This window comes from Siphateles boraxobius, unplaced genomic scaffold (assembly GCF_051911475.1).
Source record: "Siphateles boraxobius isolate OS27281-9 unplaced genomic scaffold, OSU_SipBor_1 35, whole genome shotgun sequence".
Taxonomy (NCBI): domain Eukaryota; kingdom Metazoa; phylum Chordata; class Actinopteri; order Cypriniformes; family Leuciscidae; genus Siphateles; species Siphateles boraxobius.
The window spans coordinates 14,552,105-14,624,193 of NW_027508975.1; the positions used below are offsets into that span (position 1 = coordinate 14,552,105).

The 72,089-nt window shown below is 38.7% G+C and overlaps 2 protein-coding genes across 3 annotated transcripts; one reads left to right on the forward strand and one right to left on the reverse strand.

Moving 5' to 3' along the window:
- Positions 1-10,130: 10,130 nt before the first annotated feature.
- mtx1b (metaxin 1b) lies at positions 10,131-25,931 on the reverse strand. Of its 2 annotated transcripts, XM_077196522.1 has the most exons (9): positions 25,794-25,931; positions 19,413-19,482; positions 18,965-19,044; positions 15,521-15,613; positions 14,249-14,431; positions 13,149-13,190; positions 11,910-11,986; positions 11,661-11,818; positions 10,131-10,658 (listed from the first exon to the last, which is right to left on the reverse strand). In XM_077196522.1, exons 1-9 carry the CDS (start codon positions 25,872-25,874, stop codon positions 10,450-10,452), a joined length of 993 nt encoding a protein of 330 aa, XP_077052637.1. In that variant the 5' UTR covers positions 25,875-25,931; the 3' UTR covers positions 10,131-10,449. The 2 variants fall into 2 exon arrangements, with proteins under 2 accessions (XP_077052637.1, XP_077052638.1); XM_077196523.1 differs by lacking the exon at positions 13,149-13,190 and having other exon boundaries at positions 25,794-25,930.
- A 2,775-nt stretch (positions 25,932-28,706) lies between these two features.
- On the forward strand, positions 28,707-33,081 carry txnipa (thioredoxin interacting protein a). The gene is made up of 6 exons (XM_077196495.1): positions 28,707-29,533; positions 30,111-30,186; positions 30,276-30,423; positions 30,667-31,026; positions 31,137-31,451; positions 31,742-33,081. Exons 1-6 carry the CDS (start codon positions 29,278-29,280, stop codon positions 31,787-31,789), a joined length of 1,203 nt encoding a protein of 400 aa, XP_077052610.1. The 5' UTR covers positions 28,707-29,277; the 3' UTR covers positions 31,790-33,081.
- Positions 33,082-72,089: the final 39,008 nt, after the last annotated feature.

The following is a 72,089-nucleotide window of genomic DNA, read 5'->3' on the forward strand; positions in this document are numbered from 1 at the left end:
TGCTATGGCTACGCGAGCTTTTGTTTGGCGCCAAAAAATAGCCTACACGCTTTTAGGCTACAACTTGTAAAAAATAAAAAAATAAAACGTTGTGGTTTGCCTACACGTTTATTTATTTATTTTTAAATGTAAACACAAACGTAGACATAAGGTCTCACTCTCAATGCAAAGGGTAGGCTACAAAGGCCCCAGAAAATGTATGGGTATAATCAAAGTCTCTGGTATGATGTAGGCCTATGGGCCGGAGTCAAGTGTGTCTTGTCACGTGTAAAATGAGAGCATCATTTCATTGTATAACTAAATTTATTCACATCTAAACAAATTGCTCAACTAACTTTTTTTCATAATGGATATGTAGCCTACACTGGTGTTGTCCTATTAGTCACTACAAGTCTAATCCATCACATTAACTATGATTGAACATGTTCATACCCAGCAAACACAGAACGTTGGCATAACACACAACCTTCTAACAACATTTTAACAACATGGCCAAAAAGGTCGCTATAACTACGTTGTGTGGTGAAGGTTGTTACAGCTCTGTCACAATGTTGACATTAAACATCCGTTCAGGGCCATCGCGAAAATCAGCCTTTTAAAGGGTAACTAAACCCCTGGTCAGAGCCTGACTCCACCCACTGGCAATATTTGAAAAATGCTGGAAAAGTGGGCAGAGCCCAGCGGAGGGGGGTGTGCACCTGAGACGCATCTGTCTGTATGGAACTTGCCTACCTCACCAACAACCCCTTACGTCACGAACCACCCCAAACATCCAATAGGAAAATTCAACTGCAGTAGCCACCGTTCAACCTGAAGAGGGCAGCACTCAGACGTTTTTACACCATACATTGTAGAATTAAAACACTTTATACACAAATGTCAAAAAAGTTACTCGAATCAATGAACAGTACTAATAAAGCCCTGATCTTACAGATCATTAACTAAAAAAGTTGGTTTAGGGTTTAGTTACCCTTTAAATTTCAACCGCCAGTTGGGCTCATTGTGTTGTCTCATTCATTCTTCATCGAGCAAGGAAACGTGAGTATTCTATACTGCGTTTAATTTAGCCTACCTCAGCTAATTAAGATACGTAATTATTCAACACAACCTTCAACTTCATATTCTAATGTGACTAATGGTAGCCACGCATGCACTGTTTAACGTTAGTTTTTTTTTTTGCCTCTCATTTGATTTGTCAGTCTTCTATTTAGTCTCATTCCTTGCTTTGCTCCTCTGGATTTGTGGATGTTTCCTGGACTGATTCCGGTACCGGCCTTTATCAAAGGGCTTTCGAATACTGCCATGTAGTACAGAACCCGGGTTTATTCATTAAATGTTCTGATCATAGACTGTAAAAAAAGATGGACGACGCCCATTCGCTCTCTTCCATTGGCGAGAAGTGAAGCCGCCATTGTCCCGATATGGCGCTGACATCTTGGGACTTGAGTCTGCGCAGTTGCGATTTCGGGACCAGACATGCGCAGTAGTGAGCAGGAAGTAAAGCCGTGAAATCAACGTCCCGCCCTCACTCTCGCTGAATCAATCACAAGCACACGCCTCTGCTGGAGAACAACCCATTATGTCGGTGTGAAATAATTAATTATAGAAATTTAGATATTAAATTTAAAGCTCCAGTCTCCTCAGTCCTCCAATGATCCCGAAAAAAAGTCTGTTGTTGCTTCAGTGACTACTTTGCTCAGAGAACCTGTCAATCACAGCTGTCAATCATGTACGCCACAGCGCCGTTTTTATAGCATCAAATAACTAACTAAAAACAAACTTATTTTAAAAACAAATACTTGAAATTACATCAGCGTGATAACAACTACAGTAAATGACAGAAACTATCTTTGGAAAAAAGATATGTGAAGTGTAATTTAATTGTTTAGTTGGTCTCACGTCCCATTGAATAACATGGGGAGGCGGGGTTTATGAGCTATACTAGGACCGGTCACCGATCGAGACGCTTTGGCTTCACTTTTCAGGGCTTGTGCGGCACGCTATGTTCTGATCTATACTTTTTATGTTTAATTTATTGTAGCCTACTTAAAATAAATGTTTATTTTTGTTTAGGCATATTTATTTATTTTTTTCTCTTTCCACAAATTTATGACCTAAGCATAGACAGTAAAAGAAATGGACAGATTGACCCCATTGATTTCAACGGAGAAGACTGAAGCCCGATTATTCCACTTCCTGTCTGATGGCTGAGCGACTGTGCAGGCTCAAACTGAGCTTGACGACCGTCTGACAGTTGTACATCTTCTAGTAGCTGTGCCAAAACAAATCTGAATCACCTAATTCCTCAAAAACGTTGTTGAAATATTTTGTCCCGTTGTTTTTATGGACTCTCTATCTATGGGCTTCTCCCTTGACTTTATGCCTCTATGTCCCCCCGATTGCCTCATAGACAGTAAAAGATTGCCTGCGAGCTTCTTCTGTCTGTACGGTAATGTCTCTATTGTGCGACAAAGTCGTGTGGTTATTATGACCCAATTGTTAGCCTGTTTTTAACAAAAACGACTTCTACGGGGCCATAACGTAAGATACAAAGTAATGGATCCTTTTATACATTGTCGTGTTTATTTAGAAATATATAATGAAAAAATGAAGTCTTTAGACGCCTCAGATGTAAAGTTATTTGCTGTCAAAGTGACGCCAAAATGAATGGGAGTCAATGGAATGCTAACAGCAGGTGAAGTTCTGCTACAATGGCGGCTCCCGCGAGGCTTCAACTTCCGGCTGATGGATTACCCCCTTGGGGACCTAAGTGCCCAACCTGCAAGAAGTCATTTCAGGGAGGTATCTCTTTTTGTTGACGGGGGTGGGGTTGCGCTACACGGTTTGGAGCACAGTATGCTTGCTCATTCTAGATTCCGGGAGATTTGAAATAATGCGGGCATCAGGGACAGGGAGCCGCTATTAATATGAGGGAGACTCCCGGAACTTCCGGGAGACTTGTTGGGATGTCTGCATATATGCAGTTTTATTAAAGTTGAATTAACGTAACCTTTTGTAACTTTTACTCTTCAAAGTGTACACTTATGCAGGTGTTGATTATAATTATGCTAATTTACCGATAGCCTTAAATAATAATAAGAATAAACAATATTTTAAAAAGTATATAGGCTACTTCCAACATCTGACTAATTATAAATTAACCTCAAAACATAAAATGCTAAAAGGGTGATATCATAGGCCAATCTAGCATTAAAAAAAATGTTAGATAGTTGCTGAATCTTTTAGTTGCTGAATGTCGCGCAACAACGTTGCTACAGCCCTGTCGCGTCTTACAATTGTACGTTGTTATAATGTTGCCAGCAAGTAGAGATTCATAGCATAGCAGAAATTCAACGTGCCACAGCGTAAATGTGTTTGCTGGGTAGTAGCTACTGCTTGAAATGTTATCCTTCTTTTAGTCAAGTCAAGTCATCCTCATTTATATAGCGCTTTTAACAATGTAGATTGTTTCAAAGCAGCTTTACAGAGATAAAGATATAATTTAAGGTAACAGAGATTGGTTTGGTTTTATAGTGGCTCTTGAAAAATGTTTTTTCCAGCTAAAGTTAGTTTTGATTGATTCACTTCCGTCTAAATGATAGTTTGTTATTAAATTAGGGGCCGCTAAGACGACACCGTTCTCTCTAAATAGACTTTAAACGTGAACCTGTGATAGACGCTGATGGCGTTCACATGCGCATTAAGAATTGATTCTATAGTTATGTGCGTTTGAATATATGTGCGCAGGTTTATAATTCCTTACAAACCATGCCTAAACAAACTACTTGTCTATAAATTTTGATGCAGAATTTTTATTTTATCTTATCACTTTGGGTAGGTTCGCGAACCGAAAAATTCCACAACACTTTATCTGTAGAGTGGTATAGGGATCCTCCATAGGGAGAGGCTAGTTGGCACTTCAGCACTGCATTGTCATCGGGTCCAGGTGAAAGTCCTTCGTCAGATCTTGAAACGGCCTGGATCCGGCAGGCTGCGGGAAAACCTCGGGATAAACAAAGACACTTAAATTAGCGTAGATGCCATTCTTCTTATGATGTAACGAGTACATCAGGATTTGAGGGAAGTGTTCCCAGTTCCGGCTGACCTAATCTAAGCAGCCTAATATTAAATTATAGAAGTCTATAGAGTGTTATGTGAATGCTAGGTCAAAGAGATGTTTTTTTAGTCTAGCTTTGAACTGACAGACTGTGTCTGCTTCCCGGACAATGTTAGGAAGATTGTTCCAAAGTTTTGGTGCTAAATAGGAAAAGGATCTACCGCCAGCAGTCGATTTATATATTCTAGGTATTATCAACTGGCCGGAGTTTTGAGATCGCAATAGACGTGAAGGACTATAATGCGTTAAGAGCTCGCTCAAGTACTGGGGAGCTAAACCATTTAGTGCTTTGTAAGTAATCAGCAATATTTTAAAATTTATACGATGTTTAATAGGGAGCCAATGCAGTGTTGACAGAACCGGGCTAATATGGTCGTACTTCCTGGTTCTGGTAAGAACTCTAGCGGCTGCGTTTTGGACTAGCTGTAGTTTGTTTATTAAGCGTGCAGGGCAACCACCCAGTAGAGCATTACAATAATCTAGCCTTGATGTCATGAACGCATGAACTAGTTGTTCCGCATTTGTCAATGAGAGCATATGACGTAATTTAGATATATTTTTAAGATGGAAAAATGCGGTTTTACAGACACTAGTCACATGACTTTCAAATGAAAGATTGGTATCAAAGAGCACACCCAGGTTCCTAACTGACGGCGAAGACTTAACAGAGCAGCCATCAAGTGTTAGACGGTATTCTAGGTTATTACGTGTGGAAGTTTTTTGTCCAATAATTAGAATCTCTGTTTTTTCAGAATTTAGTAGTAGGAAATTACTAGTCATCCAATTTTTAATGTCAAATATGCATTCCGATAATTTTGTGAATTGGTGAGTTTCGTTAGGTTTGGAAGAAATATAGAGCTGAGTATCATCAGCAAAACAGTGAAAGCTAATTCCATGTTTCCTAATGATATCACCTAAAGGTAGCATGTAGAGAGTGAACAGCAACGGTCCTAGTACTGAGCCTTGTGGTACGCCATACTGAACTTGTGATCGATAAGACATCTCTTCATTTACTGCTACAAACTGATAGCGGTCAGATAAATATGATTTAAACCATGCTAGTGCAATTCCACTAATTACAACATAGTTTTCTAGTCTATTTAAGAGAATGTTGTGGTCAATGGTGTCAAATGCAGCACTAAGATCAAGTAACACTAATAGAGAGATAAAACCACGATCGGATGATAAGAGCAAATCATTTGTGACTTTAATGAGAGCTGTCTCAGTGCTATGGTGCGGTCTAAATCCTGACTGGAAATCCTCGCAGATACCATTTCTTTCAAGAAAGGAACACAGTTGTGAGGATACTGCCTTTTCTAGTATCTTTGACAGAAAAGGTAGATTTGAGATCGGCCTGTAATTGACTAATTCTGTAGGATCGAGTTGCGTTTTTTTAACAAGCGGTTTAATCATAGCCAGCTTAAAGGTTTTTGGTACGTATCCTAGAGACAAAGATGAATTAATGATGTTAAGAAGAGGATCTGTGACTTCTGGAAGCATCTCTTTCAGTAGTTTAGTCGGTATAGGGTCTAACATACACGTTGTCGATTTAGATGAATTAACGAGTTTGCAAAATTCTTCCTCTCCTATGGCAACAAATGAATCAAATTTTACCTCGGGGAGACTATAATGCACTCCCTGATGCGATGCTGTAGTAGACGGTTGCATAGTTATAATTTTGTCCCTAATATTATCAATCTTATAGGTGAAGAAGTTCATAAAGTCATTACTGCTGTGTTTCTTGGAAACTTCTGGGCTTGAAGCTTTCTTTTTCGTTAGTGTAGCCACTTTTTCAAATAAATACCTTGGATTATGTTTATTTTCTTCTAATAGGGTTGAAGAATAAGCAGATCTAGCAGCTTTTAAAGCCTCTCTGTAAGCAATCCAGCTCTCCTTCCATGAAATCCGAAATACCTCTAGTTTTGTTTTCTTCCAGTTGCGCTCCATTTTTCTGGCTGCTCTCTTAAGGGGCCGGGTGTGCTCGTTGTACCACGGTGTTGGACTATTTTCTTTAATCTTCTTTAAGCGCAACGGAGCAACTGTATCTAAAGTGCTGGAAAGGAGAGAGTTAAAAGTTTCTGTTGCAATATCAAGTTCTTCTAAGCTATCTGGGATGCTGAGACGATGAAACTGATTAGGAAGATTATTGATAAAGCAATCTTTAGGGGCAGAAGTGATAGGTCTAACATACTTGTAACACGGAGTTGGCTTTGCAGCCTTGGCTAAATGTAATTTACATGAGACTAGATAATGATCTGAGATGTCGTCGCTCTGCTGCAGAATTTCAACAGCATCAACATTGATTCCATGTGATAATATTAAATCTAGAGTATGATTACGACAATGAGTAGGTCCTGACATGTGTTGTCTAACTCCAATAGAGTTAAGAATGTCTTTAAATGCCAATCCCATTGCATCTTTTCCATTATCTACATGTATATTAAAATCACCAACAATTAGGACTTTATCTGCAGTCAATACTAATTCTGATAGAAAGTCAGCAAATTCTTTGATAAAATCTTTATGGTGCCCTGGTGGCCTGTAGACAGTAGCCAGCAGAATTCTCAAACTTGATTTATCGTTTACATTATATATTTTTACATTAAGCACCGACACTTCAAAAGAAATATATTTTAAACTAGATTTTTTAGTGGTTTTGAAAATATTACTATAAATTACAGCGACACCTCCCCCTTTGCCTTTCAGGCGAGGTTCATGTTTATAACAGTAATCATGCGGGGTGGACTCATTTAAAGTAATGTAATCGTCTGGTTTTAGCCAGGTTTCTGTCATACACAGCACATCTAGGTTATAATCTGAAATCATATCATTAACTATGCGTGCTTTTGAAGTAAGGGATCGAATATTCAGCAACCCAAGCTTTATCGTTTGCTCATCTGTATTATATCTATTTTTTATTTGTTGAATATCAATTACATTTTTAACCTTAGATCGGTTTGGACGTTTTTTGGATTTCCAAATTCGGGGAACAGACACAGTCTCTATAAGATGATATATAGGTGAAAGAGCCTCTATGTGATGGGATTTATCTGACCTTGGTGACGCGAGGCCGCTAGCAGACGGTCGGTTTAGCCAGTTTGTCTGCTTCCTGACCTGATCCCCAGATTGTCATGTTTTGTCTCTAAGACTATGAGCCAAATTACTAGATAGAAGAGCAGCACCATCCCAGGAGGGATGAATACCATCTCTTTTCAACAGGTCAGGTTTGCCCCAAAAACTTTTCGAATTGTCTATGAATTCTATATTATTTTGCGGACACCACTTAGACAGCCAGCCATTGAGTGATGACAATCTGCTAACTATCTCATCACTCCTTCGAACAGGAAGGGGGCCAGAGCAAATTACAGTGCCTGACATCGTGTCAGTGACACACATGCCATGCGTTTACACAACAATGCTGTACTAAAAATGGAAAAGTTTTTCTCTTGCGTTTTTCGTCTACAGATTACAATGCTATCAAAAAGAATAAAAAAGAAACCACGCCAATTGACTGAACACATAATACGCATGCGCATGACGTCACATTTGTCACGATCTCATGTTTTCGTAGCAACGATAACGTTTTCAAAAACTTGCATTTTGAAACCTGTTTTCAAGTGTTTGGGCTTACAGGACCCCAAAACGCTGTTGTTGTGTAAATAAACGCTAAAACAGTTCAAAAGTTTCATTTTTTTAGTTGGAAATAGTGTCCTGTAAACAGCCTATTTGTGGATAATTCCTATTCCTATTCTATGGAATACAATTTTATGATCATCATGGCAAAAATGGTTTTAAACGTAAACCCTATGGCACTCTTTGCAATTGATTGGTTTAACCAAACTGAGATTTGAAACACTCACATTACATATAAAACACAAACACCTCAAATCCCATGGGAAGTAGGAGGCAGAATTTTTCAACTAAATCTTAAACTTGATGCTGAACAGCAGCATAATTGGAACAAGACTACAGAAAGAATTTTGATCAAGATATGTCTGAAGATCATAAAACAAATGATAAAGTTAAACACATGCAAGCTGTGTAAACAATCATCTACATTCTATGTTAATCTCAACCGATGATGACCTGATAATAAATGCTGAAAAAAAAAAAGAGCCCTTAAAACTGTGTACTTTGTTGTTATAATCATTAAAGCTGCTTCAAAGTACACTTATGATGATTTATTATTATTATTATTTATGGACCAGCAAAAAACAGAAAATGCACAGCAGCCTCTGTTTGATCTAAACAAAACATTGTGTCATTAAATGTATAATCCTGTCATGATTACACAGTTGCACAAGTTACTGACAGTAAAATACTTTTGTAGGAACTTTGAGAAGGTTTAACCCTGTGAGGTACAGCGTTGGTCTGGCCTTAGAGCAACAAAATGGATGAGCTCACTGTGCTATGGGTTTCCGGTGAGAGATTTGGATGGAGAAGAGCAGCTGTATAATGGCCATGGACTCCAACTTAACTGCAGTGTTTGGCGTGTAATAATAAAGTTCTCGTCAGCAGTTCTCTAGGGAGCTCTAAAATCTGGCTGATTTATAAAGCTTAACATCTTGAGTGGTCAAAGAGCTCCAAGATGGTTGGTTTAAGATAAGAAGTCTCTGACAAGCTTACTCTGCAATGTGTTGGAAAAGTTAATGGTTTGACAGTATGTTTAGTCTGCAGGACAGCATATTAGGTCACTGCACAATCTAAATGTAATATTTAGAGTGTAAAAAGGTTATAAAGCATAACAATGCAGCTGTTAATGTAAACAGCCTTTCTTCTGCATATCTAATTTCGGAGGTGGTAACAGTCGGTTTCCACGATGATGTACAGTATACGAGCATACGGATTGCTACATTGTACAGTTAAAACGGAGCATAGAACGATTTGCTCATATTAGTGTGTTTAAAACTCACCAATACGTCAATAACTCCAAAAAACTCCCAATTTATTGAATTAACCCATTGCACTGGTTAAGATGCAAACCAATAACCCTGTAATGCAAGTAAACCACGTTTACAAGATTTTATTCAAAAATCTGGTTATTTACCGGTAAACCTAACCATAGTGTATCGGACTATGAGGGCCCTATCATACAACCGGCGCAATGCAGCGCCAGGAGAGACGCAAGTGTTTTTTGCTAGTTTCAGCCCGACGCAGTTATCATTTTCATGACCTGTGCCATGTTGTTTAAATAGCAAATGCATTTGCACCCATTTGTGCGCCCATGGGCGTGCTGGTCTGAAAACAAGGTGTGTTCAGGCGCATTGTTGGCGCGTTGCAATTTTGAGGCAACTGAAATAGACTGCGCCATTAACCAACTGAAACCTGGTCTAAAATTAATAGCGCAATTTTTTTTTGTTATTTAAAGAGTACACTTTGTCCCGTAGATGGTACGCACGCACGCTTTAAGTTCACGCATGAGCAGATCCGTTTCCTCGCGAGAGAAACGTTCAGTTTTTCCGCTTGCAAATTCCGCCATGTAAATAGCGAATCTGCCATGGCGCGAGCGCAACTGGCTTTTAAAGGGAACGGGAGATGAGACTCTGATTGGTTTATTGCACGTTACGCCCAAAACAAACACATTACTCATTAAGAGAATATGGACAACCCTTTTATACCATGCGCGTCTAAGAGTCTAATTTCGTTATATATTTCCTCCTCCCCAATCATGAAACTTTTACTCTGTCTGGATGTGCTTAAATCCGCAGTAAGAACACTTTCCAGTTACCTATCACATATATGCACTTCAATAGGCCGACAGAACCAGGTTAATGTGTTTACATGCCAGGCGAAATCAGGCTATGAGGCAAAAATCTAGCTGTGTCGATCGTTTTATGCGAAAGCTGTTTATAACCTTACTCCAATAAAGGAAAAAGGGTAAAAGACTTTACATGACCACATGCATTGTCGACTTAACATAATCGGGTTATGATCATACGTGTAAGCATACTTAATATTTCCCAGTTTGAGAGTTTTTTGATGTGGCAAGTTTACTTGAATGCAGACCAGGAGATAAAACTGAGATTTATTTTAATGACCTAAAAAACAAGTTAAAATTCCTGCCTGTGCGAGACCTGACAAAATTACAGATCACTGAAGAGTCACAACTATTATAGTAACAATTATATTAACAATAATTAAAATAAAAGGAAAAGCACCAATATGGGGCTCGCTTGAAGCTACATCAAGTGAGCGATTCTGGAAGAGCGCACTCGTGCATGATGTAAAAAGAACTGAGGTAATAGTATGTGCAGCTCCGCTCTGAATGGCTGGTGAGCAAGAATGTGCGCTACTTGTCCCTAGTGGCACCCATCCCACTTTTCCTTTTGCATTTAGTCCTCGTCTTCATCCTCGTCATCATGGCTAGAGTTGTTCAGCTGTGGCCGCTCACGCTTGATCTTAACAATCCCAGTGAAGATGGCGTAACCCAGCATGGCTCCCACAGCAAACAAAACAGAAAGAATCTGGTTACGGCGCTTGTGGGGCTCATTGTCGAAGTCGCCGCTATGAGGCTGAACATGAATCTTCTGACCTGGTGCCTCTGAAAAGGGGGGAAGGTAAAGTTTAATTAAGTTAGTTTCAGCAAAAAATGTCAAGGGTTATTTGAGTCCTCTTCAACTGAACCAAACTCAGACCCCTTTAAATGGACCAAAAAGTGAACGGAAATAAAAAGAACCCAGTTCTCTGCATTTACATTATCAGAGTTCATAAAAGGAGACCCAGATCAAATTTTACTTCATTCAGTTTATGTTCCATTCACAATGTTTTCAGAAAATTACATCAAATTAAATTTTTTGGTAGTATTTATATAATATTCATACTACTACTAAGATTTTTATTATTATTATTAATTTAAAATAAATTGTAATATTGTCATTATTATTATTATTATTATTAATCATAATTCTTATTAAGAAAAAAATTGTACTTATTCATTAATATATTCATATTTGTATTATAAATAATTTACATGTTTACATTTCATTATTATTATTTATATTAGTAGTATTGTTGTTATTAATAATAATACTTATTTAATTCATATACATAATGTTTATATTAGGCCTACTACAACTGATAATAATAATTTAATTCAAAAGGTTAATTTAAATGAACAATAATACAATTTATTACTATTAATAATAATCGTAAGAATATTATATGAATGATAATACAAAAAATCCTTAATTTAATATTCATACAATTATTAATAATAATATTTTGTATTGATATTTATTTAAATTGACCTTTTACATTAAATTAATAATTTGTAATAACATTATTGTTGTTGTTGCTAATAATAGTAATACTGATTTAAATAAAATATACATACCATTTATATTAGGACTACTACTCCCTACAACTACTAATAATGCTAATAATAATAATAATAATAATAATAATAATAACAACCCATTATTGATAATTTAACCATTTTAAATGAAATCATAAGGTTAATATTATTATTAACTACTACTACTACTACTACTAATAATAATAATAGATCAAAATCTTTAACAAAATATAATACAGCAATATCCACCTCGTGCATCAGAGGGGAAGTAGAGTTCTAGGATGTTGGAGCAGTACTGCTGCAGGTTGTTCAGAGAGTTGAGGTGCTGCTGAAGCTTTCCATTAGGCAGTTTGATCTTCAACAGAGGAGCCAGGTGTGCAAACACATACGCATCCAGCGATGAGGGACTGGAAGCACATGAAACATCATGGTCACATACGCACATTCTCACACAAACATGCACAAATTATGCAATTACACACAATTGGTGTTGCTTACGAGTCTCCAAAGAAGAATTTTTGTGATCCCAGTCTCTGCGATAGGAGGGTCATACATTCAAATGCATCACGATAAAGCTAGAAACACAAACACAAAGATTAAGTTGATCGATCAAAACTGCTGCCAATTTTTTTGTAAAAAGGACATGTACATCTGTCTTTGCTCATAACTCAAAATTAATCACACTCTTTTCCAAAGCCTTCCTCTAAACCCAACAAAGCAGTGATAACATGAAGACATGTTGCCATGGCAATGAGTCGTCTGACCCAATTCTTTCTATGTTGTGTAAACATATGACGGAGATCCTGTAGAATGGTCCAGGGCTCAGGAGTGTCTTTGAAACAAATGTAGACCACCAAGAGACTGTCAAAAACAAAGCCCACATATAGAAAATTCTCATGGTTTGAATGTAGCAGCTTACCGGTATATTGAGATAAGCTAAAAGAATTTCTCCCCCCTGGTTTCACAGACGAGGCTTAAGCCTAGTCTCAGACTAAAATGCATGTTTGAGCTGCTTTAACTGAAAGCAACTTGCACTGTCATATCTTAAAAATATGTCTGTCCCATTGTTTAGTCTCAACATATACACCAGTAAGCCACTTAAATGCCCTAATTAAACAAAGGCCTAATTCAGTCTTAATCTAAGACCTCTTTGTGACACCAGGCCTTAATGACATGAATTTGGATAAGCTTTTACTTTAGCAGATTACACTTTTATTGCATCGATTAGTGTTAAACTACATTTAAATAGTGAAAGCTTTTTAGAAAGGTTGTATAACCTGTTACAGTTATCTTAAACAGCGCTTAAATTGCTAACTAGAAATTGTTTAACATTAACCAATAGTTTGCACAGCTTCAGATACATTAGTTGAAACAGCTTTGGAATAGTGTGCACAGGACCAGGGATGAGAGTGTGTCTCATACACTACAGTTCAAAAGTTTGGGGATGGTAAGATGATTTAATGGTTTTAAAATAAGCCTCTTATGCTCACCAAAGCTACAATTATTTTATCAAAAATACATTAAAAACAGTAATATCATGAAATATTATGACAATTTAAAATAGCCATTTTGTATTTGAATATATTTCAATTGTCATTAAAAATGTCATTTATTCCTGTGATGTCAAAAGTGAATTTTCAGCATCATTAAGCCAGTCTTCAGTGTCACATGATCCTTCTGATCAATCATTCTGATATGATGATGATTTGCTGTTCAAGAAACAGTTTTTCTACTTACTATTTTTGTGGAAACAATGATACATGAAGTTTTTCCAGAATTCTTTGATAAACAAAGTTCAAAAGAACAGCATTTGTTTTGTGACATTATAAATGTTTTACTGTCACTTTTGATCAATTTTATATACTCTTGCTAAATAGAAGTACTAAAGGGATAGTTCGCCCAAAAATGAAAATTCTGTCATAATTTCTCACCCTCATGTTGTTCCAACCCCATAAGACCTTCGTTCATCTTTGGAACACAAACTAAGATATTTTTTATGAAATCCGAAAGCTTTCTGACCCACCCTAGACTGTAATGTTATTACCACTTTTAAGGCCCAGAAAGGTAACAAAGACATTGTTAAAATAGTCCATGTGACTACAGTGGTTCAACAGTAATGTTATGAAGCGACGAGAATACTTTTCGTGCGCAAAAAACAACAACTTTACTCAACAATTTCTAATCTTTTGGAGGGGAGCTTTCTGTCCCTCCACTTACTACTCATTTCAAGCCCTAGAAAGGTAGTAAAGCCATCATTAAAGTAATCCATATTACTCCAGTGGTTTCACCTCAATTTTATGAAGCAACAGTAGTGCTTTGTTTGTGAAAAACAAACCAAAAAACATAATTTACCACTTTATTTACAAAATATTAACATGCGTTCATGCAACGACGTCTGCTCTCAGGTCAACACAACCCGTCATGGTGCTCTCATCAACCAATACAGAGATAATTTTATGATGGCTTTACAACCTTTCTGGGGCTTGAAAGTGGTAGTTGCGTAGGCTATCAATGGAGGGACTGTAAAAGACCTTTATTTGTGCTCCGAAGATAAACGAAAGTCTTATGGGTTTGGAATGACATTAAGGTGAGTAATTAATGACAGAATTTTTGGGTGAACTAACTAACCCATTAATTTCTTTATTTTTGATTTTTTAAATCTTACTGATCCCAAACTTCAGAAGAGTAGCGAAGATTGTATATTTTGTTCATGTCACATATTTCTTATAAGCATTTCCTTTCTATTTAAATGTTTAAATCATGGAAGGAGAACATTGTAACAGAACTAAAATCTTCAGTGTTCCTGAACAAAATTCTTTCTGTTCCTCCCGTCTCACCTCTTTCTCCAGCTGTTCACCGGGCTCCAGGACTGCGTCTCCCCTCACGAGTCTCAACTTCTCCAGCTGCTGGCTGTGCATGCGGTTGGGTAGCAGGAAGTTAAGAGGGAAGGGGATGTTTTCTGCATACCAGCCCCGTGTAACATCCACATAGTTTTTCGAATCTATCCACAGTGTGTAGACCTACCCAGACAGAATTGTTCAGAGACATATGAAGTTTCTCAGAACTCCAATTAAGTTCCACTAAGACTGTGAATGTCTCCGTTTTAAAGTTTTAAAGAGGAAAATAGGATGTGCGGCACATCAGTAAATGGATGTCCGCAGGGGGACAGTGAAAGATCAAACATCAGCATTTGAGCGGTGTCATCATGCAGAGAGTAGAAATGACTGTACAAAGAGAAATAGCTTTGTAATGAACAGAAATTATTGGATACAATATAAGGGCTTTGAATATGTATTTTCCTGACAGAGGTATCTGTTTTAGGGAGTTGTTAGACCTGTAGATAGTTTGCTTAGTTCCGAAAACAGGAGTTTAAATTGTTACAATGTTGTATTTTCTTCTTGGTTTGGTTTGCTATCGCAAGGCAGCATTTCTAAACAGACAAACATTTGTTTATACAAGTCACGTGCAAGTAAACTGTCCTCTCATTGGTCAGAGTGTAGCTGATAAACTTATCCATTTCATCTCCTGGACTCCCAATCTTGCGCAGTGAATCTCGAACTTATGTTTGTATTATTGACAACGTATTGTTTAGCCTTCGCACAACACTGTTCCATTAAGCAATTAAAGCACATCACTTTGAGACGCCCGCTAAACACCTTGTAAACTTCTCTATTTCCATTTGTTTTGGACAGTTGTTCATACGACCAAATTTAAATTAGGCTTTTCACTTTTTATGCAACTTACGTAATTACTCATAAATAATTTGTGACACAGCCTGGATCGTTGGGTCGGATTGCTTTCTTTCCACAAGCTAACCACTCCAGTTTTAGTTTTTTTAAGAGGGCCGAGACCACGGGGGCGTTTCTCAAAATCATCATAAGCCAAAGTTGATAGTAGAACCATTGCCAACAATGCTCTCTACGATCAACTTAGCTCACGACACTTTTGATAAACGCAACCCATCGCGTTCACGCAATCTCAGAGCGATTTCTCTGGTGCGGATTTGGCCATGTTCATATATGCCTAAACGAACTGAACTAAGGGAGAAAACGTGCCAGGTTGCGTAACAGGTGTGAAAACGCCCTTGTCTTTTGCTGCACACTCCTCACCAGTGCAGGTAGCAGTTTCTCCTCCAGTAGAGAGACAAATGCAAGCGTATCTGCACCCTCCTTTGCTGATAGGTCATAGTCTGCATTGTACTTCTGAAACAAGAGACAGACAATTATTTAACTGCAACTTTCAAAAGCACTCATCACATTTGCATTGCATTGCGTTCTTTATCTACTGTAAGGGTGAAATAAGCAGTGACTAACAATCAAAGCAGCAGCTGCAGTATGCCAGCAGTTGTTAATGTGAATGTAACTGACAGTGTTGGGAGTAATGGGTTACAAAATAATGCATTACAGTAACATATTACTTTTTTCTGTAACGCAGTAGTGTAAGGCATTACTAATCAATTTTCAGTAATATTTTACTATATTACATGTTCAGTTACGCTTGCATTATAACACACTTTTAGATTTAATTGTAAAAAAACAACCACAAAAAACACCAAGACCGCGAGACATTAACAATTGAAAAATGCAAGTTTTTAGTAAGTTAAGTTAGCAAGTTACCTGTTCGTGGTCAGTCAATAGCCGCTTGTGGTGTCCAAGATTGTAAATAAAGACTAAATGGCAGCGTCTGATATATTTTTTATAACGATTTATTTTTTACAAGAGTGCCGTAAGGTATGATTTCGGCCTCTGTGCTCGCGCTGGCCAGTGGAAAAGCGGCTAATGTGTGAAGAAGAAGACTGTACATTCGCGAGATGGACGTATGCGCATTAGGCTACTCCATTTGTTCTGTGATTTCTTTCTAAACAGTTAGGCTGTTTAGGTGGTATTTTTCTTGTTTTCATCACGCGATCATGTTTTTGATGGGGTGGTGACGCGTTCACGTAACATGATGTAAGGAAAGCAACTAAAAGCTGTCACAAAGAACCGGCAAAAGCAATGATTATGAATATGTCAAATATAGCAAGGAGACATTTTAATTGTTTATTAATAAAGATGAAGTTGACGTCTCTGACTCGCGATCTTCGCAGTAGGCTAGTGAATGGGCCAGAGAGAAATGCACATTTCATACAGATAAGCAGAGAGCAGTCCGTTTTCTTTCGTTTTGAACAGTTCTGTTTACAAGTAGACATTTCAATATATAAATTTTTTTTTCAGGTCTGTGAAGTAAGCTAGGCTACCTTATAGCCTACGCTGAGTTTCGGTTAATTTATGAGACGCGCTCCAGTTCACACGCAGGCGCCTCCGTGTCGTAATTATCTATTGTCTGCTATATTTACTTCTTATTTATTAAATCCAGGCAATTGGTTGATGAAACATTGATTAAAATTAAGATGCAACTAGTACAAATCGAAATTCACTTTAAAGAAAGGCTTTGTGTCTTCTGTTTGAGGTCTCTGTGAAAGTTTTAAAACAGTCTTTTAGTGCCGCTTCAGAGCGGTCGCGTCCGTAACAGAGAACTGTCACGTAGCTTACATTGTTTTTTCCTCATAAATGCGAACACGAAAAATGTTATGTTCTGTGGAGAGCCAACATCCGGTGGGTAGTATTACTTTTTATTTGCGCAGTGTAATTCACAGAATTACCAAAAAATATTTTGCCTCCTAAAAGTAAAATAAAAAAACATTTGTCACGCATTATGCGTGTGTATTTCCCTCATATTAAATATTAAACGCATGTGTAGGCTGATATTTTTCTAATGTCTGGACTCTTTTAAGGGGGTATCCTGGATAAACAGACGTTTCAATATATTGGTATTAAATGCATTTTCTGAGAATTTATATTTCAAGTTTTGACTGCAAATGTCACGTCCAAAACACTGGAATTCCCCAATTTTAAATAATTTACCCACAACCAGTTTTGTGGTGTAGGTCTACGTATTTTATAACGTTAACTTCAAAATTCAAATGATACTAATAGTAATTTAAAGATGTGGTAGCATTGGATCTGGAGAGGAAGGATAACTCTTGGAGTTGGAAGGTGTGTGTCGCGATTCTGCAGGTTTGTGGATCTGAGTGTTGCGATTTCGGTTTCATATTGCATATCCTTACAGCCTTAGAATGTTAAGTTCTACTACTGTATATCTATTTTGGTGAAAGTAGCTCAAAAGTAATGCAGGAGTAATGTAACGCATTACAATTCTGAGACAGTAATATTGTAAGGTAATGAATTACTTTTAAATTAGAGTAACAAGTAATGTATAATGTATTACAGTTTGGAAGTAACTTGCACAACACTGGTAACTGACCATGATGTGTCTGAATGTCTACCACATTGCCAAAAGATTCTCTCAAGGATTAATGGATATAATAAGGAAAGGTTAAGCAATAAAATTTGTCAATTTCCAGAGTTCTTTCATGGGAGTAACTCGGACATGCATTGCATGCTCTTAGTTCACCACTAACAAGCTATAAACGCCCATGCCATACCCACCGCCTTTACAACACAAACCAGAAGCTGTTATTGGGAAACTGCTCTCAATCTCATGACAGCTACAACAACCAATATGACCAACAACAAAGTCAAGAATACTGTCGTACTCCTTTAAAATGTCCTGCAAATATTCCATTAGGATTGTACAATAATAATTTCCATTTGTATGTCAGGTAACAATCTTTTGAATTGTATTTATTATTAGCATACAGATATTCAATAGTGTAAAAATCGGTTGCTGTTATATTATGAAATAAGACCGACTTTTTATTCTAGGTTTTTCTCTACATAAACTAGCAGTAATGAATTATGCAGTATCATATGAGATTAGTATGGTGTTTTTCTCCTATGCGCACCAAGGATGCATATATTTGATATAAATACAGAAAAAACAACATTGTAAAATATTATTACAATTTAAATTAACAGTTCCCTATTTGCATATACTGTAAAATGTAATATATTTTTGTGATGGCAACGCTGAATTTTAAGGAGCCATTATTCCAGTTTAGTGTCAAATGATTCTTCAAAAAATATTCAATATGCTGATTTGCTGCTTAAGAAACATGTCGTCTTTTCAATATTGAAAACAATTGTGCTGCTAAATATTTTTGTGGAAACTATGACTTTTTTTATTTCTTCCTTTTTCTTCATAAAGTTCAATAGAACACTTTAAAAAAAATAGAAATCTTTATGTTTAAATATCTTTAATATTTAAAATATCTTTACTATCATTAACAACTTCCTTTTAAAAGAGCTTCAGAACAGCTGTCTTTATCACTCAACACCCTTTCACAATCTACTTAGCATCTGCTCATAAACAGGTTTAAGGAAAATCCTTCACCTGTTTTCTGAGGATGCAGATCTTGATTTAGATGCTGAGAAGCTTTAGAGTCTAATCCTCACCTGTTGAGAAAGTGTGTGTGTGTGTGTGTGTGTGTGTGTGTGTGTGTGTGTGTGAGAGAGAGAGAGAGAGAGAGAGAGAGAGAGAGAGAGAGAGAGAGAGAGAGAGGGGTTGTTCGCCTCTTGGGGGGGGGGGGGTTGGGGGATGGGGGCATCGTTCACCTGTTTCCTGAGATGAATGATGATCTTACTAGGTTGGGAGACACTTCCTTCTTCCCTAGTCTTCAGAGCAGGCAGAGTACCTGTTGGAGAAGAAAAACTCACATGCTAACCCCTGCAGGACATATTTTCGAAAAATGCAGCACACTGCCTTAATTGCACGTGCATTCAAACCAAACTCCACACAACTTTCAGAAATCAGTGGAGACTTGACACGTTGACCTGTTGACGTCACTCTAAGGTTCCCTCGTACAGCATATACACATATACATACATTATATACCTATATATATATATATATATATATATATATATATATATTATATATATAAGCTGTCATTCAGTCTCCAGTCCTTGGCAGTAGCTCACTTTAACAGCTCAATGTATCAGATAACCACAGAACCATAATTTTAGCAGAATTTAGGTTTCTGCACTGCAGTAGTAAACTCACCTGTAGGACTTCTCCATGGGTTGGTGATTTTGTGAACTTTGAGAGGAGCTCCAGCAAACTTGGCATAGGCCTTAAGAGAGAAAAAAAAGAGAAAACATGGAATAAACTCTGTTATTTATTCCCAAGACACAAACAAAACAATGGAGCGCAACAGTTGAGTTCTGGAAGTAAAATCCCAATTATTTATCCTCAGAGAAATATTTTTTTCATATAAACATGAGTAGTTCTTACAAAGTATGACAACCATTTGTAAAGTATCTGGACCCTGGAGTAGCAATCAAACAAGTCAAACATTGTTAAAATGGTTCATATAAACATACAAGATGCTATAGCTATAATAATAACATTATAGGCTATATATGAACATGGTTTTTAGTAACGGTTTTTAAAAAGTAGTCTTTTTCTCTACTTTTTGGCCTTAAAAAAAATGTTTTTTTTACATTCAGAACTAACAATATACCAAAATTACATTACTCACTCTTATAATGAGGCTTTTTTTCTTTTCTTCCTTTTCATGTCAGGAAAGTTGTATCACCCTAAAAAAACGTTTTTTTGCTTTAAAAAAAAAAAGTAATTTTATGTGTGAATCAGTGATATTTTAGTATCACTGAGATACTATAATAGTTTTTATTAATATTCTGAATTAGTTTTAATTTTTATATTTTTCATTTTAGTTAAAAGTTTTATTACTTTTGTTCTATATAGTTTTTAACAATTTCTATTTCAGTTTTATTTTTAGTGTTATTAAAGTTAAACTCGAAAAGAGAAAATGAGAAATGTTGCCTTGACAACTAGTTGACAAAATAAGTTGAATTCTGTTTTATGGTTTTAACTTTAGTTTACTACAATAACCTTAAGTGTGTGAATTGCATTTTTAATGTATTGAGCATAAAATGAAAGTCATGTCATTGACCCTAATATAATATGAATTATGGCACAGGTGGAACACTATAACGACCATTCAGCATCTAAGACTAGAGCTATGCATTTTATGAATAAAACATACTTGGAAAAAAAAAAGTTATGTTGATTTATAATAAAAATAAAAAGTCTGTCATTGCTCCTCAAAAGAGAAGAAATTTCACACGGATGAGTAATAGTAGGGCTGGATCATCTGAGTATTGCTACATTGCTATTGAGACATTTCTGTGGGGCTCAACGGGTAAGTCACTAATTGGGTCGTCCAAAAATGTGCTGACTAGAGTTAGTGCCTGGGAGGGTCTTATGTTTGCCAATGGGGGAGATCAAATTCTGGACTCACTCCAAGTCAGGATAGTAAACAACATTTTGCAGTCAGCTGCATTAAATTGAACACGAAGACGCCAATCATAGCTCTCACACTCAGTGGAATTTATGAAAGTCACTTCCCTGAGCAAAGATGAAGGCAAGTAGGAAAGATCAGATGAGAGAGACCTGATGTAGTCTCAACATCAAACAACAGCGCTGCCACTCTGTAAATTCCAGTGTGGTTTGCGGCTCTTGACTGCTGTGCTGAGAAGGCATTTAACAGGAAAAGAATTCATAGTGTTATGTTTTCTTTGTTTATGGAAAACTAAGAGAGTACGTATAATAGCATGTTTGTAACAGAAATTAATCATGTATCCAAAATACAAGATGAGATCATGGGACACAGTAAAAATTTAAAACAGTAATAATAGTCAGGCTCACATAAATACAACATCTTTAAGAATACGAGTTGAATGGCTGCAAGCACCGCTGGTAACCTGAGAAAGCGTCTGGATGCAGTTAAAGTAATGCTTATGTCTTTCAATCTCACACACAAGCCAGCTGCCCCACCTATCCATGTGCTACTGGTCTTAAAACCTTCATTCATGTTTTTCCAACTTCGTCTGCACATTTATGTTGCGGTCTGAGCCAATGTCAACAACCTATCATAGGAATTTTACAATTTGGTGAATTTGTGGTTAATTTGTATAATCTCGTTTGTACGCTTCCATACAAAATGCTTTCCTCTGACAGAGGGTTAGGTTTAGGGGTGGACCTTCATGCTTATTTTTGAAACATAGAAGTTAGCCTACGTTTTCTCATGAGATCGGGTTGGACTTGTTCAGGTATTCAAATATTATGTATATAAACTAGATACTTATGTGTTCCTGTAGCTCAAACAGTAGAGCATGGCGCTATTAACGGCAATATCATGGGTTTGATTCCCAGGAAATGCATGAGATAAAAACGTCTGACAAATGCATAAAGTAATGTGTGTCAAACTTCAGAAAATAAGAAAAAGCAGTACCAGCGCAATTCAATGAATGCACCCCTGCCATCCTGGTGATTTTTTGGCCTTTAAAAATACAAAAAAACACCTTGTTTTATCTAACCTATTAAACCAAAGCAATTTTGTGATAGTGATAATACACCCACATTTTTAAATAAATATAGCTCCCTTTCCCAGCATCTGCTTATAAAGCTTTAATCTACTCAACATAAGAGCAACTTGAGACTTGAGCTTTAGTGATGACTTTTCTGTAGACAGAACCCATAAACCACCCGTTCTCCATGAGAATGTTTAGGCTAGACAAAAGAGGAAAGTCATCACCATTGCAAAAACCTCTGCTGCCGATATCATTTCTACCACAGAGCAAAAAGAAATGTCATGTTTTTCAGAAACTATGACTAATGAAGAGCAAAAAAAAAAAAAAAAGTGAGATGCTTTCCACACTTAAAATAGTTATCCCAGGGTTATTCTAAACCCCAGGTAACCGGAATAATAATATTCTTTATTATGCCGCTTTAAACGCCAAGCTCTTTAAAGAATGATTGATTCCGACAGGATGTCAATCTTTTTATTGTACATGAGTTAGAAAACATTATTCTAAAAGTGATTCCAACAATATCATTTCTCTGTACCGTTATCGTAGTTGTGGTATGGACTCACAAAGTATGCTATTCTTTTATATTTAGAACGATTTTTAGAACTATATTTTTATGGTTATGGTACAGCGGCATGATTAATTGTTAAAAGATCGAGATCTCGGTTCAAACACCCATGTAATCTTATTCCAACAATGATTTTCCATTCAAATTTGTGTTGGTGGTGCTGAGAGAGAGCAGTTGTCAGGTGTGAAACAGCTTCACAAACAGTCTTTTCCAACACACACTATCATTATTTCTGTGTTACAATAATTCAAATAATCTCAGAAGTACTGGGATAAAAGTTTGGATATAAAACAGTGATGTCTACAGTAGCCATACAATTTTTTAAAATAAAAAGAGTAAATCAAATTCAACCTTTTGAAAGTAACTTGATGCTTCAAATAAAGATTGTATCAATTACATTAATTGTTACACCAGTATGTGCACCAAGTGACTGTTAGAAAAATGATCCTCAAATTATCCAGAATCAAGGAGCTCTACATTATAGTTATCGTCCTTGGTGTGAACGGGCCTTAAAGGGGTCATCGGGTGCCCTTTTTCCACAAGTTGGTATTTGTAACCTACTTTGGTTAAAATTTCTCAATGGTTGTGTAAAACAACACCCATTTTACCTCCTCAAAAACAGCTCTGTTCACAGCGACCCATTTCGGTGCATGTCTCTTTAAATGATAATGAGCAACTGCTCACACCACCCCTCTCTTCCATGGGGGGTACCGACACAAGACACATAAAGTGCTGCCTTGGTGGACAGTATACAAATGGCTGAGGGCGGAAATATGCTAATACAGGAAATATGCTAATACTGGACAGTCCGTCAGCGGTCGTGGGCAGAGCCTGAGCAATATGACATCATATTGCCCAGAAAACCCAAACGGCTTGATTATTGAGAGTGTTTAGGCTTTTTGAGGATTAAAAAAATAAAGGGGTGAATGATTTTTTTTTTAATTATATGATGTTTTATCAACTAGTTCGGGAGGAGGACGTTCAGATAATTAAACACGAGTGGAGCACATTCAGTTAATCATCACCCATTCAACGAATTAAGAGCTATACAGCAGACTTACCTCCGTTCATCGACAGTTTAACAGCATCCCCCCACCACCCCATCTCCTCACTTCTTGTTCTAACTACTCTTACAACAACCGGGGGGAGTACTCTGGGTTCGGGCAAAAAATTCCGACCTCAGAACCCTCTCCACGGACAGCACGCCAAATACGCATAATCTTTACTCTATTTAATTTGATGTAAGTGTGAACTCGTGAAATGGTGGTTGTGTCCACACACAAGAAAGACACATTTATATGCAAACATATAAAAAAAAGTGAATTTTGCATCCTATGACGCCTTAAAGAATGAAACAGTCTCTTCTTCACACCAGCTGTCGCATTTTCTGTGACCATTTGACAGGTAAAACCTCTGTTTATACAATATGCAGTCTTTCCGTGACTGTCTAAAGCACATGAATATGAGGCACACTATTGGTTTTGTCAGTTGACAGTCTAACACTGAATAGTTTCACACGGTATCCTACAAGTTTTGCACCACGGCAATGCAGGGTCAACACCGCTAACCTGAGTTTAAGCATTGTGTCCTTTTATTAACAATCAATAAAATTAACAATTTCTAAACGTTCACTTAACCATCCACTTTTTAGTCTTTACTTTATTTTCTGTTGATCATGGCATTGGCAACAGTTACGTATTAAATAATAATCAAATGAGGTACAAGAGCAGACAGTCAAATATCCAGGCTTATGTTGTAGTTGTGCTTACTTTTGCCATTTACAGAGCTAATTCAGTTGCTTTAATTGCATTCTCCACAACCTCATCACTCAAAACTAGGGCTGCACGATATTGAAGAAAAGTGCGATATGCGATAACTCATTAAATAATGCGATATTCGATATGCGATACGATAATGCTTTAAGTGTGTAAAATAAACTTAAAATTATCTTTAAAATATAGGTAAATTATTTAACTTTCACATTCTTTTTTTGACAAGAAAACACCCCTGCAACTTCCGAAAGTGAAAATCAGTGTTTTGCAGTAGCATAAGCAGAGTTATTTTTACATCCGTGTAAATCACAGGGTTTCAGGTTATCCTACATTAGGTTTATTTAACAACAGAAACTGAATAATCAAATGTAGAAATAAAGCACTGCTTAGTTTTCACTGTATTGAAATATATACTGATTCTTATCAAAGCTACAAAAGTTATTTAGCCAAGAGCAGTGAGTGGATTTCTCCTTGTCTTTTATTCATGACCCCAGTTATTGCAAGCTGTTACGATATGCATATTGCGATATATACATTTGCGATATTTTGATATATTGTGCAGCTCTACTCAAAACCAGTTCAGGCAAATTGAAATCAGCACTAGTGTCGTGACTAACTACATTTGTGCCATTACCTGATATGTATAAGTCCCTAGTTACATAAAAGCAATTAATTCATAGTGAGGCACTCATTCATAAACAAAAACTCAGACTGAATAAATAGCTGGATCACTGCATGTCCATTCATGTTGAAAAGTTTCAGTTATTATCCTTGTCCTGAAGTTTTGTTGTTGTTGTTGTTGTTGTTGTTGTTTGTCATCATCGAGAAACATGAGAACCTCTCAGTTACACTGTTTGGTTTTTTGTTTGGGGAGTTTGTATTATCTACACTAAGGGACCCTTCACTCCCTAGCATAAGCACACACAAACTGTTGGCTGTTTAGACAGCTGTGGCGGACATGCAGATAATCCTGTCTTTCTCTACTGTCGTCCACAATGAGTCGTATACACAAACAAAGACAAGTGATAATAGACACACATGGCCACTGCACACTATTATTGATGTATTTTTTCTTTCTTGTAAAACAATGGAAGTTTTATAGTAAGTTAGATGTGAAAACTCAGCATCTCTGCTTTTAAGGGAGGGGTGTTAACCTTAACTTAAAGGGATAGTTGACATATTCTGTCATGACACCCTCAAGTTGTTGTAAACTTATATTAAGTTATGCTTAACACAAAAAAATATATTTTGAAGAATATGGTTAACTAAACAGCATGGGAAAAATCTATCGAATTCAATGGGGCCCATCAACTGTTTGGTTTGCCAACATTCTTCAAACCTTATTTTAGTGTTCAGCAGAATAAAGAAATTCATACAGGTTTAGAACAACTTGAGGGTGGGAAAATTATGACAGAATTTTTCATTTTTGGATTAACTATACCTCGTAGGCTAATTGACGTACCCCATCCACTGAACCAAAAGGACGACCGGTCAGTATATTATCAGAAATACAACGGTTTGACATATGAGAGTTTGAAGTTTGAACCATAGACATGTGTGCGCGATTTTGGCACATCAATAACGCGTGCTGGAAGTCACCTCCCATCTTTCCTGACAACCGACACACAAATACAACACATTTCCGGCAAATACCGCAAAGCATAAAACAGAAACTAATGTGATAACCAACCAACCGATGTGTTCTTCTTACCAGCACAGTTAAACAGTCGATATCTACTGAAGGTAATCCATAGTCGCCTTTCCAACAGAACAACTCCAAGGGAGCCGCCATATTTGAATGACTTTTCACCTGGAAGTACTGCGCTCTGTCGTTACTACTGGCAACTGTCAGTGGTTTGGTAGCCTCGCCTACCCTTTTTTCCCAGTCTATGGTGGTACCCCATGTTTCTATTAAAATTATGTATTTTGTATGATGTCTTTTCAACCACTTATTAAAGGAATAAACGCTAAAACACTCCTTGCTTATTATTCTAAAGCGGCAAAGTGACACTAGAGTGTAGCCTACATGTGGCAGTTAAACCTCAACCTATTAATGATATAATTATTTTCCTCCAATTGTTGAAAAATAAACATTTCAACGGTGTCTTGCAAACATTTAAAGATTTATTCGAAAGATTTATTCAAGAGAGTGACATGACTTGCATGTTGTAATGTAAAATATCATAGTAGATTTTTATCACCACATTATAGTGTCAAATAATTATTAGTAGTATTATTTAATTTTAGTTTTTAGTTTCCTGATTTGAAAGCACATAGCTGGCTCATTAATATGCCCTGAAACACTGGATAAGTTTTGAGTATACTTTTTTTTAAATGGAATTGGTGGTGTATTGACACATACAGAAATCATTGGAGTATGTACAACATTAAACATTAGGCTACTATTTTTAATGTTTTTGAAAGAAGTATCTTATGCTCATCGTGACTGTGTTTATTTGATTAAAAATAAAGGGGGGAAAAAGTAATATTGTTAATTATTATTACAATTAAAAATAATGGTTTTCTATTTTAATATAGGCTACTTTATCATTTATTTCTGTGATGCAAAGCTGAATTTTCGGGATCATTACTCCAATATTCAGTGTCACGTGATCCTTCTGAAATTATTCTAATATGCTGAAAAACATTAAAACATTAAAAATAGTAATGTTTCCAAAAATCAGGGATGCCTTCTGTTGATTGTGCTCATTGTGCTATAAACGGGGATGAAGAGCAGAGGGAGCCAAAGTTTCATTCAACCCAAAAATATCTTTCTCTCTTGTTCCAGTAGGAGGCGCTGTGGTTCGCTGTGGCAGCAACGGATCACCTGCCCAACAAATCACATTTATTTCACATTTTAATGGCATGCTAAATGGTCTCTTGGGTCGAAAGCTGGCCAAAACTAAGAGAGAATATATAATGTGATTACATGTGATTCACAGTTTATTCTGCAAGTTAAATCCATATCCTGGAGAAAACAAAACAGTATTTATCTGAAAATTAAACTAATATGTGCTACTCAAAGTTAGGAAAAACTTTCTAATAATGTAGTATATTTATTTGAACAGTAGATGGAATCAGAGCAATGCTTACTTGTGTTTAGACCACTTCTCGCCTTCTCGCCAATGGGAGAGAGCAAAGTGGCGTCGTCCATCTTTTTTTTTACAGTCTATGGTTACCAGGGGTGTCCAAACGGAATGAATGAATGAATGAAATCTTTATTTCGAACAACAATTAAAATAAAAAATAATAAACATAAAAAAGACAGCAATATGTATGCAATATCCCAATAAAAAATAAAAACAAAACCAAGTATAACCAAATATATATATATATGTGTGTGTGTGTGTGTGTGTGTGTGTGTGTGTGTGTGTGTGTGTGTGTGTGTGTGTGTGTGTGTGTGTGTGTGTGTGTGTGTGTGTGTGTGTGTGTGTGTGTGTGTGTGTGTGTGTGTGTATATATATAGCATAATAATCAACCTGTTCGAAATGGGATAGGTAGAAGCTCTAGGCTTATCAGGACCTACCCCCAGTTACTACCCAAACCAAATCACAAACGGACAAGATAAATCCAACTTAATGTTTAAGATAATATAGAAAAAAATACTAATTTAACTAATGCTTTATCCTGAAATTAGGATAAAGACTAAACAGAAACCATTATCAAGCATGCTTTACAAGTTATGAGTTTTCATTCGCCTTCACCACTTCTGTACTCATCAAATATAAAACGTTTATACCTTTTTTTAAATTGCAACGCTAACACTTAGTTTGATCGAATTGCTAAGACCATTCCAAAAAAGTACCCCACAAATAGAAATACACATACTTTTAAGCTTTGTCCGAATCCTATGTTGTCTCAAATGTATTTGTTTATTTATTGCTTTATAGATTAATTGTGCAGTCCTAAATTTAACCAGATCATTAAACTTTAGAGTGTGCAATTTTAAATACAACAAATTGGCATGCTTATCATGGTATCCTTCTTTATTTGCTAACCAAATTGCTCTTTTTTGTATTGTACTTAATCTTAAAACTCAGTTCTGGAGGGCCACTGTCCTGCAGAGTGTCTAAACTCTGCAGGACAGTGGCCCTCCAGGACTGAGTTTGGACATCCCTGGTTTAGACCTAGAATTATTTTTTACAAAAATTAAATAAATAAAAACGCAAGAAATGTAATTTATGTAATTTTTATTAAACAAAGTTGTTCTTACATTGACACGAATGTGCTAGTTCCCTCTGTGATACCCCATGTCATATCATTTACAGTAGCTATATCAAAGCCCTGAAGCATCTCTCTCCCAAGGCAAAGGTAGAGGGGTGCACTTCGTCTAGGACTATGACAAACATGTCGATTAGTGTAACAGTGCATTAAACTGTCATCATATATCATACAAATCTGTGCTGAATTCGTAACCACACACATATGCAGCCCTAATTTTGTAAACATAGTCAGGTGCCTCTTAGTCATTGGACGTTAACCTAGTTTGTAACAGCAGTGGCATCAGTTTCCTTTAACACACCCAAATTTATTTTATTTGTATTATTTTCAAGGGAAAACCGCCTTTTTCTCTCTCCTCCCTGTGTCCTGGTACACATCTACAACCAAACGTTGCACGTAGCTCACATAAGGTTTTGGTAGAATTTCTCATTGGTTTTCCAAATTGTTGGGCATGCCCTTTCCAACGCTGCTTTGTTCAGAAACGTAATCAGGTTCACTCCTCCTCAGTGCCTCCTCCCTTCCCGCAGCTGCCGTGCACTCGCTCTGCGCTCTCAGCCACGAGGTGTCCACGCGCCGCTTCTGGGCCGTGATTGGCCAGTGACGACATAAACACCGAATTTCGACCAATGGGAGCGCTGTGCATGCGCTGAGCCATGCAGTGCATTCCACTTCCACATGAACAGCTGAAGTGGTAAACAAGCCTAGTGAGTCACTGGCAGAAGTGTCTGAGTATAAAACCCTAGCCTAGCCCAGCGTGATCAAAGCTTCTATACGAACCATGCGAGCCATAAAGCACTAATTTGATGTAATTCATTCCCTACCAAACTTTTGATCCGTTTGGACTTAAGACTGGATGCACTTTTGAAGGACTAACTTTACTAAATATCTTAAGTTAGCTGATTTAACGTTAACAGTTACCAAGTTTTAGTTGCATAGAGGCGCGTATCTTACTTATTTTTAGCTTGTAAATCACAATGGTGGCGATGACAAAAAGAGTCAAGGCCTTTGAGGTCGTTTTCAACGATCCATCCAAGACGTTTTACTGCAGTGGAGATAAAGTGGCTGGCAAGATCTTGGTGGAGGTTTCGGAGGTGACCAAGGTGATGGCAATGAGGGTCGTGGGAGTTGGATGCGCTAAAGTGGACTACGCGAAAGGCAAACAGAGATGCCATGAAGAAATTGACTATCTGAAGTATGAAGAGGTTGTCCACTTGGACGACCATCCCGCAGGTGATTTAAAACGGTTTATTTTTCTTTTAATGTTGACTGTGCTCTGATAGATGCATTTGCTGGTATGGTGCTGATGTTGGAATGTGGCAGTTCATTGTGAAATACTGGATATTCAAAAATAAGTTGTTAACGCTTAGTCTTCAAATACTATGTACTAACATTTACCCAGTTATTGCAATTACTATAATAAGTAACGTTTACGTACATAGTATGTAACGTTACATGGAGAATAGGACTGTAAAATAAAGTGCTGCAATTTAAGTTAAACATTTTAAACAATGAACTTATTGTGTAAAAACATGTTTTACATTGTACTATTCTATAATTACACTGTTGACCCTTAAGCCACCCTTAAACCTAACTTAACTATACCACAACCGATAATGTGTTAGCCATATGAAAGTGGTCCTAAATGTCATTGCAAAACATTTAAACAATAGCTCCTAACTGAAAGCAAAGTAAGATCCTTAGTGAGGGGGTTCCTTTGCTAAAGTTTTTAGTAGGTTTGTTTTGTTTCATTTGTTGAAGATCTCTCGAAACTGTCCAAAACTAATATGCTTATCTTTGCTTCTTACAGACACAGATGGTTCGGTTGTTCTCCGTCCTGGCAACAAATACGAATACTCGTTTGGCTTTGAGCTTCCTCAACAAGGGTAAGCATTCTAATTGACAAGCTCTAGGCATTCCATTCCGTTTAGTCACATTTGCCTGTAAATTAATACAAATGTAATTATCCCAACAGGCAACTGGTGTCTTCCTACAAGGGCAAGTTTGGGTTTGTTCAATACTTTGTGAAGGCTTTGATGGAAAGACCCTCTCAGCCTGCCCTGGAGTGTAAGAAACACTTTGAAGTTGAAGAGCCCTTGGATGTCAACACTCCAGACTTGCTGGTGAGTTCCTCATAATAATATCTTTTATTAGACTGATATCAAAACGGATGAGCTTTAGGCCATATATCATCACTTTTGGTTGGGCTTGTCCGAAATTCTAGAGCCCGCTGTTCTGATTTTTTCACTTCCAATAGTAATACTTTGTCCATTTAGGAAAATATCCTTTATAAATTTAATAATTAGCTGTGTCCTCATGAAGCTGGCGTGCAAGTTAATCATATCTGTATTTCCATCAATCACCAGTCCCCTACTGGAGGCATGAAGGAGAAGAAGGTCACCTGCATGTTCATCCCCGACGGCCAGGTTTCTCTGAATGCCAAGATTGACAGGCGTGGCTTCTGCGAGGGCGAAGAGATCTGCATTGATGCCAAATTTGAGAACACCTGCTCTCGCATCGTGGTACCAAAAGCGGCGATCATCGCCAAGCACACCTACCAGGCCAATAGCCGCACCAAAGTCTTCAGGCAAAAACTTTCCTCAGTGCGTGGCAACCATATCATCTCTGGCATGTGCGACGCCTGGCAGGGGAAGAGCATTCGTGTGCCTAAGATCAAGCCCTCCATCTTAGGTTGCAACATTATTCGAGTGGAATATGCGCTCATGGTGAGGTTTATTTTTTATTTTTTTTGCAGTTACTGTAGTTGCATGATGTTGTGTTTTTCATCTACAAAGTAGGCACTTATTGAAAGGTCTTTGTTCTCCTTTATCTACAGATTTATATGCACATCCCTGGCAGTGATAAGTTGATTCTGGAGTTGCCTCTGGTTATTGGGACCGTTCCCTACAATGGCTTTGGTAGCCGCACCAACAGTATGAGCAGCCAGGATGGTTCCGTCAGCACAGCGTCGGCGAGCTGGGTGTCCCTGCGAATGCCGTCATCCGCCCCACCAAGCTACTGTGACATTACACGCGACTGCAGCCTAGATCAACCTCTCACACCTCTATTGGATGACTATGATGGAGGAGACAGTCCCATCTTCATGAACGCACCCCAATTCCAGTTCCCCGTACTCCCCACTTATTCTGAGGTGAGTGTAAAGTATATTCGCCTAAGGTGCGATCACATTTACCTTTGCTAGGCGAAATTTCAATAAGAATTTGCACATTTGGGAGTTTGACATGAGGTGGGAAAAGTTCTCCACGCAGATTTTGCTCATGGTTAAGTTGGTCACTTGGCAACGTGGTGCTGACCAACCTTTGAAATATTACCAAAATAGCACTAATGTGATTGCATCTTTAGTGTATACAATATGAATACCATTCGCTATTGAATATCAATGAAAAAACTGATCACATTTTTTGTTTTTCTTTCGTTTAGGTGGAGGAGGAATTCAACGGAAACGCCCGCATGCTTCCTGTCTGCTGAACCGACCCAGCAGCTCTAGAACTGAACTGATGCCCATCATAAAAGGGTTTTTTTTCCCACTCTAAGCACTCCGGGCTTTCACCATGTGGATCAGAAGTGGTTTGAGAAGTGTCTTATGGATGTATGGAAGAGAAGATGGAGCGGAGGATTTTGGGACCCGAGTGGCCCCTCTGCAGGATGAGCTAGTCGAAGTTCAGAGGAAAAAGGAGTGAAGTCCAAGCTCACTTGTGCCTGCATTGCTGACAGACATCTTATATAATGCATCACTCAAGTTAAACATGTGTCTGTCATACTTCAGATGCTGTTTCAGGGTTTGAAAAAGGGCGCACAGACTGTTTGGCGATGCGTATTTTATTATGTTTGAGCTGCTCTTTCTTGATACAAGATTACTGCTGAGGTGCAAACTGATTGTGCCGCATTATAGCCATTTAAGCACACATATACTTTCCCTATTGGTGTTCATGTACTTTCTAATAGGCCCCAACATATCATTCAATAGCATTCAGCTTATTTTCGTTATCATTCCATTACAACCCAAAGGTTTTGTTTTGTTTTTTGCGGGGATGAAATATTTCAATTGTAGAAACATTCTTCAATGCATTTGTTTTTTTGTTTCTTTTTATTTTGGTTGTGAGGTTAAGTCAATGTGCTAGGCAGAGATATATTATTCTAAGTTACTGAAATGTAAAGAAGAAATGTAGTATATTGATATTTTCATCAAGGGAAAATCATGCAGTGTCAGTCTATAATGAACCAGTGTTTTGTTTTTCATTTGAATGCACTTTTTATGGATGCAAGTTGCTGTATCACTAATCGCAGGGAGATTTCCTATGTTTTTTGTTTTGTTTTTCTCGTCTTCCAAAATTGTTCGCTGAGGGATCAGGCATTGCAAGACTCTGTACTGTAATGCGTTCAAAACCTCGTCCTAAGAAAGGGCTCCACTGATGTTGTCTCTTCCACTGTGGACTTGAACATTAGGCCAAAAAAGAACTTAATACTTCAAGTGCCAAAATTAGGGTCTGTTTGGACTTCGAGCCCTGACCATGTTCATATGCGAGACCAGAACCTGCACTGTGTGTAGACATATCCTGAAGACATTTTGATCAACATTTTTACTTGTGGATATCTTCCTTAACTTCTCGTGTGTGTCTGTGTGTTGTGTAAGATGTTTAAGTGTGAAATGACTGTTACTGTTATTATAAATCATGCAAAGTATCCTTTTTGTATCGAAATTAAAATGTTTTTTTTTTGTATGACCACTCGTTTTCAATAAAATTTTTAAGATATAAAAATTTCTGTATTCTTTTGTTCAGTTGAAGTATTCATAAATCAAAAACACAAACAGGGTGTAAGAGACATTTTTTTAATCAATATCAGAGATCAATGCTTATTCTAACAGATGATTAATTAGTGGTGTTTCCTTAGGAAAGCATCACTTTTGGGATTTTGAAGTATTAAACTTTATAACTTGCCCAGTTTGTGCTATGGACATTAATCACACCTCAAATCGTGTGACTTATTGAGTGGAAGTTTTATTTTAGCTCATCAAACGAGTAAAGCAATCCAATATTTTTGTGTTGAGGGTTTATCTAGAGACCCGTATGTCAGAACATGTAGGTGAGCTCTTGTCTTGGGTCAGTAATTGACCATTCAAATATCTATTTGGCATTAGCATTGAGGTGGAGGTTTATCACATGCAAAAATAATTTTTTTACTGATATGGACTGTGTCAGAGGGTGAAGATAGCAAAACATTACAAAAACCCTTAAAAAACTCTCTTTCTCCAATCAAAAACAGTTCTGCAGATCTATTGTTTCGTGGTCACAGGTCATTGTTTATTTTCAGGGGTTGGTTAAAGAGAAGATTTAAAGGCATAGTTCACCCAAAAATAAAACATACTGTCATTCTTTACTCACTCTCAAATTGTTCCAAACCTGTATAAATGTCTTTGTTCAAAAAGAAAGACCAAGCAGATCTTGGGCCCCATTGACTACCATAGTATTTTTTTCTTTCTATGGTAGTCTATGGGGCCAGAGATCTGTTACCAACATTTTTCCAAATATCTTCCTAGTGTTAAGCTGAGTCAAGAAATTTATACAGGTTTGAAACAACTTGAGGGTGAGTAAATGGTGATTGAATTTTAATTTTTGGGTGAACTATTCCTTTAAATGTGGAAACCAAGGAGACCAAAATTGAGTTTTGAATCAATGCAAGGTAAACAGACGTTTACCGGATGTTCATATTTGTTCAAGGCAAACACCGGGATCTGATCGATGACCGAAAGCAAGGCTTATTCAGTAAAACCAGGGATGTTGCTAGGGATTCCGGGACCCTGGTAAAACACATCCAAATTACCCATAATGTTGGTGTTTTTATTTGTGATTATTGATCTGTATGTAGTTTACATTCTCTTGCGAGAAAAATGGCAAAACACTCAATTCTGTTGGTCTAAATTTTGAAAAATGTTTTAAATTTGATCCAAATTTGATCCCAAGTAGACACCCTGCACAATTTTTATCACATGAATCAGATCCAGCCTTCATATCTTGTTTTTCTTTGCTTAAGCAGTTTTTCTGTCTTGTAGAGTTGGAGAGGGGTCAAGTCATTCACGTCATTTTTGTGCTGCTCTCTTTCTTGTGCGCATGAAGCATTTGTTGAGACGTGCCCTGCTGCGGCAGAGTAATAAGCGATAAGCGCAAAACTGTTTATCTTGTGCAAAACACATGTTGAATGAGCCCCTCTCTGTCCTCTCCTTCTTGTGCTTTCTGTTCATCTACCTCAGGAAAACCCTGATATATCTGTATAAAATATGTGGTTCCCAGCATATTAATTCAGCCCATATTACACATACGCTGGTTTGACTGGAGAAATCTTGTCTAAACTGACAAATCCAGTGTTTCTTGTATTTTGGTACACTCTAGAATGCAAACATGTGTGTGTGTGTTTTTCAGATTGTGTAACTGACATTAGGATGTTTATTTGTTCTTTTCTAAATTGCATAACATATTGTTGTACGTTGCAGATGCAGTACACAGCCTCATCAAGGACAAGTGGATGTACCAAGATTTTTTGAGATTTTGACTCTGAAGTCCAAAGATTTCACAGACGTTAGTATTATTTTTAGGAGCTGGTGCTGTTGATGGACCCCAATGAATGTAATAATAATAATACTGTGGAAGTCACTGGGGCCCATTAACTGCTTGCCGACATTCTTCAAAATATCTTCTTTTATGTTCAAAAAGAAATTCATACAGGTTTAGAAACAACTTGAGCGTGAGTAAATGAGGACAGAATTTTCATGTTTGGGTGAACCATCCCTCTAAGTGCACTTAAAGAGAGTACACTTTCATGACTATGTTTCTTAATACACTTAAGTACACTAAAAAAATCATTCTTAGGTGAGTCAAAAAGCACTCTAAAGTTCAGCTGATTTCACTTAATATAAATTTCAACTATAATACATTTTAAATTTTCATTTAAATTAACATGCATTAAGGATCTGAAAACATTACATTCAGTTCACACTCAAGCATATTATTTTAAAGTGTATAATATCTCGTTTTTAAAAAGTAGTTTTTCACAAGGGTATATGGGACTGTGATCTTAATATGTACCATGACCAGCCAGGTCTACAGATGTGCCTAAACACAAGGGGAGGTATAAGTATCATCGGATCATTGCCCATGCATAATGACCAGGTGACCAGGCAGAGCAGACAAGGCACGTCTTGTGTTCAATTATATGCTGGATGCCTTTCACATGCCTTTTGGGAAATGCTTAGCATTATTTTCTAAAACTACACCTTTGAAACAGCCTCAGGAGCACTGAGGTACATGTTACGTGCTCAGTGGCCGACAGTCTACGTTGAAACTTTGAAGATTCACTGTTTCTACATATTGACCCAAATTCCTAATTTGGAAATGGATAATGGCTTCAAAATGAATAACGAATTCTACCGTATTATAAGAAAAAAATATTCGGCAAACCCATTCAATCCTTGTGCCGTTTAGGCGTACTGGATTAAAAATTCCTTTTATTTAACATTTAGTAGCCTTTTGTTTTAATTAGAAGATAATACATTTCAATACATTTTATAGGCTAACTATAATAAAGAAAATTTTATGAGCTGTAATATTTGTTAAATGAAAGCTACATGAAGGGAACAGAATTAGATTTAAAATGTAATTTTCTGCTGTAATTTTACGAACAGAAGGAGATAGAGAAAAATATATAATATAAAGATACAAAAAGATTTAAATATAAGATAATACAGATATTAATATAAATATAAAGAAAAAATGACAGATTCTCAATTTATAATGCAGCTGTGAGCTAGGCCTATGTCTTTTATGTGTTTGCTAGAGGTTGAATTCAAATCAAATACAGTCAAACTGCCCATATTACTTCTGTCTACTTCATAAATAGTATGAAAATTATGAAAATATACGTTTCAGATCACTCAAACATATGTGGAAATGAAAGAGTCCTTATATGGTCACCAATGGAGTCTGGTTGTATAGTGGAAAAGTTTGGTACTGCGCCCCAAACAAACAAATCTCACTGAAAGCTAATTTTTTGAGTTATCAACCTCAAATTTGGAACAAAACATAATTTTTCAGATTAATGGCTTTGTTTTTCTTGCAGTTTTAAAGTAAAACATGTTTTGTAAAATATATATTTTATGTAAAATAAATTTACATTTCATAAAATTTAAACCTTTTTCACTTTCATTTTTTCCCCTCACTTCTACAATAATCTGCCGATTGTCTCCTTTAAAATGAGACCAAACTTAAGTTTGTGCTCCAAAGTTTTCAAGATGTATGACCATTTAAAGTGAAAATGTAATTTAGGGGTACATGCCCCAAAAATGGGACCGGCAGTTAAGGGGTTAAGAGTCTTGAAAGTGTACTCTCTTTAAGGACACTTGAGTGGCCTTTTCTTTCATTAGTATTATATTATCTGTAGGTATAGTTAAAAATATAATTTGATGATTTGAAGTACACTACAAGTTCACAGTTAATACAATTAAGCACATTTCTGGAAGGTTTCACTTTTGATGTAGATTTGCACCTATTGCCGAAAAGCAAACAGATCTATTGTTTCATGACTGAAAACAATTCAGTGGGAATATTTAGACAGACAGGTCAGACATTCTTGACCTTTGACTTTAAACTAATATTTTCTTGACCTCTGGGAGGAAACAAGCCCTTTCTTGCCATTTAAAGCTTCACAAATAAGAAGTCAATGACCGTACGTTATTCAGAATCTTTTAAACAATGTGAAAGTTCATAAGCTGGTGATAAATCTCTTCCTCTGCTCTTTTGTCAAACCAGCATTTCCCCCTCTAAAAATTTTAATAAAAGCCACTTCTACTTTTTAAAACTATAAGTTTTTATAGATTATCATTATCTTCAACACCAGATCAGCACATTAACCTTTTAAACTGAGTGCCTTGAATAACATTTTAGAGCCATGAGACAGTTTCAATTCAGGATTACTGGTGTGCTTATCTATGGATTAATAGATTCATAGTTTCACACTGCCTGAAGCATACAGTTCGACCAGACATGTCAAAAACATAGCACTCAGTCTCTAGTATTCAGCCAGAGGTTATAGATTTTTCTATACCTGAGAAATGTCACTTGTAACTCACTTGGGCTTAACCTATATATAAAAAAATGAATTTTTTTAAAAAGAAAATGTGAGTATCACAAATTTGATGAGTTATGCTTGTTCAAATCCCTAGGAGCTAATAGTGATGCTTACATTACATTACATTACATTTAATCAATAAATTAAATAAAATGTATTTCATAAATGTAAAATAAATGTAATAATCTTACTTAATTTAATTTATTTAGAAATTATTGTATGTATTTTTTAAATAAAATTAAATGAATAGAAATACATTAAATAAGAATTAAATGAATGAGACAGATTTTATGCTTAAGTATCAAATATATTTCAGAATATTTGGCCACACCCATTTCTTTCTATACTTTGGCCAGCTAGTGTTATTAGCTCTCTCTTTATTGGTTAGCACATGCATGGTTAAATGTTCTGTATAGTCAGGGGTACAGGGGTAAATATGTTTTCTCACAGACCTTCTCTTGCGTCATTGTCAATTCTTGGAAATGCAGCACTGGGTTGCAGACAGTGTGTGATGATTTGTTATGGCCAAACTGGACTAACTTTATGACTGTCAAATACACTGGAGATTTAGGGGACTATCTTTGATGTAGCCTAACTAATCAGCTTAAATGTTTTGTACACACACAGTCTTTTCTCCATTCTTTCTCTTTTCTAACCAGCATTGTTGCTCCATCCATATCCATTTCCCATCATGGAAATGCTATTCATGGAGTCATTAAGCCAAACTGAGAATGGAAAATTAGTTCTGCCCTTCTTCGAAAACTTCAGGGCGATCACATAAACAACACACACACACACACACACACACACACACACACACACACACACACACACACACACACACACACACACACACACACACACACACACACACACACACACACACACACACACACACACACACACACACACACACACACACGCACGCGCGTGCGCATACACACACACACACATGTACACATGCACACTTAGCTTAGGTGACCAAAAATAAAGTCCCCGCTAGGTCAAAATTTACTGGTATACTATCCTTGTGCATGGGGATATTTGGTCCTCAACCTCCTTGAGGTCTTATCAGTTAACTACAGGCATGAGAGATACCTTAAATCATTCCACTTTTTGAGAAGATGTTTTGGTGATTGGACTTTTGTGAAGGGACAAGGGAAGGGGCTCTGTTGATTGATTATTAACCACCCATAACACCCAAGCAACGTACCTAAAACATTTTTTAAAAACTTAACTGCATAGAAATGGCTTGAAAAGCACCAAAGACAATGCCATTGCATTGAGTTTTGCAGGTGCAAGCACCACTCTACTAATAATCATCATAAAGTCATCAATTTATGATTACATTTTAACAGTTCTTAAAATAACTGCTATTTCCTTAGTGTGAAGAAAATAATCTAAAGAATAGTCTAAAGTTTTTCAACTAGAAAACCTTTTGTACAATTTAAAGTTTCCATGGATTTTAAAGATTCTTCATGGAACCATAAATGCCAATAAAGAACCTTTATTTTGAATGGTTGTGTATTACTCCAGGCAGTCCATCATAAGAAACCCGAGATTGCTGTATGACATAGGTGCCAGCTGCTTCTAAAAACAGGAAGTCACATGTGACAGCCTCAAAACCCTCTCTCTTCCGTTCACCTTTACCCTCATTCTTACTGCTTTATAGCCAATCCTTAATCTACCATTCATGAGAGGGAAAATCAAGTAATTTCCTTAACAGACGCCACTTGACCTTTTCATTCTTTTCTGCCTTATAAATACACAACCTCGTCAACAGTTTCACTCAAAGGACTTCCCGTAATTTAAATATATATAACTGATGATGCATGTACACTGTTTGTTTATCATCAGATGCTCAGACTTTTTAGCGCTGAACGTCATACCTATGCGCCTGCTTAAATATGTTCCATTAGAGAGCTCAAAAATAAATTGTGCAACAAACGAAACGACTTATGAGTTCTGTAAGCTGTCACTCAGGACAGCTCAGACGTCTATCTGATACACCAGGGGCACAATGCTTGTTTGGTTTGTTTCCATCAGTAGCCAGCCATGCCAGCCAGTCTGGGAATAGCACAAGAGCTATTTATATAGACTGTATATTGATCTTTATAGACTTAGTAAACTTTCTGAACTCTTGTCTGTTCAAAACAAACAAACAATGATGTTAGTATTAAAGTGCAGATATTATGCTCATTTACAAGTTCATCATTTTAAACATTTACATGAAATAAAAAAATATTATTTATCTATACTGTACATTGCTGCAGTACATTGCTGCAGCACCTCTTTTCAGCCTCTGATTTTGCTTGTTGTCTCTTTATATCCCACCTTTCCAAAAAGCATGGTCAGCTAGCCCAGTCTGTTGTCCATTGGTCAATTGGTTAACCACTTGCATATGTCAGAAATGTGAGGCTTCTTACCGTAACAGGGTTTTAGCTCCCAAATGTGTAACATTGTGACATAGCTATAGTCACGGAAATAATGGCAGAACAAACGAAATGTTTCAGGCAAGTGTTTTCTGTTGGGGAGATTAAGTCCTTTTGACGTAGACTTTGTGCTTTATAACTTTGAAGATAGTTTACATGCACAAACAGCTATACACTAAAGGAAAGGTAAGGTAAAATAATATAATCATAATCCCTTTAAGTGTTTTATTATTATTATTATTATTATCTGAATATCAGGCAATTGTTCCTATATCTAAATATAGCTTTTTTTTAAGTAAAGTATCATGCTTTCTCTGTCTGTTTTTTGTATCTAGTCTAACAGTGCTGAGGTGAGCGGATGTGATCACATACAGTCTTGAAAGGCCTGTGAGGGGTCTATTTTTGCCAAAAAAAACAAAACAAAACATAAGTGGCATAACAATGTTTGTAATTTTTTTAGATGTAGAGGCAGGTGCAAGGTGCAGGTAGGGACAGTGCAAGGTTGACATCTCTGTCTTGATGTCATATTATGCAAGCTTGGCATCAAGCCATGTGGAACAAAGGTGATTCTCCATTGTCCTACTGTAATGGAAACTCATCTCCTATTCCTGTTCGGTAATGAAATGCCGGCTGTTCTTTTTCCTCTGCTTGTTTGTAGCTCCTCATCGTAGCATATGATTTATTGGAGCTTCTGTATATAAGCATGTGATGCACACCATTTGAGAAACAAAGAATGCTGACCTTGTTATGTGAATACATTCTACCACATGTAGGGAACATTACATTCCAGGTTTATGGCAGGGCCCTCTCTTAATGCAACAGTGGAGAAAGGTTTGCTACATTTTGATTGGATCTAGGCGGACTTGGCGGTCCAACACCATCAGATAAGGATGCCAGGACAACTGACAGATACCTCAAGCACGGAAGGACAGGACTTCTCATTGGTCCACATACAGTTTCTGCCCTGTACCCATCATGAGACTAATCCCTAAGGTTGAAGATAAACACATAAAAATTCTTTAGGACTTTTTGGATGCAAGAGCAACGGCTGAAACAAGCAGAGGAAGGCAACAATGATCCATACAATCCATTCCAAACTATGTTTGGAAACTGTAAAACTGATATAAACTACACACATCCATTTCATACTTATTTAGAGGAATAAGTATTCTCAGTGACAGCTATTTGTAGTGCAACATCTTACACATTTCAGCTGTTAATGTACAAATGAATGAATGCATGACAGTTCAATCTTTTTCCATCTGTTTTGGACTCTATTTGTTAGAATATTGCTAAAGGTTTGGAAAGTGAGAAATGCATTGGAAAACTTAAAAAAAGTGCTTTAGAATGTGCAAATGAGTTCCACAGGGGAAATAAGGTGTAAGGTCCACCCAATCGGCCCAACAACAGTTTGCGATAAGCAGGTGAAGGATTACCTCACATTCGGTCATTTCTGTAAGTAGTTTAAAATCTGACTCCCTTTTATGGTGACCTTGAATGTAGGTTGGAATGCCAAATAGTTATTGGTCATTTATATGATAATTTATCTAGACATTTGTTTATTCTATTTAACTCTTTACTCGTATTTTACTCGTTCATTCAGATTCCAATGTCGCTAAGGGTCTTTGCAGCGGCTGTTTAACGCGGACCCCACAATCACAAAATTTCGAGTCTTGGTCACTGGACAGATGTAATTGACTATATTATTTAGAGGCCTACTCACATGCTTACTCTCTTAAAGTATTTTGTTTAGTTTCCATATATCTGTATACACCTGAATTAAAGCAACACTATCTCTAGTCAGAGGTCATGAATCCTGCTATAGATATAAGCTGACCAACATTACTTTCTCTAATAGTAGTTTTGGTGTCGTTATTTCATGGTTTCCCATGTACACTTAGCTAGGGTAATATTACAATAATCAAACGTAGCGTCAGTTCTGGCAGGTCACATTAGTCAAGGTTGCATCAGCTGACTCCCAGCTGATCCACGTCTACCTATAGGAATACAACGCCTATCACTGTATTCATATATAAGCTCCTTCAGTATTATCAACATCTATCGCGTTTCTCAGGAGCTAATTACCCTCATCCATCCCCAGCTCCTTCTCTTGTGCAGTCAGGATATGGCATTCTGATTCCCCTTTGAATCAGACTTCTCATTTATGTTGTACTTTAAAATCATCTTGAATTAATTATATCTGCAATAAATCCAGTTGGTTTCTTTTCTATTTACCCTGAGCGGGGTTATTACTGCTCTCCCTGCTCTTATCCATGCTAGGCTGCATGGATACGCAGGGAGTTCTTGCCCAGAACAGAACCATACCGCCAATCCAAACTGTATGCTTACTGTCAATCGTATTTGACGATAGTGGTCCTGACTGAAAACAGAGGTAAGGCTCCCCCTATTTAGGTTGGTCGAGCAACATTCTGTTGTCCTAAAATGAAATTCCTTTTATTAGCCTTTACAGTATAAGTACACTTGGACCAGCACCAAGATTTAGCCGGAACTCTAAAATCTCAGTTTACGTGCCCTATGCTCCACTCAAAACTGGACTTTAGTCTGTTACTAACCTGACACAGATTTGCGGTAACAATGGATACAATGTAATAAAAGTAGTCCGAATAAAATCAAGTGTAACAATTTATTATTAGTTAACAAGTAATTATAAGAAATTATAGTCTGCTCCGATCCAACTTCCACTTCAATATATATATTGAAATGTTCCTTCACTTAAAAGAGCTTATTATCATAGAAACAATTCCTTACAATCTCAGTAATATGTAAATAGTATCAAAGAGTCACGGTTATCACCTATAGCGTGGGAGCGACAGCGGGTATTCAAGAACCATCCTGATTAGGGGGGCTTCAAATAGATGTTATCACCTTAAACTTATTTGAGAGAATATCAAAGATGTGGGCACAGAGGGACCACTTTTGTTGTTATCCTCAATTTACATTTAAGACAGAGCTTCAGCTTCATGCTGAGAGAGAAGACGAATTTGTTATTCTTAACATACAGAAGTTCAGAACACAGCTGTTACAACAAGAGCAACTTCATTTACATTAAGAGTGGTAAACAGTAACAGGATAAAAGGTTTAAGATTTGGATGTTCTGGGTTCATTCTGACGCCGGTGAACCCAAGGTGCTTCGTGTACCTTGACACTGCTATGCTGTAATAAACTTCATTTTTGAGATCTTCGACGGCCGCATCATTTTTTTCTTACATAATTGTTTATTATTTAGCAGACGACACCCTGGGGACGACCGATTGAGATGCAGCTACAGGAGATGGAGACCCAGATGTAGCAGACGAGCCAAAGAGCTCATCACTGGCAACTGGAGACAGAGGTGGAGTCGCGGCAACGAGCTTCCGAGGAGTGAGCTTCCGACTCACGCAACTTGGTCAGATTCTCTGAGGAGCGCAGGCTCCGGGTCGATGTCCTCTCCTGTCCTCTCTGTTGGATTAGGCTCGTCGATTGCGGCAGGCAGGTCTCCCTTATCTCCATTGTGCCAGTCGTCGACGGATGACAGGTCTCTGGAAGTTTAAACTGGGTCACAGGGAAAAAACACAATGAAACATAGGAACCCTGACATTTAGAACAAATCCTTACATGTTTGGTGCCCATTTTGAGCATAAATCACAACACACCATTTTCCCTTTTATAGCTTGTATACACAGGCATCTCAATACTACAAGGGTGACCATCACAAAAACATTCAGGTCACATTTCAAAAATTGTAGTTTGAAAATTATGCTTAATTTTATATTGTGACATTATTTCCTTATTTAAAATTTTTTTTTTTTACTGAATGACAGTATGAATTGAATAATGTATGAATAATGTGACAGTATGAATAATGTCCAATTCCGAAAGCCTGCTAAACTCTGCATCCCTGATCCAAAGACAGTTAAGCAAATACTACCATATAATTAAATACTTACATTCAGTTTCTCATACAAAAACTATATCATATGGACTTTTATGTTGATTTTGTGTCATAAAGCTCCAGTTATGTATTCCACTGTGGGGGAAAAACAAATGTCATATGAATTTGGAATGACAGAAGGATGGTTGAGGAAATGATTTTCATTTTTGGGTGATTGCTGCTTTTTCAGTTTTATGTTTTCAATGAATTTACTGTAAATATACATTTTATCACATGGCCTATTTATTATATTTTCTTTATTCTGTCATGTAAAATACTGATTGACTACACTTGATTGGAAGCAACTTGCATGATTAGTATAACTGATGCTTGTTCTTTTTGGATCACTGAAGGTGAAACTTATCAAGTTCCCTTTCGTAGTTTCTAGTCAAGTTAAGTCAAGTCACCTTCATTTATATAGCGCTTTTAACAATATGGAATGTTTCAAAGCAGCTTTACAGTGATAATAGGAAATTAAAGTTACAGAGATTGTTTTGGCTTTACAGCAGCTCTAATTAGTTTTGATTGATTCACTTCCGTCGCAACGATCATTAGTTATTAACTTAGGGGCTTAGGGCTAACACGACACCATTCTAACAGAAAACCTTTAATTCGCTCTGGTCGCTCATTTGTATACAACAGTGCCCGGTGGCTCTGAGAATTTTTTTATCGCTTCCGCAAGGCCACGTGAATCGTAATTATCCCGACAACATTTTATCAGTACAGAGGTAAAGGGAAGGAGGCCTTCACAAGGGAGAGACTAGTTGACACTTCAGGACTGCGTTGTCGTCGTGTCCAGGCGCAGGTCCTTCATCAGATACGGATACGGCCTGGATCCGGCGAACTGCGGTAAACCTCGGGATAAACAGAGAGACTAATATTAGCGTAGACGCCATCTTTTTATGATGTACAAAGTACGAGTAACACTACGAGTTACGTCGTGACGACGCATGAGTTTTCACTTAGAAAGCCAATCAACTTTGAGTATTACAAAATGAGCCAATGGCAAGGAAATGCCATGGGTCTGCAGAATTTGCATAGCATAACTTTGCCCCACCTTGTGGGTATATAAGGAAGTACGCTGGCAACACGCAGTTATGTTTCTGCTTCGGAGCCAAGAGGTCCTCTTCACTCCTGCAGCATATTCTCTGATTATTTTCGAGAATCTTCGAGACGAGCAGCTTCCAGTGTAGGTGTGACGGCGTGTTCCAGCGAGTTTCACATTCCTGCCTGCTGATCTGTGCAGTGGTCTGCAACAGCATATGTTTTTCTCCCTGGTCGCTTCAGCACTGCTGCGAGCTTTCCTCTCACAAAAAGAGCTTGCAATTGGCCCGTCTTTTTAAAGATGTTTAGCCCGTGTATTTCTGGGTGCGGTAGTCAGGTTGATTCTGCTTGGCATGTTTGGGCTTAGATCACGGCCGGGCAGTGTTCGTGGATGCGTCATGTTCTTTATGCGGAAACATGACCGTCGCAATAATGCGGTCAAGACTCAATGACCTCACTAAAGCGAGAGTCCCCTCATCCACACCCCAATCTATTCTCTCCATGAGAAGGGATACTTTGGCTGGTGGCCAGGGTGACCTGAGGCAGCTGATGTGGAACAACCCGATGAATTCTCCTAGGTCCACACACACCTCTTTCACATTGCAACCCGTGAGGTTTCCGGATGAGTTTGCTGACTCATTCGGCGCCCCAGCAGATGCAATCCTGTCTATCGCCACATCACCTGGTGGGCTGGAGCATGTCCCGAGCGTTCAAGGCTTGATGATTGGTTTTTTGGGGCGGCACATGCTGACACCCGTCAGCACCCGCCCTCAATTCCTTTCTTCGCGGATATGCATGAAGAGGTCATGAGATCGTGGGAGGCTCCTTTGACTTTTTGCGACTGCTCAGCGGCCTCTTCCGCCTTTTCTGCCCTCGCAGAGGCCGCAGCCAAAGGGTACACTGGGGTTCCCCCCGTGGAGTGTTCTGTGGCAACAGATCTGTGTCCCCACAGCGCCTCCACCTGGCGTGGTGACCCTAAGCACCCCTCCAATGCCTGTAGGTTTTTGTCTACTCTGGTGGCAAAGACCTATAGAGCTGCGGGGCAGGCTGCCCCCTCACTGGATGCTATGACTAGGGGTGATTCAGGGCTCATGCAAGAGCTGTGTGTGAGCCGCCACGGACCTCGCTCTACAAGCAACGAAGGTGACCGCACGCTCCCTGGGTCAGGTGATGTCCAAATGCGTGGTCCAGGAAAGACATCTCTGGCTTAACCTGGTTGATATGCACGAGGCTGAGCGAACCCGCATCCCGACTCCACCATATCCCAGGCTGGCCTCTTCGACTGTGCGCGGACTCGCAGTTCTCGGCTGCCTAGAAGCAGACTGAGGCGATCAAACATGTTCTGACAGCTGGCAGCTGCTTCCACCCAGTCGCCGCCTCAGGCGCCTCAGTCCGCTCCCCGCCGAGGGCGCCCTCCTTTCGACTTCTGCCCCTACCGCCCCTACCGCCCCTCGCCACTCTCGTCCCCCTCTATAGCCAGACCCATGACCAAGCAGGCCCCCGTGGAACGCTGGTCCTTCCCTGCCCTCCTCTGTCAGGATGCGCCATGTGACGTTCCCCCAACACCGGGATGCTCCGCCTCCCATATCTGGGCCGATCATTCCGCCTCACTACCACATCGTTGGTATGTCTGTGGTTCACATGACCCCGCTGGTTCAGTTTTTGGAGCTTTCCAATCTGTCCCGCTGGCTCACGAGAACCATCAGGCTCGGCTATGCATTCAAGTTCGCACGGTCTCCTCCCCGCTTCAGGGGAATCCGCTATACCGTGGTGTGTGGCAATGCCCCTGTCATGTGTGCGGAGGTCGTTACCCTACTGGCGAAGGGTACGATCTAAGTCAGACCTTAGTTTCAGTTTCAGTATGTCAAAGCAATAACTAAATCAGCATGCTATCACCTGAAAAATATTGCAAGAATTAGATGCTTTGATCCAGTCAAGACATAGAGAAACGTGTGCATGCTTTCATCACCAACAGGGTGGATTATTGTAATTGACTCCTCACTGGCCATCCCAAAAAGACCATAAGACAGTTGCAGCTCATACAGAACGCTGCTGCCAGGATTCTGAGCAAAACCAGAAAATATGAACATATCACACCAGTCCTCATGTCTTTACACTGGCTGCCAGTTACATATAGGATTGATTTTTAAATGTATTATTACTGGTATATAAATCATTCAATGGCCTAGGACCTCAAAACATTACAGATATCCTCACTGAATATAAAACCCAACAGATCACTGAGATCATTAGGATCAAAGCAGCTTGAAATACCAAGGGTTTTTTACATTTACATGACGCTTTTATCCAAAGCGACTTACAATTGCTATATATGTCAGAGGTCGCACGTCTCTGGAGCAACTAGGGGTTAAGTGTCTTGCTCAAGGACACAATGGTGTGTCACAGTGGATTCGAACCCGGGTCTCTCACACCAAAGGCATGTGTCTTATCCATTGCGCCATCACCACCCCAGAAGAGCACGGGGATACTGCTCAGTGAGCTGAGTCAATTCCAGAGCAAGAGTGCGGTTCCACTGAAGTTTTTTCAGAGGCTCCTGGGGCATATGACATTGGACAAGGCCCACTCCACTCAGGGTGTGGCTTACTCTTGGGCTCTAGCGCATGGTGCATTGCTAACAGACATCTGCAGAGCTGCAGGCTGGGCGACACCCAACACATTCGCAAGATTCTACAATCTCCGAGTGGAGCCAGTGTCCTCTCATGTACTCGCCCCCAGTGGCCGGTAATAGAACCTGCTCGGTGTCATCGCTTGCTCGCCATTCCACTCCTAGGACTGGATACGTGCGATATTCGCCTCAGGTGAGTTTCCCCGAGAAGCCCTGAGTTCCTCCAGCAGTGCTGACGACAACGCCAGAGTCTATGCCTGTGGCAGCTTTCGCCTTGGCTAGAGATATGCTTCCCAGTGTACCTTGGTATTCCTGTGTTAATTTAGAGTCCTTCGTCTGTGCTAGTCTCACGACAGGGAGCTCAGACTTACACAGGGCACTGGAAGACAGCCGGGGTGGCGTGATTAGACTGTCGTCATGACGTAACTCGTAGTGACTATGAAAGAGAACGTCTCGGTTACGTATGTAACCATCATTCCCTGAGTAGGGAACGGAGACGTTACGCCTCCCTGCCACTTCCACTGTACCGCTGAAACAGCCTGAGTTCATTCTTGGCTCCTCAGCAGGTAACATAACCGAGTGTTGCCAGCGTACTTCCTTATATACCCAAGAGGGGGGGCGGAGTTACCCTTTCCACAGACCCATAGCATTTCCTTGCCATTGGCTCGTTTTGTAATACTCGAAGTTGATAGGCTTTCTAAGCGAAGCCCCATTCGTCGTCACAACGTAATGACTCCGTTCCCTACTCAGGGAACGAGGGTTACATATGTAACCGAGATGTTCAGTAACCTGTTTCTGCAGCTTAACTGGTAGAGCATGACACCAGTAAACTGAAATGCGTTGATTCAGTCACCAGAAAACACAGAAATACACATATACTGATCAAATGCATGCCTTAAAATGCACTATAAAATGTTTGGGAATAAAAGCATAACATAACATATAAGATACACATACAAAATCATGTCTGACATGTGAGATTAGGATGTTTCTCTCTCTCTCTGTACACACATGTTTTATAAGTGTTACCATGAGTTAACTCAAGCTATAGACTTCTAGCTAAAGCTATAGAATTCTAGTTTATATCTAATAACACCCCTCTATTTCATTTAGTAATAAAGTTCAACTAAACTCTGAAGAATGCATCTCAGGCTAATTAATCTGTCAATTAATAGATGTAAAAAAACCAAATATTCCAATAAGTAAATGATATTTGAAGTTATTTTTTACCTGCTTCCCATATCAGATGTAGTTTCACTGTGCTAGTGCGTCATCATGTAATGTCACACCTAAGAGAGTGTTCTCTTACCTAAGTTTCTGACTAAACCTAACCACTGCGTTGATAATTCATCACCAGTAAGTGTGAATTATGGGCTGGAACTAAATATGAGTACAGAGTAACCATCCATGTGCAAACTAACTAATGAGGATTTGATGGCAATATGTGCCTTCCAGCCAATCAGGGAGAAATTAGTCAGCTGCAATGCAAAAACTAATTTGTTATGAAGATGGAAATAAGAAGTTGTTTAAGTCATGAATTCCTCAGATACAATAAAAACTTGATTACACTAGTCATTCATAAATTGCGTTAGATTTCAGAGAATGTACTACACTCCCATTTACTAAGCTGATAGATTGAACATTAAAAAAAAGTAATGTTGTGGTTACCGTGTTAACGTTTTACTTGTCAATCGATATGTGTAATCATTATCCTACATTCACTGTAATATTTTGACCACATAGCATGAAGTATTTAGAGTCTGCCATCTTATCTCTTATAACTTTTATACATTAGTATTAGCTCAGGACTGACCTATAATACACTAAAATAGTTTTGAAAAAGGTTATGTGGTTAAGTTTAATCCAGATGAAACATTCACAGGGATTTGGGGACAATTAGGGAGAATTTGTGTATAGTTATTGTCATAAACCAAGCATTAGATGCATAGTGTAGTCCAAACGATAAACTGAAAAATCCTTTTTAAAAACAATCCCTGTTAATTTCGGTAGCATATACAGAGGCCAGATATGGCTTCCCAGCCTCCCAACACAAAACGCCTCTGGTATGCCTGAACTCTGGGCTTACTTGGCAGTACTACAGTAACAAAAAAACAAAAACAGCTCCATTGTTCACATGCATGAAATGATTTCGAGGAAATGGGGAAAACATTTTTACTAATGCCAACTCTCTGAGCTCAGAAGCAGAATCTGAGGTTAAGTGAGTTCTAAGGTGGATAGACAGAATAAACTATTTCAACCACAGTTTCAGTTTCATTTTATCTGCTATGCTCCAGCCTGTCGCAATTGATGACTAAACTTAAATGGGAATTCTGAGTACTCTTCAGAGACAACTCATTTTCACTTAACTTGCTGTGATCAAAAAGTCCCTCAATAAAGTTATATGTGTTCAGGTTTAAAATTCTAAAATCATAGTAAGCCCATGACAGCAACTTTCTTGACTGGCATAACTGTGCCTTCCTTTGATTGGCTAAACATACATAATCATGCATGCCATTGGTTGAGCCCAGTGTTCTGCAAGCTTCCATTCACCTAATGCATGCTCGGAATTTCCCATATTTTCATTTTGGTTTCTATCACACACATCCTTTTTTCCTGTTTGGCTTTGTTCTAGCAAATATAGTACAATTAGAACAGTTAGTATACGTTAGAAGGTCAGATTCTAATATGAATCTTATTTTGAAGAAGGATTCCCAAATGTTTGTTATTTTCCAACATCATTATGTGTGATAAAATGTTATGTTCTGTTGTGCTTGTGTATATAAGCTTCTGAAACTGACTGTTCCTCTGGCTTACAACTATCATATGGTGTGCAGTTTAATTCCTGCAATAGATACTTTCAAAGTGGCCCCATTCAAAGTATTTCAACACTTACAAAAATGTAAAACTTTCACAGTATTAGATGAAGCATCATCAATCCAAGTGGCTAGCAAAGAATCAATTACACATAATGTTTTAAATGTCCCTTTGTGGTTGTCATATGTTAGTGGATCAAGTTCATATTAATTATTGATGAACTACAACTGTGTGAAATTGAGGCACTGACTTTACATCATACACTATAATATAAATCATCATACAATACAATAAAAATAATATAATAAAATCTATTTTATTAAATATTTTATTAATACTTTCTTTAACTATCAAACATCAATGATTTTAGAGGACAAACATTATGCTAAATTACAAAAAATGTACAGAGCAGGCAGAATTCGAACTCTATTTATGAGGTCGCTCTTTTGACCCATGCACATTTGGATACCCCCACAGATTCCTCTAAATGTTCCATTTCCTCGCTCTTCCTGTGTTCTGTCAAGTCGTAGTATTTCCCCCCACCCACGTCATCCGTGCCTGGCTTGAGGCTAAGAACATTACTTCCGCTATATTTGTGTACACTCAGTCTCAACTGTAGCTAAACTGTCTCTGACTTCTGATTGGTGGTTGACTGATCACGCTCCACCTCATTGGTTGGATGGCTTGAGCATGCAGTGATCACGCTGTGAATTCATGCCAGCATCCCCTGTTGGCTGATGTGTCTTCACTCTTCCCTGTTCTGTGTAAACTGCAGGTGTCAGCCCTTTTATCGAGCGCGGCAATGTCTTGGGCTTGTGAAGATTGGGTAAGACATAAACACGGAGAGAGCAAATCTAAACCTGGACACACCAACAGCTACTTATTTATCTTATTTATTTGTATACAAGCAGAGATGTACTGAGCTTTCTGGTTTCTTGTGTGTCACAGTTAGTAAAGCAGTACCTATAAGTATTAGAAAAGGCCAATAGGCTAATATGTGTCATGTGGATGAATGTGATTTCACCAAGTACATGTTCCTGGATCAACATCTTTGTTCAACAAATGTCCCTTGAGCAGCAAATCAGTATATTAAAATGATTTCTAAAGGATTGTTTGACACTGAAGCCTGGAGTAATGGAGTAATATATATATTTATTTATTTATAGTTCTGTGAGTAAAAACCAACAGTTTGTCGAAATCTGTTCTGCACAGCAACCCTGAAGTTGTTGAATGTTTTAAAAGGGGAACTGAAGGTCACATTACATGTTGTTAATTTTAAATAGATGTCTCAACAAATTCAGGCACGGGGAAATGAAACAAGGCAGCAAAACTGATTAAAAATAGGGAAATGGGATTTGTCCAGATCATCACATTTAGTGTTCATTTTTCAAAACAAGACATGGTAATCTTATTAGCATACATGTTACATACAATTAGTAGATTAAAAAAACTTCGATTAAAACTTGATTATATAATCATCAGAGACAAACTTTTGTTAATAAATTGACAAAATTTGACTGCTGCACTGCAGGCTCACATTATTGCATCACTGGGGCAGTGTTGTTGCTCATCCATTGACACATTGTGCCAGATTTCATGTGCGATATGATCAAAATAACCTCAGGGCTCAGCACGAGCTGCAGAAATGTACACACATATGTTTTCACATATGTTGTGTGCTGCTGAACGCTTCTATTGGCCTGTATAGCAAAAGCAGCAGACACACTCCTCCCATGCTGCGTCTGGATGAGATCGGAATGTTCTGTTTATAGTGAGTGGAGCAAAAACACTTTGAGAAAGAGGAAATATCTTTTCAGCTAACCTTGACTTGTGCTGTAATGCCTACACTGAGATATCATGATGCACGGGAACAGAAAATGCATTGTTGCTTAATTGTAACTGTACACAAACTTCATACTGAGTTGATATAGAAAGCGCATAGGATCAGTACCAGTTAGGCTTTTAAATGCAGATATCTTCATTGAAAGTAACTCATAACTGCAAGACAGTCCACTCTGAAAAAATGATCAGAGATTCCCAAATGGTGGTTTGTGAATCCCTAGAGGTTTATGCTGGAACTGCAGAGAGTTTGAGGAATAAATTACATTACATTAACAATGATAAGCTTGTTAAAACAAAAATGTTCCTAAGTTGGGAGTAAGACTTTTGTTAAAAAATGCATATTTATATTTTTGTTAAAATTTCAGTAAAGATGAATTAACCCTTAAATGCAAGAATGTTTCGCCAATCATTAATACATATTCGGGACTTTAGCGACCCGGATCTATATCTAACATGGATGGAACTGTACCTGTCGCGATAATATACAACTCTCCTGATATTAGAGTAACAATTACAGAAGAATAAAATAAAGCATATTTTGTAAGCTTTTGGATCTAGGAAGCGTTCCGTTTGAGCAGATGTTTTATCAAACATCATCATCAAACAACCTTTGAGTAGTGCTTAGACCTTGTCTATGTTGTCATCTGTGCTTACCCATACGGCTAAGGACTGCTGGGGGGCCGAGAAAGCACATATTAATACCTGGACACAATTTAAGACAATTTTTCTGAAGTCTTTTTTACCTGAAGATCATGAGGTGGAGGCAGAGAGAAAAATCAGCCAAAGAAAACAGGGAGTAGATGAGAATATTCAATCTTTTGTCTATCAGTATAGAGCTTTGTGCTCAAGATCAAAGCCAACCATGACAGAACGTGAGATTCTTCAAGTTATATTGAAGAACTGCAATCCACGTATTGCCAGCATCTTGAGAGGGACTGTATCCACAATAGAGGAATTAGTTTGTGTGGGCACACTGGTGGAACGGGACCTGAAGGAGGAGAGAGTTTTCTGGAGGCAGAGGCAAGCCGAACAAGCAACTTTGCGTGGAGTAGGAAAATCTGATCGAGGGAGGTCGAACAACCATAACATTGCTGTGTATGCTAAATCCTCCATGTCTGCTCTATTGCTGCCTTGAAATATTCGAAACCAACATTTGGAGGCAATTATCGATACAGGTAGTACTTATTCTTTGATCCAAGAGTCTCTTTAGAATAAAATCTAGCATGAAGGGGAGGTTTTACAGTCAAGCAAGGGTCAAACATTTTCCCTATTGCAAATAGCCATATTCAACATGCACTTGGTAAAGTTTCTCGACAATGTATAGTGTATGGCAAAGCCTATTCTTTAAGAGCATTCGTAATGCGAAATCATGATTTGGCATTTCCTCTCGTCGTGGGACTTGAATTTCTGACTCTTTATGGGGTGAAGTTGGATTTTTCCCAGTAGATTCAGCATCTAGCTTATATTCGTCATCTCAAACATTCTCAAACTATCATTTTCATCATCTTCAAAATCAATATTTTGATCACTGACAGCTTCTTCGCCAGATCCACCCTCAAGTTACAGTGACACTAATGTTTGATTGTGTTCAGTACTTGCTCTGCAGTAAATCGCTGAGCCACTTCAAGTTTTGCTGATGATACATCCTATTCTTTTGTTTTCTGTGTGTATCAGACATTGCCACCTTGTGGAATAAAGATGAAGTGCACTTTTTCAGTCATCAAAGATTCAACTATTATTGTGCAGAAAAAAATATACTTACACTGTTACACCTCGGGTCGTTAGCGACCCTATACAATTCTTACAAAAAAAATTATGGGAAAACAAGACGATGACATCTTTTCCTGCTGGCCACCGTAACTTCTGTTGGTTGCTATTCGCAACCTCACCACTAGATGCCTCTAAAAATCACACACTGCACCTTTAAGCAGCATAGCAGTTTTCAACATTAATAATAAGAAGAAATGTTTCATGAAAATCACCTCTAGATCATAAATTAGACAAGTGTGTCTACAATTTTGATTGGCACATTATAGCTCCCTAATCTTATACAATACAAAGAATTATCAAATGTTTTTTTCAATGTATCCCTTAAAAAGGTCAGAACATAAGGGTGTTCAAAATACCAGGGACTCCATCATTTGTCAAAGGGTATCAGCAGATGGTGGGGGGAATCCTTGCTGGCAAAGGTTAAGTGGCTCAAGTGAGCATTGTTGAGACAGCAAGAGTGTGATATCAGCTCTGCAGTTTCTGGGTCACTCTGTCTAAGAGCATCCCTTTCTATTAGTAGCACATGATTGTAACCACTAAATTGTTTGCCCGTGTGCATAAATTCATTAACATGACCCCACTGATGTCAGTATTAAACAGAAGTTGCAATAGATTTTTCTTTTATGTGGCGTATATCTGAGTGAAACGGCTCATCGAACAAGAAAAAACTGTAGGACAGGACTTGATTTTATGGTTGCTATTGCAATCACATGTGATTGACAGGTTGCCCCGCCCTCACGCCAGTAAACACGTCATCAGAGAAGAGAAGACGTTGCAAGAGGGAGGGGAAGTTATTTTGATTGAACATTATGAGGGCACATGAATTAAAAAATAATAATGATGTGCATTATGAAATTATTTATAATAAAAATTCATAATATAATGAAATATTCCATAAAACAATTAGTAATTGTCCATTTTCGACTTTTAACCATTAGACTGCAGTAAATTATCAAGTTTAATAGTGGCCAAATATTATGTTTGTTCTATATGACTACATTTGGTTAAACAATCAAAATATGAGCAATATAGAAAAATAAAAAGCTCAGGAAAAAGCACACTGACTGCACCATAATCAGTACACTGTAAAAAGTAATAAGTTGACTTTACTAAGAAAAGCTGTGGAAACTGATTGCCTCAAATTTTTCAAGCAAATTAGGTCATATTTTTTGACTTGATACTACTCTCTACTACTTTGTAGAGTTAACTTGTGTATTTGTAGAGGTTACCATAAAACTTGAGTACAGGTACCTTAATAAACTCAAGTTTAGGCAACTTACAGATTTAAGTTGAGATTTGTAAGCAGAACTTAAACAAAACAGTTATTTTAACATGTCTGCTTGTTCATTTTACTAGAGGAATGTGTGGAAACTGATTGCCTTAAATTTCTCAAGCAAGTTGTACTCAAAATTCTAAGTTGAGAATACAAAGAAAGACAACAGATTTGGCAAAACACTAGAATGTTTATTTGTTCAACAATATTAATTTTAAAACATTACTTGGCCCGCCAACAACATTTTAGAAATACAGCACATAATGCATTCAAGAAAAAACAAAAAACTAAATACAATAAAAAGATCAATGTTTCTTTGTTTTTAACACCTTTATAAAGTGGTTGAAAGCAGAGCGTGTAAGTCACAGAGTTTGGTACAGAATGGCTTGTGGCCAAGGGACAAAATCACTCTCTGTATGAAGTCGAATGTGCTCTTCAATACTGCAGGATACTCTTAAGTTTAGAGCATAATTTAGTCCAAAGAGCAAACACATTGCTTGTGGAAGATTTTCAAGATCATCCACAACCACCGTACCTTCCAAAATGATTGCCGTTGTTGTGGCATCAAGATGCAGGGAGTAGGGTACGGCAGCGGTTGCAAAGTCCTCGGGAATCACTGTCAGAATACCTATTTCAATGTTGGACATATCTTCATTGTCATCACAGTCCTAAAAATGGGAATAGCATATAACAAAAATGAGGTCAAAGAAAGCCACAAAACATCTTTTAAAGGGATAGTTCACCCAAAAATGAAAATCTTGTCATAATTTACTCACCCTCAAGTTGTTCTAAACCTGAATGAGTTTTTTTTTTTTTTTTCATCTGTTGAACTGAAAAGAAGATATTTTGATGAATGATGGTAACCAGACAGTTAAGAGTAGCCATTGACTTCCATAGTAGGAAAACATACTATGGAAGTCAATGGCTACTCTCAACTGTTTGATTACCAACATTCTTCGAAATATCATATTTTGTGTTCAACAGAAGAAAGAAATTCATACAGGTTTGGAACAACATAAGGCTGAGTAAATGACAGAATTTTTATTTATGGGTAAACTATCCCTTTAAGAGCACATACTCATTAAAATGTAAAACTAAATTAATAACACTGTATTATGTCTAAATGTAAAGGCGTTTTCAAATAGGACACAGCAGTGGATGCAGGGGGGAATACATACATCAAACAACTGCATGAAAAAACAAATAAAACTGAAGGCCAGTTATATAAATTAAAACTATCAAAAATCTATTGTCTTTCTTATAAATGTTTTTTTTTTGCATTTCTTTACGTAATATAAAATGTATCTTCTTACTGTCTTTTTTCCTCTAAATTCTTAATTTATCTTTCACTTTCTTTTCTCTAACCCTTACTTTGTATCAGTGTCCCGGTGAGTGTTTTTCTTGCCTTCATAACTCTTCTTGCCAGATATCAAAACTGTTTGAAGAACAGTTTGCCTGTTAAATAAGAATCACATCAGAGAAGAAAATACTTACAAAACATGTCTTGTAAAAATCGGTGGGGTCCTCTCCGAGAAGGAGTGGTAGGCCATGATGAACGGCTGTTCGTTCCGCATTGATGTTGGATTTCTGCAAAGTTATAAAAATTGATATTGAATAGAGCTCATGACACTAGCACAACACAGAGCAAAAAACAACAGCAAAAGCTACATTTGTTTTTCCATCGAAACATAATACAATTGTGATATGTCAAGGAGCTTACGTCATTTTGAATCTGCTGCAGAATCTTCTTAAGTTTGGAGCCAATGTCTCCAGCTTTAGCCTTGAGTGAATCTGTCCAGTTCTTGAATGAATTCAGTTTGCAGGTTTTGCCAGATATACAGCATGGATCTAAAAAAAGAAAAGAAAAAAAGAAAGAAAAGTAGGACAAACTGATATTACAAACTGACTTTTTACTGAAGAAAGTAAGTCCTAGTAAGAATTAAACACCAAAAGTGGTTAATGATCAATTTGTTTTGTAAATGTTCAAGATTAAATTATATAGGAAACCAATAAAGACTCGTGTGAAGAGGGCTGGCCAAAATAAGATGATAACTGATTGTTAGTTACACTATCGTAATTAATGCATCATGCTATTCATTTCCATGTGAACGACACATGAGCCTCGAACTTTCTAGAAAGAATGAAAGAAACGTTATAACGTTAGGCCGCACAGAATTTTTACATACAATGATAAACCCATAACCGATTAACACAGCTTATAAACTGTAGCTGCTACATAAAACAGTGTTCAATAAAAATCTATTTTTGCAATCTAGCTAACGTTAGTAAGTTAAGCCACTTGTCTCAACTGGTCTCATTCGACATAAAACTACTTCAGTGTGCCTTTTCCTCTTACTGCACAATGAGCAAAATAAATTCTGTTTTTATAAGCAATAGAATGGCATTAAAGTTGAAAAATAGTTCAAGTGGCTAGCATAACTTACGTAGTTTTGCTGCCGCATCCCGAACACGAGATGAAGTTCTTCGTCGATGTCGTGTCGTCTTCTTCAACCGTCCCATTGCGAAAATGCGCAAATTGCGCATGCGCGAGACGAAAACGCATTTAAGAAATTAAAAGAGGAAGAGTTGTTTCGTCTATGCTGAAACTTAATAACCAACGAACAATAACTATATCAAGCTCTGTTAATAAAAATATAAAAGACTGTGAAGCAGCAGCAGCCGATTGGCTTGCAAATACTCTTTAATCTTCCCAGTTATTTTATAGTGTGAAGGAAAAAAAGATTCCGAACCTTTAATAAATAAATAAACACGCATGTGTGTGGTGTGTGCGCGCGTTAATTGTAGGGTATTTACTAAAAATGTTATTCATTTCATTATTATTATTATTTTTATGCAAATTATGTGCTCCAGAAATTTGCAACAGTGTGAACATGCCTTTAGTACAATACACTTACCAATCTTAAGTACAATGTACTAGATTTGTTTAGTTTAACTATTGCATCCACCTAAAAGTTCACAGTACACAGTATAATCAAGTTAAATCAACTAATTTTCCAAAGTAAGTTAAATGCACTAGTTTTTCTTAAGTAGAATCAGCAATTACTTTTTACAGTGTAATTATTATTTCATTGGTTTACTCTTGTTTTTGCATGTTTTCATAATTTTGTTGTGACAGCCTGGCCAAAAATTACACACAATTTGACATTTTTTGCGTTATAACGAATAAAACAATTGACTCCAAACAAAATTACACAATATGCATAGAAAATCTTTAATACATTTTAAATGATATCTAAATAAAGGGTCAATTTAAAAATTTTCCTACGCCAGACATCACTTTTGGCCACTATTGCCCATTATTTTTTATTTTATTTTATTTATTTTACAAAATTCAATCTGCAATGGATGCTGGGAACTTGCAAACCTGCATACATTAATTTCAATAATCTAATATGAAATATCCTTCACATGCACAAATCAGTGAAACTCAAACTCAGATCACACAGTCCCCTCAGCCGCTGAATGAGCCATGACTCAGTCCTTCAAGCCAATATTAAAAGGAACAGCAACACCTGCAGCTTCATTTAGGGTGACGCCGTGGACTGATGAGTTGCTGACAAGCCTTGTCGTGAAGACAGTGTCATGATATATCACAGCCCTAGCATCAGTAAGAACTAAGCTGACAGTGACACAACGAGGAAGTCAAGACACTGAACATGCTTTTTGTTTGACCTAAAGCAATGATTTGGTATGTTTGGCACTGATATTATGGGCAGTGCTAATTCCTCCTGTAGTCAGCCTACATTACGTCAACATTTCAGCAGTGCAGCTTTAATTAAGATTCTGGAAGGACAAAGACATCAGTAAGAAAGCCAGAGATAATGTTCAGTATAATGCCCTTGATTACGTCTGTCTCTTGTTTAGTCTAAAAATCTGCTGATTCCCATTTAGCGCCCTAATCAGAGAACTCTTACACAAACAATAACGACATGCACTTTCCTGCTTTCACGTGGTTTCCCGTAACTAATATTATTGTGTTTTTGAACATGGGAATTTCTACCAGTGTGTGGGTTGAAGTGCCTTCATCCATTACAATATGTCAAAGCAACTAAACAGGTCAATTGCAACATTCAACGTTCAACATTGTTCTATGCATTAATACTAGCAAGTGATTTCCTATTTTTGGTCTCTTGTATGCCCTTTTTCTTCTTGCATTATGAAGTTATTTCAACTCAAATTTATTTATGTCCATTTATGCTCATGTCTGGGATCACATGTTGGCATTTGTATTCCAATAATGATGGGCTGTTTATTGTACGTTATCCCCTACTAAGACAGACTGCAAGCAAGTAGTCATTTGACAGACTGTTTTAAATACCGTTTCCCTGGAACAACCAAGAGTTTAGTGTCTTTCTCAAAAACACAATTGTGAAAACACATACATGTATATATGTGATCATTTAAGCCCAAAGACGTGCCAAAAAGAACTCAGTTCAGTTAAAAAAAAAGTTCAGTACAAGTGCACTTCAGTCAAATGAAAGGTTTTATTAAAGTACATTGTACAGTAAACACATTGTTTTAGTAATCTTTTTTTGAGCTTTAAAGGTTGTATCAGTGATTTCAGGCCCAAAAATAAATGTCTAATCTTTCCTAACGATCCGCTAGCTGCCCGCCCCATAAGCATGCCGTCCAAAAACCACGTCTCTGTAGGCAGCCTAGGCTCAGAGATCTGCACACAAAAACAAATGGGTACAACCACCACTCAAAACCAAAATAAAGTGTTCCAACCAATCACTGACAGGGGCGGGTTGTCAGGATTCAGGCTTGGAGTCAGAGGTAAGTGATAAACATAAATGTATCTTTATTTAACTCAAAGGTAAGTATGCAGGGTTTCGGGAGTTCAACGGTGATCTCGAAGAGGATATATGTGGCAGGAATGCCTCCAGGTGAGTGAATCCTCTTCTTAAGGAATAACGTGGCGGGTAACACAGATCAATAACTTGAGTTTTTCTCTCTTTTCAGATCGTTCGTGGATAGGCGTGATTCAGGAAGGATTCCAGGTGAGTAGATCCTTTGAAGTGCACTTGACAATGAGCTCACCAGTTCAGTGATACTTTCCCTTTCTCTTGCAGCTCATCCAGTGGGAAACGGGACTCGTGGCGGATTCCAGGAAACGGAGAACATGAGTCATGGAGCGGATCCTGGGAACATCAGAACAAGGACAACAAGGTTAGTTTCTTTCAGGTAAGTATACTTTACGTCCGTTGCTGAAGGATGGCTCAGAGTGAGACAAGTGGTGACTGGTAAGGGTCGTTCCTGTTGGAGGCTTGACCATGACTGGGAGTGAATCGGGTGCTCTTGTGCTGGCTGGGAAGTGAGTGCTGAGTGGAAACAGGTGCAGGTGATCAGTAATCTGGGGACAGTGATCTTTGCGTGGTGACATGTGAGGGATCTGATTGGCTCCTGACAGTACCCCCCCTCCAGAGTCCGCGCCAGCGGACTTTGGACCTCGACGTCGTGGGGGTCTGCCTCTGGGTCGTGGTGCAGGTTTCTCGGGATGCTGAGCATGGAATTCTAGGAGCAGACTGGGATCAAGAACATCATTACGAGGTACCCAACTTCTCTCTTCTGGCCCATATCCCTCCCAATCAATGAGGTATTCTAACTGACCTCCCCGACGTCGAGAGTCCAAGATCTCCTTGATGAGGTAGATGGGCTCGGGTTCAACGGGTGGTATCGGGGGGTTTTCTTCGGGTTCGAACACGTTGACTGACTGGGGAATCTGTGGATGATGGGGTTTCAGAAGTGAGACGTGAAACGTGGGATGGATACGGTATTCTGGGGGCAACCGGAGCTGGTAAGTGACTGGGTTGACTTGCTTGACAATTGGAAAGGGTCCGATGTACTTGGGATTTAATTTCTTACATGACTGGCGCAGTTTGATATCTCGAGTGGAAAGCCAGACTAGTTGCTCAGGTTGGTATTCTGGCGTGGATCTTCGGCGGGAGTCAGCGAACTGCTGTTGTCTATTCACAGCTTGTCGGATGTGCTGATGAGCCAATTCTTGAAGCTGTTCGTTTATTTCCCACTGGATAGGATTTACGAATAACCTCTCGGGTAGAATGGTCTCAGGTTGATCAACAGGGCTCTCAGGGGCATGGATACGGGAAAGAGCGTCTGCACGGGTATTCTTGGATCCTGGACGATAGGCAATCTTGAAATGAAAGCGTGTAAAGAATAACGCCCATCGGGCCTGACGTGGATTTAACCGCTTGGCATCTCTCAGGTATTGGAGATTCTTATGATCGGTTAGGACTAGAAATGGGTGTTTGGCTCCCTCTAGCCAATGTCGCCATTCTTCCAAGGCAAGTTTTACTGCGAGAAGTTCTCGATTTCCAATATCGTAGTTTGCCTCTGCTGGAGAAAACTTTTTGGAGAAGAATGCACAAGGGAGTGGCTTTGAGGAGAACTCGGAACATTGGGACAGGATTCCTCCAACCCCGGTGGTGGAGGCATCGACTTCCACCATGAATGGTTTTTCAGGGTCTGGATGGTGAAGCAAAGGGGCACTGGTGAAGGCAGATTTCAGAGCATGAAAAGCTTTCTCAGCCTCGGGGTTCCACTGCAGGATCTTAGGTTTTCCTTTTAGCAAGGAGGTCAATGGAGAAGTGAGAAGACTGTACTGGTTGATAAATCTCCTACAGAAGTTGGCGAACCCGAGAAATCTCTGAAGCTCCTTCACGGACTTGGGAGTTGGCCAGGACAGGACGGTCTCGGTCTTTTGTTGGTCCATCTCCACTCCTCGATCGCTGAGTATGTATCCCAGGAAGTCGATGGTGCTTTGATGAAAGGTACACTTCTCAGCTTTCAGGAACAGAGTGAATTCTCTGAGACGTTGTAGGACTAGAGACACAAGTCTCTGGTGTTCGATTGGATTCTTGGAATAGATCAAGATGTCATCGATATAGACCAGAACAAACTTCCCTAGAAAGTCTCTGAGGATCTCATCCATGAAACTTTGGAAAACGGAAGGAGCGTTGACCAAACCATATGGCATGACAAGATATTCGTAGTGGCCAGCAGGGGTTATGAAAGCAGTCTTCCACTCATCTCCTCCTTTGATACGGATTAGATTGTACGCACTCCGTAAGTCAAGCTTGGTGAACATCTTTGCCTCTCGTTCGAGAGCAGCAGGTATGAGAGGCAAAGGGTAGCTAAACTTCACAGTGACTTGATTCAAGGCTCTGTAATCAATGCATGGTCTTAAACCACCGTCTTTCTTGGCCACGAAGAAGAAACTTGCGGCGGCAGGAGATGTGGAAGGTCGGATGTAACCCTGATCTAAAGCTTCGTGGATATATTTCTTCATGGATTCTTGCTCTGGAATGGACAAGGAGTAAATCCGACCCTTGGGGAGACGTGCATCAGGGATCAGGTCTATAGCACAATCCCATGGTCGATGAGGGGGTAACTTGGAAGCAGTGACAGGATTGAAGACGTCAGAGAACTTAGAATAACAGGCTGGGATATTAGTTGACAAGTTTTCCGTGGGACTCTCTATGGACGTGGAGTTAACTTTGAGCACTTGGGTCCTTGGGTTACTGGATGAACGGGATACTGGATCGTTGATCTCTGGACATTGACATCCCCATTGCAGGATTTTCCCAGACGTCTAATCAATGGTGGGTTGGTGATGGACGAGCCATGGCCGACCAAGGATGAGATCTGTTTGGCTGTTTAGCAACACAAATGGTTCAAACCACTCTTGGTGCGTCTCTCCCACACACAATTGAATAGGACCAATCTGGGTAGTAACGTTCGTCTTGTTAATTAACTCACCCGTTACAGCGTAGATGGCGTAAGACTTGGGAGTGTTGATCTCTCGCAGACTGAGCCTCTTACAGAGTTCTCCAGAAATGAAGTTTCCCGCGGACCCTGAGTCGATGATAGCTGTTGCAGAGATGTGTTTTTCTTGAATCTTTAATATCACAGGAATCGTGAGTGGTGCTGAGACACTGGGTTGATTAAAGACTGAGCTTACCATCATTTTCCCCGGTCGAATTGGGCAGTTAAGTCTGAAGTGACCCTTGGTACCACAGTACATACATAACTTCATCTCTCTTCTACGAACACGTTCAGCCTGAGAAATTTTTGAAGTGTCGACTTGCATCTCTTCAACTTGATTTTCTGGATTGACATTCTTGGGATTCTGAAAAGACACAGGATGGTGATGAGACTGATCAGCGTAACAACTCAAAGATCGTTGATGGACTCGCTTGGCTTGCTGAATGAATTTCTCAATTCCTAAGCTGTCATCATAGATCGCCAGTTGGAGGCGCAAAGCTGGGTTTACACCTCGACGGAAAACAGAAATCAGAGCTCTCTCATTCCATCCACTATTTGATGCAAGTGTGCGAAATTCCACAGAATACTCAGTCAATGACTTCTTTCCTTGACGTAATTGTAGGAGCTGTTCTCCAAATGAGGAATCATCCGCGGGTCGTCCGAAAACTTCCTTAAAATGTTTGACAAACTCTTGAACTGACGCAACCACTGTGGATTCCTGCATCCATAACGCCTCTGCCCACCTCAGAGCTGCTCCAGAGAGTTGCTGAATGATAAATGCCACTTTCGATCTCTCATTGGGATAGAGCTGAACTTGCTGTTCCAGAGCTAGCGAACACTGGAGTAAAAATCCGTTGCAGTCCTCCGCCCGGCCAGAGAAGGGCGCTGGGCGCGACGGGGGAGTTGCAAAGCAGGTAATCGAAGAAGCGGCGCTCGCGGAAGTTCTCACTGGAGTAAACATGGGTTCTGTCGGAGGATCGGTGGTAGGTGTGGAGCTGGTAGCAACAGCGGGCTGTCCGGAATCCCTCTCTCACCTCTTTCTGTTGTTAGTTCAAGCCTTCTGTCAGGATTCAGGCTCGGAGACAGAGGTAAGTGATAAACATAAATGTATCTTTATTTAACTCAAAGGTAAGTATGCAGGGTTTCGGGAGTTCAACGGTGATCTCGAAGAGGATATATGTGGCAGGAATGCCTCCAGGTGAGTGAATCCTCTTCTTAAGGAATAACGTGGCGGGTAACACAGATCAATAACTTGAGTTTTTCTCTCTTTTCAGATCGTTCGTGGATAGGCGTGATTCAGGAAGGATTCCAGGTGAGTAGATCCTTTGAAGTGCACTTGACAATGAGCTCACCAGTTCAGTGATACTTTCCCTTTCTCTTGCAGCTCATCCAGTGGGAAACGGGACTCGTGGCGGATTCCAGGAAACGGAGAACATGAGTCATGGAGCGGATCCTGGGAACATCAGAACAAGGACAACAAGGTTAGTTTCTTTCAGGTAAGTATACTTTACGTCCATTGCTGAAGGATGGCTCAGAGTGAGACAAGTGGTGACTGGTAAGGGTCGTTCCTGTTGGAGGCTTGACCATGACTGGGAGTGAATCGGGTGCTCTTGTGCTGGCTGGGAAGTGAGTGCTGAGTGGAAACAGGTGCAGGTGATCAGTAATCTGGGGACAGTGATCTTTGCGTGGTGACATGTGAGGGATCTGATTGGCTCCTGACACGGGTGTTGTGAGGTTTTGCGCTCGTGCACGGCTGGACGCGAAATCGGAGCAACACCCGCCCCTGTCAGTGATTGGTTGGAACACTTTATTTTGGTTTTGAGTGGTGGTTGTACCCATTTGTTTTTGTGTGCAGATCTCAGAGCCTAGGCTGCCTACAGAGACGCGGTTTTTGGACGGCATGCTTATGGGGCGGGCAGCTAGCGGATCGTTAGGAAAGATTAGACATTTATTTTTGGGCCAGAAATCACTGATACAACCTTTAAAGAAGTAAAAATTTTTATGTGAGGATCAACTTACTAAAGCACATGTAAAGTATCTGAATTCAATTTTAACTTGTGTTATTTGATATTGTATTTAAAGTTAATATTTGCATACATAATACATTAATAATATGTGTTAAATTAAAAGAATTCCAACTTTATAATTATAAATGTGTAATTACAAATATATTAAAATACATTACATTTTAACAGAAATTATCTTAGTTCACCATAAATGCTTGAGAGTATCAATAACTGTTTTAAAGACATTAGAAATTACCAATATTACCAATATTAATATGTACTTAAGTGGGTGAAAAAGCACTCTAATGTTCAGCTAATTGCATTTAATACAAATATAATCTATAATACATTTTAATTTAATTGCAATTATCATGCAATTTAGTGTCCAGAGTTATGTTTTAGGACTAGGTGAAACAATCCCCTGTTTAAGACCTGAGGTATGAGTGATGACGATGCATCCATCGGAGTGGTTTCCTCTCTGTGGTGGTGACAGGTCAGAGGTATGAGTGGTGACGATGAATCCATCGGAGTGATTTCCTCACTGTGGTGCTGGCTAAGTGGGATGAGAATGGGGGGTTTTAAGCTTCATTGGAGTCATCAGAAGGGCACCCTCCTTCTCTGGTGTTTCAATGACAGGCCCACGACACGTCCATAGGGCTCATCGGCAGCACCTGGCGTCCCAGGTGTGGCCCCCTTTCAAACTTTACGTACCACAGGTGTTATTAGGGGCCCAGTTGGAGTCTCCCCTTTTCACCCATATAGCCATCGACTTACTTCTTCTGCTGAGGCCCTCTCAGGCTATGGCTTTGATGGTTTGGCGTAGGGTTTGGCCTCACACTTCCAATTCCTTAAGCAGCCTGATGGTTGACTTGCCCATGAAGCCTCTGCAGTCGACTTCCATTGGGCAAACCTTGGATTTCCATCCGCGTTGCTCAGCATCAGCTGCCAACTCAGTAGGGGTGTAACAATATATCTTGCCACAATATATCGCAATACAAAATTAAAAATTACTGTGTGAGAAAAAATTCAAGTTTTTCTTCAAGTTTGTCAGTACTACATTAAACTACTATATATAATGTTGATTATAATGTATAGTAATGCAATGGGGGAATATTTTTGGGTCCTGATAATGCCAAATGTCTGATGTTACCAGTAAAAAGTGGCCGACATTATTTTAAATATATCTAGTCAGTGAAAGCGTGCAAGCATATTCATCTACAATAACTCAGTAATTTCAGCTTCAGAATCATGAATATTGTTATTCTGGTGTCACCATTGTCATTAGGTTACAAGTCAAAGCCTATTCATTTACAGTTTACACCCACAATGTAATATCAAATTTAGCATTTTAATCCAACAGTACATATTTTGTCCAAAAAGTACAACTTTTTACCATATGTCTTGGAGTATTGCAATAATATGGTATCGTGAGTTCAGTATCGTGATATGTATTGAATCGTGACATGAGGGTATCGTTACACCCCTACAACTCAGTGTACTTAAGGCTCTTGCACTTAAATGCCTCCTCTACAGGAGCCTCCCAGGGAACGGTAGGCTCTATAATGTACACGATGTGGAGTGAGGAGGACCAGAGCACAAGGTCTGGTCTGGGGTTCGTTGTGGTGATCTCAGAAGGGAAGTAAAGCCTTTGGTTCAGATCTGCCACCAACTTCCAGTCTCGAGCCCTTCCGAGCTGGCCGATGTCCAATGTTGTATGGACTTTGGCTGTCTTTGCACCTTCTCGGTTGAACTTTCTTGCGAATGAAGGATGGAATGATGGAGGAGGCAGGGCATTGATCTTTATCCGTTTGCACACCGTTGAAGGCACTTCAGGACATGGTTGTGCCGCCAGGTATAGCGGCCTTGTGACAAGCTTGTCTTGCAGCCAACCAGAATGTGTTTGAGGTTTGCGGTGGATGGACAGAGGGGGCACGTTGGATCTTCTCCTTACCAGTGGTTGAGGTTTGAGGGGGAAGGCAGGACGTTGTATGTTGCATGTAAGATTAAGCTGATGTGAAATGCTTCCATGCCCATTAACTCCCTCCAAGAGAACTTTCTCCTCTCAACTCCCTCCCATCTCATCCACTGTCCTTGCTTGGCTTGTGAGACAGCCTTTGCACACCTTGTTGTCTGCTCGTGCCGACGCACCTCCTCGACGACCAGCTGTCGGCGCTGAGCTGGGGCTGCCCTATGCCACGATGGTCTGCTCTCTCCAAGGCGAGGCCTCCTCTCCCTTGTTGCACATTGCCAATGATGTCTCTGTGCCTGAGATCTGACTTCGCCTGGTGAGTGGCTTCAGCTGGGTTCCATTTCCTTCCGGTCACCAGGGTAGGAGCTGTTTGGGAAACACATGGGTCACGGGACTCTGTTAATGTCATTTCCAGCCTTACTTTAGAACAGTTGAACTCTTCTCCACGGCTGGAAACAGGAATCTCCAGGATGCCTCTTCCATACAGTCCGATGCTTGTAAAGCATCTGGGGACACTTTTTGGCAAATGAGCTGACCAACCACTTCAGCTTTTCTACCTTTGAGATTTGGACCTCATAGATGGTAAGAGGCCACATCATCCTGGGTAGTAGCCCAAATTGAAGGCACCACAGTTTTAGCCTGCCAGGGAGCATGGTCTTGTTGATACTCTCAAGGCCGTGCATGGTGTCCTGCCTAAGCTGGTCTACTTGCTCTGTGTCCTTGTGGGTGGCATGGTACCAACGTCCAAGACTCTTGACTCGCTTCTCTGCCACTGTTGGTATAGGCCCCTTGCCCACATAAAACCGATGTTCCGACAGCTTTCCCTAGATGACTGAAATGCTCCTGGACTTGCTTGGTTTTATTTCCATCCGGGCCCACTGGATGTTCTCCTGTAGCTTGTTCAGCAGCCGCCTAGCACAAGCCTTGGTTGTGGTGAGGATGGTCAAATCGTCCATATAGGTTCTGATGGGAGGGAGACGAAGACCAGATTTGAGCTTCTGACCTCCTACTACCCACGAGATGCGTGGATGATGACCCCCATAGCCATCGTGAACGCTAGAGGTGAGATGGTGCATCCTGCCATTATTCCTATTTCTAATCGTTGCCATGCTGTGGTACACACGTCAGTTGTCAGGCATAGCTATAGGTCTTGAAAATAGGATTTGACGAGGCGGTTGATTGCTTCTGGGACGCTGTAATAGTGGAATGCAGTCCAGAGGAGATTGTGAGGAACTGACCCAAAGGCATTTGCGAAGTCCAAGAACACAACACTGAGATCTCTTCCATCCTTTTTGGCGGCTTGGATTTGATTCCATATAATGTTTGTGTGCTCTAAGCAACATGAGAAGCCTGGAATCCCTGCTTTCTGCAAAGTGGTATCAATGTAGTGGTTCTTTTCCATGTAGGCTGTCAGCCTGTGAGCCACAACACTGAAGAAGATTTTGCCTTCAACGTTCAGGAGGCTGATTTGGGGGAACTGGCTGATGTCCACAGAGTCCTTTTCCTTCTGGATTAGGATGCCTCCTGCCCTCCTCCATGCAGTTGGCATTGCTTGTTTCTGCCACACTACTTTCATCAGCCTCCATAGAAAGCACAATACCTCTGGTGTGTTCTTGTAAAGCCGGTATGGGACTCCATTGGGCCCAGGGGATGACACAGCTCTTGCCCGACGTACAATTCTCTCCACTTCGCTCCACCTTGAGGGCTGATGTCCAGCTCATGTTCTGGGGAATGTATCGCTGACATATCAGGTGGAAGAGTTGTCTGTCCGCATCGCTGGCTATCAGTGTGGCTCTGTTTAAGGGAAGTTTCCAGTTCTTTCTTTGATGTTTTGAGTTTGCCATTTATTTCCATTGTGAAAAGTTTTTTTGCAAACTAGTAGGGGTCTTTGAAGAAGTTTGATCTTGCTTGCTCCTTCATTTTATTTCTTCTCAGATTCTCAGCTCTCCTCAAAGTTGCCAGTCGGTTCATAATTTCTGCCTGTAGCAGGTTCATTTCCTCCTTCTCCTCCTCTTGAGCTTTTTTCCATAATTTTTTAGCTGCCTTCTTTCCTTGACTAACCGTTCTATCTCCTGCTGTCTCCTGGGCTTCGTCGGGGTGGGTGATGTTTTCTTCCTCTTTTCTGCCTTCCCAAAGCGCTCTGCACCATAGTTGTAAACCAGGTCTCCCATTCACTCCAGCATCTTGACTGCATTTCCCCTGCATTCCCCCTCCCCCCAGGAGGTTACTGATGTCTGTGTCAATCGTCTTCCACTCCTTTTCTCACAGGATTTTGGCCACTTGACTTTGCCCCTGAATCTTTTTCTCGGTTGTAGGCTGTGGCAGGTTGGGCTTGTGGGACACCACTATGCTTGGCTCCTCATCTTCCTCTTGAACAGGGGCTTTGGTCTTGCTGCTGAACTTCACTTGACTTATTCGACCTGCTTCGTAAGAATTATCGGTCAATGCGAGGTCCCTGTTGCCCTGACAGCAAGCACTTTTTCAAGCCTTGGTGTCTTCTCAGACCTGCATAGGATGTTTCCTTGGTCCAGCCACATCTACAGCTCTGGAGCTTAATTCCTGGAATAGGGGTTTTCATCTCAGGTGTCTTATTGATCATCAATCTCGTTGTCTGTTTCGTTCCTGGGTCAGTAGCCATGTAGTCTGTCGGTGAGTCATCATCCTCCCCTGCTCTCGCTGACTGGGGGTGTTTTCTTCTTTGAACTTTTTGTAGCCAGAAATGGGTGGGACCTGTACACTAATAGTGCCGGGTACCTCCTACCACAGGGAGCTAACCAGGGGCAGGCCAGTTGGGGTCTTTCCCTCCTGCCAGCTGTCTTTCCAGCTGAAACATTATTTTAAGTATGCACTTAAAGTATATTCTTTTAAATTATAAAGTATTTTCTCCTTGTAAAAATAGTAAGCACCACTAATAAGGATAGATAATGTAGATTTGAACCTAAGTATTGAACTTTAGTGCATAAGTTGTCATGTAACATTTGTGCTATAAACATTATACAAAATATAAGGAACAATGAAGTACATACTGTTACTATGTCACGACTTCAGTTTAGTTCAAATTTACCTGTTAATGTTGCAAACAAGTAATGAAAAAAGCAATGCATGCAAAGCTTTGCTCACACTGCGACTGTTTATTTCTTTACTTCAGTTTCATTAACTGGACTGTTTATTGCAGTAACAAGAACATTGTGTCATTGAATAACAGATCACGAGTCATGAGGAAGTAAGAACTGTTAACTAAGCAAACAGAGGAAGCATACTGCAGTATACTCCAAGTTCCATGAGAGCACAATAGAGAGGTTGATTCAGGAGCCGAGATGGCCCTGAATATGAGGAAGCAGGAAAAGGGTGGCACTGAGTCAGTTCTCTCATGGGATTAAGGAGTTAGAGGTGGTTTCTGAGAATCAGCAAATAGTTGTAGATAAGCGATTGCTGTATATAAACATAAATCTTTTGTGGTTTGGTGGAGTCCTTGGGTTTACTTGTTTCTGCTGAATGGAAAGCAAATTCAAGCAATTACTGGGGTAATGAAATGATGATCAGAGTCGGAGCAGAAGGGAGGGTTTCATAACCAAGAGATCTTTGCAAAATCGCTGAAACAGTATTGTCCTTAAATTTGAACATCCTTGTGAAAAAAATATAATTGCTCTTAATAGTTTTTAATTTGTATTTATATTGTACTTCAAATATTAAAAGTATATTTAAAAAAAAACTATACTTGCAGATAATATAATATGAATGAAATAAAATACCAATTAATTTAACTTTATAAATGTGCACTTTGTAATAGTCAAATTAAAACTTTTACTTTAAATTACATTTCTGCTCTTTGATAATTAGAAACAACCAGTTTATTGATGTACATTCAAGTAAAAATATTTTATATCGAGTCAATAATCACATGCTCCATTAAAAACCTGTATAAGTAAAAATAAATCTAGGAACTGGGATGTCAATTTGTAGTTGCCAGACAGTAACCATGGTATTGAAAAAGTAACAAACTCAGAAGAGGTAATAATAATAATTTAAAAAAAACTTTACATCGAGAAGCTATAGTGGATACATCGGTTGATATCCATGTATATATATATATATATATATATATATATATATATAAATATATATATATATATATATATATATATATATATATATATGGCAATCCTGATTAATGAACAACATGTGTTGCCTGATGTGCCAGATCACCTTCCATTTTTATCTCAATTTGTTTTCGGTTGTGGGAGTAATTTGTTTCGTTAATAAATTGTATGTTTTGAGTATTTTATATGTTTATGTCATGTACAGACTCAGACTGAAATGACCAACAAGGTGTTTATTAAGAGTTTTGGCCAGGAACACAATCGGGAGGGAATAAGGGAAGAAGTTCTTCCCGCCCTGCAACTTCTTGGAATAAATTGCAGGGAGGGAGGTTTAAAAAAACTTTTAAATAATTGTTTTTAAATTACATATAAATATGTATGTATCAAAAAAACACTTTTAAGATCTACTAAATTTAATTTAATATAAACTATAATACATTTTCATTGAATTATAAATAAATAACATACAGTTGACTATCTTCTAATATAGAAATATATATTATGTTTGTTTAAAGCCAGAAACTTCTTTTTTATTTCATATACTATGTATAAATAAATAACATACAGTTGACTATCTTCTAATATAGAAATATATATTATGTTTGTTTAAAGCCAGAAACTTCTTTTTTATTTCATATACTATGTTCATGTATAGCCTTTCAGAACACAAATTCATAATGCAAACAAGTATGCAGTGCATTTTCATGATTGCCTATATAGTGCACATTAACATAAACTGTGTTCTGTTGCAGTCAAAGTTAAACTAGTTTACAATATGTCTATCATAAACTACCTGAATAAAATCTGCATTTGTGTACTTGGGTTGAGTGTGCTTCTTGCTCAAGTATTTTGAGGGTAAAACTCAAACCAGATGAAGCAACAGACCCAGAGAACAGACAGTGGTGTCACTTAGCTGTTTTGATCTTGTCACTTGCCTTAAAGAATATTAAAGTACATTAAAGGACATTTAATCTCAGGACAAGCCTGTTCAGGCATTCACACAGTTGTGCTGGCTGTACCACACGTGAGAGGGCC

Coding starts and splice junctions, on each gene's coding strand:
- mtx1b (XM_077196522.1), bottom strand. CDS start 25,874: ATGGCGGCTCCCTTGGAGTTGTTCTGTTGGAAAGGCGACTATGGATTA. Junction 19,483..25,793: donor TCGACTGTTTAACTGTGCTG/GTAAGAAGAACA, acceptor TTCTCTCTTAAG/GCCTATGCCAAGTTTGCTGG. Junction 11,987..13,148: donor TCATTGTTTCCACAAAAATA/GTAAGTAGAAAA, acceptor TTGTGTTTCTAG/CTTTATCGTGATGCATTTGA.
- txnipa (XM_077196495.1), top strand. CDS start 29,278: ATGGTGGCGATGACAAAAAGAGTCAAGGCCTTTGAGGTCGTTTTCAAC. Junction 30,424..30,666: donor TCAACACTCCAGACTTGCTG/GTGAGTTCCTCA, acceptor ATCAATCACCAG/TCCCCTACTGGAGGCATGAA. Junction 31,027..31,136: donor GAGTGGAATATGCGCTCATG/GTGAGGTTTATT, acceptor CTTTATCTACAG/ATTTATATGCACATCCCTGG.